General features: G+C 41.4%; 1 long non-coding RNA gene across 1 annotated transcript; it reads left to right on the top strand.

The window, feature by feature from the left end:
* The first annotated feature begins 17,701 nt into the window (after window positions 1-17,701).
* On the top strand, window positions 17,702-46,726 carry LOC137299259 (uncharacterized). The gene is made up of 3 exons (XR_010957857.1): window positions 17,702-17,775; window positions 25,979-26,156; window positions 45,937-46,726. It is a non-coding gene; the product is annotated as an uncharacterized lncRNA (long non-coding RNA).
* The last annotated feature ends 25,363 nt before the right edge of the window (window positions 46,727-72,089 follow it).

The following is a 72,089-nucleotide window of genomic DNA, read 5'->3' as shown; positions in this document are numbered from 1 at the left end:
ATGGCTTAAATCGTAAATCAAAGAATGATATTCCATGCCGAACAGTCAATGGAAGTCTATAGTATGATGATTGGTTTGGTTGTCAAATCATCTACAATTCTCTTAGACTTCATGCATGTGATGTGTCATCACTGAGAGTAATATCTCAATAATAGAAACACTATTGCCAAAGTACTGCTTTCTTATCAAAGCTGATGAATAAGTCATTGCAGCATAGAAATATATTAAATAACATTTGACTGAATTATTAACACCGCCATTGTCATCCATCTTATCTGTTTGCACATAAATTAAGAGAATATATTGTGAAGCTGTTACACATTTGAACTGTACAATGTTGCTGATGCCAAGAGCTACACATGCACGCACAATTCACTCCCTGCTCACTGTTACATGCTCATTCACTCCCTGTTCACTGTTACATGCTCATTCACTCCCTGTTCACTGTCACACACTCATTCACTCCCTGTTCACAATACATGGTCATTCACTCTCTGTTCACTGTTTTATGCTCACAATTACATGATCATTCACTCCCTGTTCACCATTACATGGTCATTCACTCCCTGTTCACAATTACATGGTCATTCACTCCCTGTTCACAATTACATGGTCATTCACTCCCTGTTCACAATTACATGGTCATTCACTCCCTATTTGCCATTTCATGGTCATTCACACCCTGTTCGCCATTACATGGTCATTCACTCCCTGTTCACAGTTACATTGTCATTCACTCACTGTTCACCATTACATTGTCATTCACTCCCTGTTCACTGTTACATGATGATTTCACTCCCTGTTCACAATTTATATGATCATTCACTCCCTGTTCACAATTACATGATCATTCACTCCCTGTTCACAATTACATGGTCATTCACTCCCTGTTCACAATTACATGGTCATTCACTCCCTGTTCACAATTACATGGTCATTCACACCCTATTCGCCATTACATGATCATTCACTCCCTGTTCACAATTACATGGTCATTCACTCCCTGTTCACCATTACATGGTCATTCACACCCTACTCGCCATTTCATGGTCATTCACGCCCTGTTCGCCATTACATGATCATTCACTCCCTATTCACTGTTACATGGTCATTCACTCCCTGTTCAATGTTACATGCTCATTCACTCCCTGTTCACTGTTACATGGTGATTTCATTCCCTGTTCACAATTACATGATCATTCACTCCCTGTTCACTGTTACATGGTGATTTCACTCCCTGTTCACAATTTAATGGTAATTCACTCCCTATTCACTGTTACATGGTCATTCACTCCCTGTTCAATGTTACATGCTCATTCATTCCCTGTCCACAATTACATGGTCATTTACTCCCTGTTCACAATTACATGGTCATTCACTCCCTGTTCACAATTACATGGTCATTCACTCCCTGTTCACAATTACATGGTCATTCACTCCCTGTTCACAGTTACATGGTCATTCACTCTCTGTTCACTGTTACATGGTCACAATTACATGATCATTCACTCCCTGTTCACCAATACATGGTCATTCACTCCCTGTTCACCATTACAATGTCATTCACTCCCTATTCACTGTTACATGGTCATTTCACTCCCTGTTCACAATCACATGATCATTCTCTCCCTGTTCACAATTAAATGGTCATTCACTCCCTGTTCACTGTTACATGGTCATGGTTGAGGAAAAATATGGTTATGCTCCAGTCTTTTCAATTTCAGAAAACCATATATAGTCTACTATATAATTTTTAAAATAAAACAGTTTCCTTTCATCTCTGACTATATTGTATGTTAAACAAACCTCTGCCTATTTCAATAGAATAAAAAATGCAATATTTTTCTTCAAGTTTTCTTCAAGAAATTCAACTTACAACATAACAATTTTTCATCATGTGGAAAATAATATTTCTTCTACTTGCATTATTTGTTTGTTCAGTAATAGAGAAGATTTATATTAAAAAAGAGCCAGGTTGCAGAAATTATTGAGACCACTTGCTGACTATTGTCATATGATGGGTTACTTAGAGCAGCATTATGTTTTTGCTGTGGATACTCCTCTGGTAATCTTGTTTCCAGTGTTACACAGCTCTGGTACTCCATTCTTGAATATTTGGTGAGTTAGTTGTCATTGCTTTGAACATTTCCAAAGCCTTTGACAGAGTCTGATGCTATATGCTTCTCATCATTACTGTTATCTTTCACCAAAGCTGACTGCAGTTCCGGACTCATCCTCCAACTCTTTCCTCATTATCTCAACGTATCCCCAGTGCTCTGTTCTTGCCCTCACCATAGCACTGTAATTTTTTTCCCTTCATATATTTATCCAATTCCCTTTTGAAAGTTTCTATTAATCTGTTTCCACTGTCCTTTCAGGCAGTGCATTCCAGAGCTTAACAACTTGCTGCGTGTTTCCTCATGCCACCTCTGGTTCTTTTGCCAATCACCTTAAATCTGTGTCCTCCCCTTCTGCCACTGGAAACGGTTTCTCCTTATTTACTCTATCATGGTTTTGAACACCTCGATCAAATCTCCCCTTAATCTTCTCTGCTCTAAGGAGAACAATCCCAGCTTCCCAGTCTCTCCATATATCTGAAGTCCCTCCTCCCTAGTATAATTCTAGTAAATCTCCTCTGCACTCTCTCTAAGGCCTTGACATCCTTCCTAAAGTGGAGTGCCCAGAATTGAACACAATATTCCAGCTAGGGCCTAACCAGTGTTTTATAAAGGTTTAGCATAACTTCCGTGCTTTTGTACTCTATGCCTTCAAAGATTTGTGTATATACACCTGCAGGTCTCTCTGTTCCTGCACTCCCTTTAAAATTGTACCATTTAGTTTATATTGCCTCTCCTCATTCTTCCTACCAAAATGTACTAAACTAAATGGTACAATTTCATCTGCCATGTGTATGCCCATTTCACCAGTCTGTCTATGTCCTCCTGAAGTTTGTTACTATCCTTCACATAGTTCTGAGTTTCATGTCATCTGCAAATTTTGAAATTATACCCTATATACCCAAGTCCAGGTCATTACTATATATCAATTGTGTAGAACCTTTCACATTGAAACATATCAAAGTGCTTCAGACAATTGAAAACTTTTTTTGAAATGGAAAGACGGTTGTTGTGTAACTCTGTAAAGCCAGAGTCCATGAAAGACTTGAATATTGCTTCCATTTATGGAAAAATTCTTTCCTATCCCTTTCTTGCATTCTTAAACACAATCAGTTATCATCTAATAGGTGATTCTTCTCTCACTCCCAGCCTTCAATTTTCTCTCTATCGCAGCCCTCCTCATTGCTCTATTAATCAAATAATAATATGGTTCTATGAACTTTACCTGCTTGTTCTTCCAAAGCTGCAAATATACCATCCGACATATCCCACCTTCTTCCGACGTCCTCACTATGTTGAAATTGAGACTCATCATAAAATCTCCTTCCCTCCTACAATCTTCAGACTTTTAAAGCCCAAGCATAGTGTCACCTAATCCAATGTTGACTAATAGAAATCGCTGACTAGCCACAGGCGTGATTACAGCGACACCATTTTAGCCACTTGCACTAATTTTAGTAGAAAACACCTTACACACAATACAGGTAAATGTACATCATGCATATATTTACTTAACAAACATCCACCAACATTCAGTGTGAAAATTTGTAGTCTTTCTCTTTCACCAAAGTTTGGAATTCTGACATGAATTTATCAGATATGGCACATCTTAGTGCAGTTTCTAGGTTTTTGCCCAGCAGTTGCGAGCAGTACTTTGACTTCATCAGAGTGATTGCTGAGAATGTTGACTTGCACAACGAGATGGGCCAGACCCACCCTGCTTTCCATCCACAATTGATGCTGCTTGCCCCTTTACCATGACAAAGCCCTGTTGGAGCTGCTCATTATTGGTTGGGCTTGCTTCCTTTTACTGGCCTGGAACGGTTGATTGAGTCGACCATGGTGACAGCTCCCTTCTTCATACATTCATACATTGTTGGTGGTCTTTGCTTGGTGCTGAAGTCTAGAATTTTCACCTGTATTACACATCATTTTAGCAGATAACCAATAAGCAGTAATCCATGAGGTAAAGCACACACAACAATAAAAAAATACTTGCATGCTATGATTTTTGTTTTACCAATTACCAACAAATGCACAAAAGGATTAAAGTACACATGTACATGCCTTGCGAATATGAGTGTTGAGATCACATGCTCAACGACAGTGTATATTACTCATTATTCATTTACTGATCAAAAATGCAATTAGTCACATCTGGATTCCTAAATAGCTGACATACTAGACAAACTGACCTAATTCCTATTTTTTAATTTACCTAATCTCTTTAATGATGCTCAACCTTGGCGGTGTCCTGCTCTATGGCCTTTGTTCCTTTACCTTAATTTCTCAACTTATTAAAAAGCCTGGTACTTTGAATAATATTTCTCACCTAGGGCTTTTTTCTCAGTGTGAAACAACATTGAATAATCAAACACTGCAGGATGTAAGAAAGAAACTGCATTTATATAGTGCCTTTGATGACCTCAGGACGTCCCAATGTACTTCAAGTACAGTTAATCAAGTACAGTCCCCACCACTTAAACCGCCCATGTTTATATTGGACACTCATTTGAATTGACCAAAAAATTGCTAACCATTTTCCATTTCCATTATTGTCAATTCTAAAGTTGTTGCTTACAATGTGTTAAGCACTCCATGTGTTTAGGCCAGAAACAGGTGTTTACTCAGCAGTTCGCACCTTTTTAATGTGCAGTTCCCTTGTATATTTAATCACCTCTAACCGGTGTTTGGTTACAGCTTGCACGACTCAACGCTGACTGCAATAACAAACATGTTCAATAAGTAAATAGCACCTCATTAAGGCCCAATTACCTTGTGTACTTCATGTGGAATTAATTATTTTAATAACTTTTTCAACATTTGACATTTTTAATATAAGTATTTGACTTTTTCCACAGGTGCGGTTTAGATGAAGCTAGTTACACTGCAGACAGTCTTGTTAAGTTTATTCAAAGGTGATTTGTTACAGTGTTTTTCAATAGTAATAACGTTACCCCTTTAAACTGCCCAATGTGTACAGCGGGCAAATCCCGTTAATACCGCACTGTCCGCCGTAAGAGGTGGGGACTACTATTAAAGTGTAGTCACTGTTGTAATGTAAGGAAACACAGCAGCCAATGTGTTCACAGCAAGATCCCACAAACAGCAATGAGATAAATAACCAGATAATCTTTTTTTTTGGTGATGTTGGTTGAGGGATAAATATTGACCAGGACACCAAGGAGAATTCCCCAGCTCTTCTTTGAAAACTGCCTTGGGATCTTTTACGTTCACCTGAGATGGCAGATGGGGCCCTTGGTTTAACATCTTATCCAAAAGGTGGGAAAAAATATTGGGCCGGATTTTGCTCTGAGCGTCGAATGAATGGCGCCCACTGTTCATTAGATTTGCACTTGCCCAGAGACTTTCTATGGGGTTTTGCATGGCAACTTTCTGTAAATTAGAGATCCAAAAAGCAGGTGCCCTTTCCCGGGCATCTGGGACCCGTGTGAACAGGGCAGGCAACGGTGTATCCCCTTAACCAATCAGATTGAAGCATGTTAATAAGCCACGCAGGGACTGAACCAGGAAGTGTAAGTTGGAATAGTGAATTCAATGTCAAATCAGTTAGAGAAAACAAAATAAAGACAGAGTAAGAAACATTGAAGACAGAGATAAAAGAGACAGAAATAAAAAGTAAAAAATTATATACTTACTTTTTTTTTGAAATGCCCAACAATAATTAAAAGCTGAAGGAATGGGACTAGAAACTTGTAAAAGTTAATTTTCAGAGGTTGTTTGACAGTCATTAAGACAGACCGTTAAAAGGGTATTTACATCAGAATGGACAGGCCCTAACTTCTTCTGGCGAGATTGGTCCGTATCTACGACATCAGTGCAGGAACTTTACGCTGTTCCATTCATTAGCCCCGTTAGCCTCACCGTTAGTTTTATAGCAAAATCCAGTCCATTAGCTTCACTTGAGATGAAAATTGACATTGTAGGCCGAATTCTCCCGAGCGCTATGAATGATGCAGGAGAAACATAAGAAATAAGAAACATAAGAAATAGAAGCAGGAGTAGGCCATATGGCCCCTCGAAACAATTGGGTTGGAGACTAGCTTATTGAACATAACCAGTTTTTTTAATAAGTGAAATAAAATTGCCCTTGAGCAAATGCAAAATAAAGCAAATTCTATTGCAATAGTCAATATTTTGATATGACAAATTCCAAAATAAATCCTGTCTGTATTTAATATGATTTGATGCCACCTACAGATCTCTGCAAATAATATTTCTAATTCCTGAGGCTGTACTGACAGAATAAATTTGCCAGTGGAAGTGTCCGTGGGTATGTTTGTCAGTCATGGGTAATGTGTACTTTCCTCCTGGCATGAAGTATAAACCTTTTTATTCAATATCACAATTTCTTCAGGGTAGTACAAGTCTTTATTACTTTTGAACCATTCTAATTTCAATGTTGAACAAAAGCAAGCAAAATAAAATGGCAAATCCCAGTAAGGCAGCTATTACCTAGTTAAATGCCTTATTATTGGCACATTTTTCAAAGTCTCCTGACATACATATATTCTATTGTGCACTCATCTGAAACAAGATATAATAGTTTAGTAGCGTAACCTTTCATTGATGTCAGATACTGAAGAGCTGACAGGAGGATTTACTAATCTGACAAGAAATCTCTTCAAAGAGGTTCTGACAAATGACTACTGTGTATGACATTACCAGTCCTGCTATCTCTGCATCATGTCCCCTGTACTGTAATAGATTTTATATTGTGACCAGCCATACTTCTTACACAAGTGGAAATGACAACTTGCAGAACAAAAATGTTCACACCCCAATTGATGCACAAACCTCTATTATGCCTGTTATACTCCAATGTACCTACTGGTGTACTGTATTATTTAGTAATCTGCTTCATGCTTTACAACATGAAAAGAAAATGGGAGGTTTCTCTTTTAAGATCATTCAAGTGTAAAAAGTACGAAACAATCTGATCCAGTGTCAACAAGGCCTCGTTAGCTGCTAAGCATATATTACTATTAGTGAGGTTATGCCTGCTTCTTTGACTATGTTACATCTGATGCTGTCTTTGGGCATGAGATGCCTTACATCCAGGATTACACATGAAAGATCTATTTTGTCCATTCACTAGTTTCATTGAAATGCGGAGGATGATTTTAACTTGGCCAAAATGGGGTCGGTAGTTTTAACGCCAATGCTGCCACCATTTTTAAAGGGGCCTACCACTGGATGGTCGAAGCGCCTGCCTGTTTCAGGTGGTAGGCCCTTTCAATATGCAAATTGGGATCCCATGACGTACAGAAGACCCCAACTGCCATTGTAGGGCACGCTTTGACCTGTTTTACCCTCAATAGGGAACATAGGGAAAATACAAAACAAACTTAAGTCAAAGAATGCATGTATGAATCCTGGCACTAGTGCAAGAATGATTTATTCTGTTCCTCTACTTGGGGAAAATTTGCAAGTGTAAAAAGAGTACAATTGACACAGCTGTGCTTTTTGTGCACTTGAACCTTTTTTTAAATTTAAGACAGAATGATTTTTTTAAAGAGCCGAGCTAATCTAAAGGGGCTCGATCACCTACAATGCACTGTCCTATTACCTCATTTTGGGAGAAGGGAAGTCAGGAAAAAAAGACAACTGGCTGCACGAGTCTAGAGAAACATATCTTCCATCATCTCTTCAAAGAACACGAATGGTAGTGCTCATGTAGAAAACTGTGGTTCAGAACTAACAACTGTAAAACAATGTTGTCTCAGTAGCGAGTGGAAGCTTTCATGCAGATCAAGGTCAGAGCATTCCCAATATTGCTTTAAAATGTACCTCTCCAAGGAACTGAATGTCAGCATTGGCTAATGCACGATGGACTCTGCTTTCACCTCTGTCACCAGTGTTCAAATCTAGCTCATACTGAAATTGCATAAATATCTCTGTTGGCTTTAAGCATCTTAAGCGAAATGAATTTGAGTAGTCTTAATCAAATTCCTGGTGAGTGCAAACTAAATGCACAAAAGTACGCATTATAAGACACTAATTGGTACTAACGAGGCTATTCCACTCAGAGTCAGAGAGACCACAAGCAAAACTGATGTAAAATATGGTTAAATTCACACTTATGTGGTAGGAATGGTAGAACAGGACACAGAGCTATCTAGAGTAAAAATACTGAAAAGGACACAGAGCAATCTAGAGTAAAAATACTTAATTGGAGGAGAACTAATTTCAGTGGGTTGAGAATGGATCTGGCCCGAGTAAATTGGATTCAAAGATTGGAAGGCAAAACTGTAATCGAACAATGGGTGGCCTTTAAAGAAGAGGTGGTCTGGGTACAGTTTAGATACATTCCCAGGAGGGGGAAAGGTAGGACAACCAAAGCCAGGTGACAAAAGAGACAGAGAGTAAGATGAAGCAGAAAAAGGGGGTGTATGACAGATGTCAGGTTGTTAATATAAGTGAGAACCAGGCTGAGTATAGAAAGTTCAGAGGGGAAGTAAAAAATGAAATAAGAGGGGCAAAAAGAAAGAGTATGAGAATAGACTGGCGGCTAACATAAAAGGGAATCCAAAAGTCTTCCAGAGGCATATAATAGTAAACGGGTAGTAAGAGGAGGGGTGGGGCTGATTAGGGACCAAAAAGAGGATATACGCATGGAGGCCGAGGGCATGGCTGAGGTACTAAATGAATACTTTGCAGCTGTCTTTACCAAGGAAGAAGATACAGCCAAAGCCACAGTAAAAGAGGAGGTAGTTGAGAAACCGTATGGGATAAAAATTGATAAAGAGGAGGTACTAGAAAGGCTGACTGTATTTAAAATAGATAAGTCACTAGGTCCGATGGGATGCTTCCTAGGTTGCTGAGGGAAGTAAGGGTGGCGATTGCGGATGTACTGGCCAAGATCTTCCAAACATCCTTAGACACAGGGGTGGTGCCAGAGGACTGGAGAATTGCAAATGTTACACCCTTGTTCAAAAAAGGATGTAAAGATAAACCCAGCAACTACAGGCCAGTCAGTTTAACCTCGGTGGTGGGGAAGTTTTTAGAAACAATAATCCAGGACAAAATTAATAATCACTTGGACAAATGTGGATTAATAAAAGAAAGCCAGCACGGATTTGTTAAAGGCAAATCCTGTTTGACTAATTTGATTGAGTTTCTTGATGAGGTCACAGAGAGGTTTGATGAGGGCAATGCGGTTGATGTTGTATACTGGACTTCCAGAAGGTGTTTGATAAAGTGCCACATAATAGGCTTGTCAATAAAATTGAAACCCACGGAATAAAGGGACAGTGGTGACAGGGATACGAAATTGGCTAAGTAATAGGAAACAGAGGGTAGTGGTGAATGATTGTTTTTCAGACTGGCGGAAGGTATGCAGTGGAGTTCTCCAGGGGTCGGTACTTGGACCAGTGCTTTTCTTGATGTATATTAATGACTTTGACTTGGGTGTACAGGGCACAATTTCCAAATTTGCAGATGACACAAAACTTGGAAGTAGTAATTAGTGAGGAGGATAGTGATAGACTTCAAGAGAACATAGACAGGCTGGTGGAATGGGCAGACACATGGTAGATGAAATTTAAAACTCAGAAGTGTGAGGTGATATATTTTGGTAGGAGAGGCAGTAAAAACTAAATGGTACAAGTCTAAAGGGGGTGCAGGAACAGAGAGACCTGGGGGTATATGTACACAGGTCCTTGAAGATGACAGGAAAAGTGGCGTTTAAGAAAGCACACGGAATCCTGGGCTTTATAAATAGAGGCATAGAGTACAAAAGCGAGGATGTTATGTTGAACCTTTATAAAACACTGGTTCGGCCACAATTGGAGTATTGTGTCATCTGCCAATTCTGGGCACCGCACTTTAGGAAGGATGTGAAGACCTCAGAGAGGGTGCAGAAAAGATTTACTCGAATGTTTCCAGGGATGAGGGACCTCAGTTACGTGGATAGACTGAAAAAGCTGGGATTGTTCTCCTTAGAGCAGAGAAGGTTAAGAGGAGATTTGATAGAGGTATTCAAAATCTTGAAGGGTCTAGACAAAGTAAATAAAGAAAAACTGTTCACAAAGGTGGAAGGGTCATAAACCAGAGGACACAGGTTTAAGGTGATTGGCAAAAGAACCAAAGGAGACGTGAGGAAAATCTTTTTTACGCAGCGAGTGGTTATGATCTGGAATGCACAGCCTGAAAGGTGGTGGAAACAGGGTCAACTGTGGCTTTCAAAAAGGAATTAGATAGGTACCTGAAGGAGAAAAATTTGCAGGGGTACGGGGAAAGAGTGGGGGAGTGGGACTAGCTGGATTGCTCTTGCAGAGAGCCGGCATAGGCTCAATGGACCAAATGGCCTCCTTCTGTGGTGTAACCATTCTATGATTCTATGCTGAGATTTGGATTAAGAGATAATATTATTGAAATAGAATAGAGTAAATTTCATACCTTGCGTGCAAGTCCTTGATAACCTAATAACAAAGGGGTTCCGTTCCCCAACACTGATAGCCCTTATTTTAGAATATCACACAAAAAATATACTTCATGGTTGTCATTTGAACAACAACTTGCATTTACATAGCGCCTTTAACGTAGTAAAACGTTCCAAGGCACTTCACTGGAGCATTATCCAACAAAATTTGACACCCAGTCACATAAGGAGATATTAGTATAGGTGAGCATATGCTTAGTCAAACAGGTAGGTTATAAGGAGCGTCTTAAAGGAGGAAAGAGAGGCGGAGAGGTTTAAGTAGGGAATCCCAGAACTTAAGGCGTAGGCAACTGAAGGCAATCCAATGGTGGAGTGATTAAAATCGGGGGTGCGCAAGAGGCCAGAATTGGAAGATCGCAGAGGTTTGTAGGGCTGGAGGAAGTTACAGAGATAGGGAGTGGTTTGAAAACAAGGTTGAGAATTTTAAAATCGAGGCATTGCTGGACTGAGAGCCAATGTAGGTTGGCGAGCACAGGGGTGATGGATGAACGGGACTTGGTGCGAGTTAGGATACGGGCAGCATAATTTTGGATGAGCTGAAGTTTATGGAGGGTGGAAGGTGGGAGGCTGGTCAGGAGAACATTGGAATAGTCAAATCTACAGGTAACAAAGAAATGAATAAGGGTTTCAGCAGCAGATAAGCTGAGGCAGGAGCAGACTGACGATGTTAGGGAGGTGGGTGGCAACCAGAAAGTCAGATGGCCTTATGAATGAATGGAGTATAAATTTAAGGTCTACTTGAGATTGTTTCAACAATAAAGACAATCACATTAATTTGTTTGCATGCCAATCCCTCTGGCAAAACTCCGTTTTTAAAATGATGCAACATTGATTTGTGACTAGGCTCATCAGGCACATGAACAACACACGGGTAAATTGAAATGAACTTACACTCTGCCCTTGGTGTTTGTTCTTTGCCCTAAAAGAGGTCAAGACCCAAGTTCAAGCCATATTCATAACTCAACCAGAGAGTGGGTTTCTTAGTCTCAGCTGGGTTGACTCGAATAGGAAGGAAAATTGCCAAAAGGAAACAATCCCTTTCCAGATTGATTGTGTGCCTCTTCATAGCTGGCTAATGAGAAAAGTATTATTAGGATTTGTAAACATGTTGGCGCTCTGGATAGACACTGGTTTCACATGCAAACTTGCAATGCTGAATTGACATAGCCACTGCTTGTTTCTTACTGCCCTATTTCTGTTCTACACAATTGCTGAAGAAAGAAGCCATAGGAAAGTGTGTGTGGGGAAGATCGTTTGTATGTGCCAGTATAAAACATGCTTAGCAAATTTCTGCATGTGCAGTTCCCCCAAATACACAGTGCTTTTGGGCAGCAAGATCAAGGTCAATCCCAACGAAATTGCTTAAAGACAAACCAGGATAGAAACAGAAATGTTGGAGGGAAAAATGTTTTTCTCCCATCTATTAGTAGATCAGCGCAGCAAAGTAGGCGAAATGGTTTCACCAACAAAATAGAAGCTCTGAATGCTCAGGGCCACATTCTGAATGCAGCCAAGTAGAGATGGGATATGAAGATCTGAGGCAAATCAGCCAAAAGTCCCACATGTAGAAGCAAACATGATGGTCTTTTTTAAGATTATGCTTATAATGAGGAGCATATTACATTAAACATAAACGTTAAGCCCTCTCAGGTGAACGTATATGATCCCATGGCACTATTTCGAAGAAGAGCAGGGGAGTTCTCCACAGTCAACATTTATCCCTCAACCAACATCACTAAAAAAACAGATCATCTGGTCATTATCTCATTGCAGTTTGTGGGACCTTGCTCTGAGCAAATTGGCTGCTGTGTTTCCTACATTACAACAGCGACTACATTTCAAAAGTAATTCATTGGCTGTAATGTGCTTTGGGACATCCTGAGGTTGTGAAAGGCACCATATAAATGCAAGTTCTTTCTTTTCTTCTTTACATCAAGGGAATGCAAACAGACCTTCAAAAACTAAAAGAGCTCTCTATATTTAAACAAACGATGGATAAAGTATGGTAGATAAGCAATGGCGAACATTTGAAGAATTACTTCAAAATTCTCAATGAATATACATTCCATTGAGGGATAAAAACTCAATGGCTGACTAAAGAAGTTAAGGATAGTATTAGATTAAAAGAAGAGGCTTATAATGTTGCCAAGAAGAGGAGTAGGCCTGAGGATTGGGAGAGTTTTAGAAACCAGCAAAGGATGACCAAAAAATTGATAAAGAGGGAGAAAATAGAATATGAGAGTAAACTAGCAATATAAAAACAGATTGTAAGAGCTTCTACAAGTGTGCAAAAAGGAAGAGAATAGCAAAAATAAACATGGGTCCCTTAGAGGCTGACACAGGAGAAATGATAATGGGGAATAGGAAATGGCAGAGACGTTAAACAAATATTTTGTATCTGTCTTCATAGTAGAAGACACAAAAAACATACCAGAAATAGTGGGGAACCAAGGGGCTAATGAGAGTGAGGAACTTAAAGTAGGTAATATTAGTAAAGAAAAAGTACTGGAGGAATTAATGGGACTAAAAGCCGATAAATCCCCTGGATCTGATGGCCTACATCCCAGGGTTCTAAAAGAGGTGGCTGCAGAGATAGTGGATGCATTGGTTTTGATCTTCCAAAATTCCCTAGATTCTAGAACGGTCCCAGTGGATTGGAAGGTAGCAAATGTAACCCCGCTATTCAAGAAAGGAGGGAGAGAGAAAACAGGGAACTACAGGCCAGTTAGCCTGACATCAGTCGTCGGGAAAATGCTGGAATCCATTATTAAGGACGTGGTAACAGGGCACTTAGGAAATCATAATATGATTAGGCAGAGTCAACATGGTTTTATGAAAGGAAAATTGTGTTTGACAAATCTACTGAAGTTTTTTGAGAATGTAACTAGCAAGGTAAATAAAAGGGAATCAGCGGGTATAGTACATTTGGATTTTCAAAAGGCATTTGTTAAGGTGCCACACAAAAGATTGTTACACAAGATAAGGGCTCATGGGGTTGGAGGTAATATATTAGCACGGATAGAGGACTGGTTAAAGGACAGAAAATAGAGAGTAGGAATAAATGGGTCATTCTCAGGTTGGCAGGCTGTAACTAGTGGGGTGCCGCAAGGATCGGTGCTTGGGCCTCAGCTATTTACAATCTATACTAATGACTTAGATGAAGGGATTGAGTGTAATGTATCCAACTTTGCTGACTTTACAAAGCTGGGTGGGAAAGTAAGCTGTGAGGAGGACACAAAGAGCCTGCAAAGGGATATAGACAGGTTAAGTGAGTGGGCAAGAAGGTGGCAGATGGAGTATAATGTGGGGAAATGTGAGGTTATTCACATTGGATGGAAGTATAGAAAAACAGAATATTTTTTAAATGGTGAGAAACTATTAAATGTTGGTGTTCAGAGGTATCCTTGTACACAAAACACAGAAAGTTAACACGCAGGTACAGCAAGCAATTCTGAAGGCAAATGGTATGTTGTCCTTTATTGCAAGGGGGTTGGAGTACAAGAGTAAGGATGTCCTGCTGCAATTGTACAGGACTTTGGTGAGACCTCGCCTGAAATACTGTGTACAGTTTTCACCTGGCCCAAATCTGAAGCGATGGGAAACCCGAAAAGGTAAGGTTAAAATCATTTTAATTGTCCAATACACAAAATATAAAGTACCTTAAGTATCTCAATGAGGTACATTGTCCCTTTAAGTATTGGCCCATCGGATTAAAGTGGGGGCGGGACTTCCTGGTCACTGCTGTGCACACGCACACAGATCTGCCTGGGTCTAATGCAAAAATGGGCGGGTTGGAGCCAGGATGTCTGCCTGCTCCTAAAAATATCGATTTTGTCTGCACCCCCGCGCCCCCCCCCCCCCAACACACCCGATCTTGGGGCTAAAATTGTGCCCAAAGAGTCTGCAAAGGAATATAGACAGGTTAAGTGAGTGGGCAAGAAGGTGCCAGATGGAGTATAATGTAGGGAAATATGAGGTTATTCACTTTGGTGAGAAACTATTAAATGGTGGTGTCCAGAGAGATTTGGGTGTCCTTGTCCACGAAACACAGAAAGTTAACATGCAGGTACAGCAAGCAATTAGGAGTGCAAATGATATATTGGCCTTTATTTCCAGGGGGTTGGAGTACAAGAGTAAGGAAGTCTTGCTACAATTTAACAGGGCTTTGGTAAGACCACACCTGGATTGTTGTGCACAGTTTTGGTCTTCTTACCTAAGGAAGGATATACTTGCCTTAGAGAAGGTGCAATGAAGATTAATTCTTGGGATGAGAGGGTTTTCCTATGAGGAGAGATTGAGTAGAATGGGCCTATAGTCTCTCTGGAGTTTAGAAGAATGAGACATGATCTCATTGAAACATATAAGATTCTTAGAGGGCTTGACAGGGTAGATGCTGAGAGGATGTTTACCCTGGCTGGAGAGTCTAGAACTAGAGTGGATAGTGTCAAGATAGCGGGTCGGACATTTAGAACTGAGCTGAGGTGGAATTTCTTCACTCAGAGGGTTGTGAATCTTTGGAATTCTCTTCCCCAGAGGGCTGTGGATGCTCAGTCGTTGAATATATTCAAGAATGAGATTGATAGATTTTTGGACTCTAAGGGAATCAAGGGATATGGGGATTGGGTGGGAAAGTGGAGTTGAGGTCAGCCACAATCTTATTGAATGGTGGAGCAGGCTCAAGGGGCCATATGGCCTACTCCTGCTCCTATTTCTAATGCTCTTATGAGTGGCGTAACATGCATGATGATATTGCATCTGGTTCGTGTCTGGAAGTTTGACACTGAGTTATGAACCAGCATTTTCAATCAGACCCTCTGCCACCTAAAGAAATGCGTTAATATCTTTTCTTGTAAACTGAGAGAGATGACAGCTCCAAGGTAAAGCAACACTTTTGAATATAACAAAGATTGAGAGAGGACGGCACAGTCATAGAAAGAATAGGGGGCATGCACAAAAGGTCACTTTGGCATCACATACCAAGTAGATATTGATAGACTGAAACCATTTCCTATTTTAAGAACAGCTTCATACAAGGAAAGTACAAGGGCATTGTTGATGGTGCTCAGGTTGTTGAGTAATGCAGAAAGCTAAATAACTCCCATTGCATCTGCAGTAACTGCATTAGGATCAAATGAAAGTGGATAAAGTCATGTTTTCACTTTACCAATACAGCAGTTATCTGAGAACACATGCTAGCTAAATGATTTCTATAGTATCTCCATCAGGGTCCTGGAATATATCAGTGCCTGAGAAGCAAACCTTGTGAGGTTTATGTCTACCTCACCACCACCTCTCTCGACCCCTCAACTGTCTTTGATTTGTCACACTGCATGTTTGACATCCAATACTAGATGAGCAAAAATTTTCTCCAACTAAATATTGGGAAGACTGAAGCCATTGTCTTCGGTCCCCGCCACAAACTCCGTTCCCTACCCAGCGACTCCATCCCTCTCCATGGCCACTGTCTGAGATTGAACCAGATCGTTTGCAACCTTGGTGTTAGCTGTGGCTCAGTGGGTAGCACTCTCACCTCTGAGTCAGCAGTGTGTGGGTTCAAAGTCCCACTCTAAGGATTTGAGCACAAAATCCAGGCTGATACTCCAGTGCAGTAGTGAGGGAGTGCTACGCTGTTGGAGGTGCTGTTTTTTGGATGAGATGTTAAAACGAAGGCCCCGGCTGCCCTCTCAGCTGGACATAAAAGATCCCATGGCATTATTTCAAAGAAGAGCAGGTGAATTCTCCCTGATGTCCTGGCTAACATTTACCCTCAATCAATACCACTAGAACAGATTATCTGGTCATTATCACATTGTTGTTTGTGGGAGCTTGCTGTGTGCAAATTGGCTGCTACGTTTCCTACATTACAACAGTAACTACACTGCAAGAAAGTACTGTAAAGGATAACCCTCTGAGATCTCTACGTTCCTCCAATTCTTGCCCCTTACGCATCCCTGATTTTCATCACTCCACCATTGGCAGCGATGCCTTTAGCTGCCTAGGCCCTAAGCTCTAGAATTCCCTCCCTAAATCTCTCTGCCTCTCTCCTCCTTTAAGACCTCCTTAAAACCTACCTCTTTGACCTGTTGTAATATCTCCTTATGTGGCTCAGTGTCAAATTTTGATTGATAACGCTCCTGTGAAGTGCCTTGGGATATTTAATAATGTTAAAGGCGCTATATAAATGTAAGTTGTAACTAGGCTCTGTTCACCTGAAGCTTGAGTCTCATGGCTGCAAATTTGGAATAATTAAAAATATAACATGCACTTTGGCCTTTTTTACTTTATAATATTCAGCATAATACTTGGATGAACTACTCTTTTGGTATAAGTAAAAAGAGCAGAGCTTCTAGGAATAAAAGGAAAACTAAAAGTTTTAAAATTGGACTGTACCAAATATTCTTCTACATAGACTCTTGTTCAGTTCCACTTAGATTCCTAGAGTTTAGATGATAGATGAATGATTAGGATGGGTATCTTAATTTATGGAGTCTTTAATGCCTCAAAGGTCCCCTCCTAAATAAATAAATTGAGACTGTCCTCAGCAGTAGGTGTTCCTATCCTGATATTAACAGACACCACTTCACTACTAAGCCTTCGAGCAATATCTTTACTTAGCTAGAGCTAAGCTTTGTTCGTGCCTCTTCTTAAAATGCTTATCTCTTGGTCTGCACCAAGAATAATGGCCACTGAAGCTTAAGTAAGCAAATCTCGATGATAACCCACTACCACTGTAAATTTTAACCTCAACTGTCCATAAGATTTGGACCAGCTGGTCTAATGGCATTTTAATTGCTAATTAAAACAGTCTGCTTTTGATAACAAAGGATTAACTGGCCATTGACCAAAGCATTACGATCAACACTATCTTCCTTGAATTGTCTGTAACCCTTTGTATTTCAGCATTAAAATGTTTTATTTTTAAAGGGCTGAAATCTCCACCATTGCTAATTTAGCTCATGACCATAGTTATTATTACATAATGGCTTAATTGAATGCTGGCCTTCTGTGCTGAAAGGCAACCCACTGGTAATCTTTCCTCGATTAAAACTTAATTGAGCCACATTAAGTATCAAGTGATGACTGGATAAGTATGATGGAGAAGAAACTATCTCCAAGGCAATAAAAGCCCCACGTGCACAGATCTAGTTCATTTGCCAAAAAGTGCTTCAGGCTTTGAAAATTCATGGGAATTCAGTGAGTTTAAATTTTAATACTTAAACTTTCATTCACAATTTTTTTAAATGCAGAGTTTGCATATTTGACCTGTATCATACATTATAAATTAATGGGAACAGTTGTCTGTGAAATAAGATTTGTGCAGAAGAAATACTAATAATGGCAAAATACCATCATTTAGTTATTGCCCAAGAAAATTTCTAGTTACTGACTAAAAATTATTTTCAGTAATTCCTGGTAACCTGGAGTATTTTCTAGCTTTACTTATGTGCTTAAATCAGGATTTTTGGTGGGTTCATTGACCTCTGGAGTCAGCCTCTGCTCAGTTGGTAGCACTCACCTCTTGGTTAGACAGTTGTGGGTTCAAGCCCCTTTTCAGGACTTGAACACATAATCTAGGCTGACATTTCAGTGCAGTACTAAGGGTTTTGGATGAGGTGTTAAACTGAGGTCCTGTCTGCTCTCCCAGGTGAATGTAAAAGATCCTATGATGCTATTTGAAGTAGAGCAAGGGTGTTCTCCCAGTATCCTGGCCAATATGCATCCCACAACCACCTCCCAAATTAAAAAAACAGATTAACTGATCATTTGTTTCATTGCTGTATGTGGGACCTTGCTATGTGCAAATTGGCTGTCATGTTTGCCTACAAAACAATGACTACAGGTCAAAAGTTATTAATTGGCTGTAAAGTGGCTTGGAACACGCTGACGAAGGAGAAAGCCTCTGAAAGCTTGTGATTTTCAAATAAAACTGTTGGACTATAACCTGGTGTTGTAAGATTCCTTACATTTGAGGATGTGAAAGGCACTGGAGAAGTGCAAGAACTTTCTCTCAATTGAATCCAGCTCAGGAATGAGAAAGTAGTGGACTGTAAGGTGTTCACAGATAGAAGAAATTGCTAAACTAGTATGAGGCTAGACCAAGCTAGGACCTGGAAATGAGTGCCGCACCACTTCAATGGTGGTTGGGGTGAGAAAGATATGGAACGCATAGCAGGATAGGATGGATTCAGTGAGGTGAAAAGGTTTCTCCATTGAGGAGCATGTTTCGGTCAGACCAGGATATCCACTAACTCATCCAAGTTGAGGTCATGGAGGTCACCCACCTGTTTTGTGGGAGGGTGGCCATTTTGCAGACTGAGGGTGTGCCCCAGAAACATACTAGCTGGGTCAGAGGTGGTGGGGAAGGACAGAGTGAAAATAGGTGGAGATTGGAGTAATTAACCATGTGGTGGATAGTGGGTGGCAGGGCTGGGCCTTAGTCTTTGTTCTTGAGCCACCTAGATCTGTTCATGGACTGTAGGTAATTGCAAACTACACAAACTTCTATATCAAACAGCAAATAGTTCAAAATAACATCCTGCAATTGAACTAACTTTTTGATCTACTGTGAACAGCTGTAATCTTGCTGGTTTGTCAAATCTTTGGCTGTTGGAAGCAGACTGGAGCTCTGGAAGCTTGTGTTTAGCCAGCCAGTGAGTGACAGCTTTGGGTGCAGTTCCATCTTAGTCCATACTTATAAATGACACTGCTGGACTTGGTTGAAGTTGCTTTGTTATCCCCATTCAGCACATGAAACATTAAGGGTGGAACAATTTTTTAAAAAATAGCTGGAAATGCACAGCAGATCTGAAGAGAAAAGATACTTTATTGTTTCAGGTTTAGACCCTTCGTCAGAACTAGAAGATAAGCTTTGATCTGAATTCAAAGTGCTTAATGCTGAAGAAATGAGCACAAATGCTCTCTACTCTGCTTCCAAGGAAACATAGAAAATAGGAGCAAGAGTAGGCCATTCGGCCCTTCGGGACTGCTCTGCTATTCAAAATGAACATGGCTGATTGTCTAACTTAGTACCCTGTTCCTGCTTTTTCCCCATATTCCTTGATCATTAAGAAATATATCTATCTCCTCCTTGAATACATCTAATGACTTGGCCTCCACTGCCTTCTGTGGTAGAGAATTCCACAGGTTCACCACCCTCTGAGTGAAGAAATTTCTCATCTGTTCTAAATGGCATACCCCATATCCTGAGTCAGTGACCCCTGGTTCTGGACTCCCCAGCCATAGGGAATATCCTCCCTGCATCTAGTCTGTCTAGTCCTGTTAGAATTTTATGTTTTGATGAGATCTCCTCTCATTCTTCTAAACTCTACAATTCTGTGCATTAACAGGATATAGCTGAGAGAAACACATGAACTTCAAATCAGTAAAGCATGTAACATGTACACTCCTTGTGCACGGTCCTGGTCGTTGTGCAAGATCTGTAAAATTCCTGAACAGACTTAAACAGATATTGGATTACTGCTTGGTAAGATTTTGGCCCACTGTACAGATTTCTGTAATTGTGTAGGTGCTGCATCATAGTCACCTCCTCAGATTGATGTAATTTACACAGGAGCTGGTCTGACTGTTGATATTACGGACCTAGGTGCTGGAGTAGAATCTGCACTGCATCTTTGTTTTGGTGACTTGGGCTAAAATACTTTCAACTCTTGACTTCTGGCTTGACTTAGATTAAGGATGGTGTGACCAAGTTGGAAATCTGTCCTGTTTAATGTCATAGAACTTTACATTTTGTTGTATAAAGGTCTTGGAGACATACACTGTTTAGGCAGTTTTAATTTGTTTACTACCAACATAATAATTTATCCCTGGCTGGAATGCAGCCAGTGAACAAACAAAGCATTTTGATATGCTCATGTGTTGAACTAGTAAGTGTTATAGGGAAAGTGCTCCATAGGGAACTCACTTCTCTCGAAACATAGGGGTCAATTTTTAACTCTGAGCAGGATTGATGCATGGGGAGTTTGAAGGGGCTGACTCACCCGGAAGAAGGGAACGGAGGGAAGCCCAGTCAATTTTAACAGCTAGGCCTCATTTTAATATTTGACATCTGCCTCCCACCCAAAGCCAGCGGGAATAATGTCACGGCGGGCTGACAGGAGTGGGAATTGGGGCAGAAGCCGGAAGCCACCAGGGTCCCAAGAAAATGGTGCCCAGCTGGGGGGAAGTGGGCTTCCAAAACTGTTGCCCCAATGGGGAGGGAGAGGAAGGACAAGAGTGGGGGAGGCCCAAGAATTCCACTTGGCCCCTCCTGAAGATTAAAAAAAAAACTTATCTTGTCCTTTTCTGCTTCTTGCCAGGTTTCTCTGGCTGGTTTGCCACTGGGTGGGGTATCCCCCCCCAAGTTGTATTTAAAATAGCATTGTCGTGCCAATGGCATCACCTGGCCACTACTTCCACATTTTAATTAGGCTCTGTAGCAGGAGCCGAGGCCAACTTGAAAATGAGGCGAAGAGAAAATGGTGCTAGTCGTGAACGAGGCGAGATTGAGTCTGTAAGTCATCTTGCCCAATATTAACCTGCCCCCCCATAACTGTACACTGTTCCTGCCCAGTGGGGGGAGGGGGAGTTAAAATTCTCCCATGCATTTTAAAACGGATATTTATTTGCTGTTGCTTTAATCTGGCTTAGTTTGCCTACTAGTCCAAAATCTGAATCTGTCTCTCCCTAATAAGATGTTTTATCAAATACAATTCCAACCCTGTTGATGTTATGCAAAAACAAAAAGCAATAGATGACTGCATTTCTCATAACTAAATTAGATCATCAGCCATCCACAGAAGACTGTATTTCTTATCAATGTTGAATGGATAGCCAATCTTTGGCAATAATTAGTCTGTAATTGAATGATGGCTCCAGCTATTTAACCATTTAACACGCAGAAACCTCATTGTGCTTTCCTTAGTAGCTTGTATCTCATGAAGCTCACTGCAGCCAACCTGTCTGGTCTCCAAGCTGATGGCTTTTCTTTGAGAATTACCCTATTATGACTTAGGATATTAATCCCATGAAAGATGCTTCTAGCAATACAAAACATAAGTTTAAAAATTCACCACAATCAAGTTTCTTTTTCAAAGCTATGTTGCCAGATATTGTGCTTTTAAGGTCACACTCAGTTTCTAAGGAGTGAGGACTCACATGGGAATAAACTTTGGCACTAAATTGTAACAAACAAGTCACAATCTGCTCTGAAAGATTAGCAGATCTTCAAAGACTTTGCTTTGTATCTTTGTTTGAGACAATCTTCATACTCAGGGCATAGCGTCCCTTGTAATTGATATTTGCCACTGAGTTGTATCTTGAGTCCTGGTTTTGTACCTGGTTCATGAATCCAAGGGGCAAAGGGAATTGAGCAATGGTACAAAACGTTGCTGAGTAGCAAGTGGTAGCTGTGGTGGTCTTGGGAAGTGAAAGTATTTTTTTCAATAGATATACCTGTCACCAATTCAGCATTGTGACTTTTCAATGCCACAAAAACTCCCATTTTCTAGAAGTATGTACTGCAGCAGTCATCTTGACTGATGCTGGTAAGTCTAAGTATCAAGGATAGAGTTTTAATGGCTTCACATGGCAGGATATCAGTGGTATCTCCGGTTAGATAAAACTACTGCATACACTTCTGCCCAAGTAAATGTTTTAGATCCCCTCAAATGGATTCACTCTCTTCCACTAACATGTCTATGATGAATAGCATTAGGAACCAAAACGAACTCTCCACTCACGTGAAACAATTCTGAATACACAAACATAAGAGGATTGAGTATCTGGGGACCAGCAATTAACTCCACTTCAATTATAACTGCATGCTGCACATCAAGGTCAAGGTTATTTCTTTGGGACAATAGCTTGCTTTCTTATTTTAGTCTGGTCTACTCCCTAATGACCATCTTAATTGGCATTTAAAACAACATGTGGTATTGGAAAACAGTTTGTGGAAACCTTGCACGGAAAATCCAGAAGAGTGGTAGTTTTAAAAGCTGGAGGATTAGTGCCAGTAGTAGCAGATCACATTTGGCAGTGAATACAGTAACTTTACTCCACATCAAACAATCTTAAGTACTAAACCCATCTCTTACAGCAGGCTTATAAAAAGTCATGAGTATGTAAATCTGTTCCATTCAGCTCTTTAGAATTAGGTATTTGCAAGACCAGGGCAGGTCATGCAATCTTTACTCAATTGATCAGGACAACTATACTCCATACATTCATAAGAAGGCAAATTAGCACTTATCCTAAAGGGTAACAATATTGGGTTAAATACATGCAGCTTTGCCGACTGTTTGTTTCAAGTGCTTGAATTTTTAGTTGTTGATTGAATCAATAAAGATCAGTGGTTATCTACTGACCAGTAATGAATCAGTGTATTGCTATCTAAGAATGTCTGAAACAATACATTGACTATAACCTATTGCTAAATTGTCAGTTTCTGGAGTGGAGCTTGAACCCACAACCTTCTGACTCAGAGGTAAAATTGCTACTGCTGAGCCAAAGCTGACACAACATAATGGAATAAAAAAGAATACAGGGAAAGGTCAGGTGAATGGGATTAGAATAGATAACTCCAGTTAGTAATGGCAGGATGGGCCAAATGGCTTCCTTCTGTGTTGTAAATTGTATGATATTCTTTGAGTGTCTGATTCGGAATTGAATTGACTGATACCAATTTAGAGTTCCATCCCATTAACACTTGCTAAAACTCAGGACTTGGCATTTACCTGTAACACTTTATGGCACTTACAAATTAAACTGGTTTCGCAAAAAACAAACATCAGCAACCTCCTTTGAAATTCAGAAAACAGTTCCCTGCTCTTTATCCTCACCTGGAAGAATATTACTGTTTTATTTTAAAAACACCAAAAATACAAACAGGACAAGTTTCATGATTTATGACACTTCCCTACAAAGCACCAAGACTGCATGTTGTTGAATCACAAGTGACCATTTTTATTCTTCATAATGGGATTGCACAAGTGAAGCTGCTCCAAAGTGGTACTCAAAACATGGAGTAGAAATGAGTCCGGGCCAGCTAACCAGAAGCTGCGAGATGAGGCCCGAAATTGGGCCTGGGGCCTCATCTACTCTTCGGGATGAACTACCGATGCCTGTCGTGCCTCCACAGGCAGCTTGCCTCACCAGAAAAATGAGCGGCCCTCAAGTACATTCCAGGAAGGGGGTTGGACGGAGCAATGCGTGGGTCAGTTGTCAGGACTGTGGAGTCAAGGGTAGCACGCCTGCTCCTCCTGGCTCTACAGAAAGGAGCCGCTGAAAAATCTGGAGTGGTGCCCTGCTCATAGAGAACAAATTTTGTGGAGGGGTCCTTCAATGCGCATTAGGCCCCTCATTCACACATTTAAGGGGCCTAATGCCTGTTTTAGGCATCTGCCTGGGACACCTAAAAATGGCTCCTACAAATTTAGCAGTGCAACCAACGTCTGCAGATTGGGTACAGACCAGCCCACTGCTAAATTGGTATGCTTTGTGCCTGTTTTATGCCCAAAAAATGGGCACAACGTGTACCAATTTCTATGCTGAAAAAGCAAGTTGAACTATAGGTTCAAGTTACTCTAGTCACTGTAATATCTCTTACAGTTTCTGTTTCTTTAATTTGACCACTTCCACTCCCTCTGCTGGATATGATTGAGTTGCAGCCCATCAAACAGTTCATGAAGCAATATTTTGTAATACTTTTGTTTAAACATTAATGCATTTCACACCTAATAAACTTTACACTTCAAAGAAGCCATATGGCTTTAAAAAGAAACGATCTTGATTCAGACCTACCCCAGATCTCTTGGCACTGTTTCATTAGGACCCAAACCTAGGAAAACTTATGAACTACTTGTTCCCTAAGCACATTACTGTATTGCTGAGCTCCACGAGAACCAGCTGGTGTTGTCTTAATGAGGTTCTGTGGCAGTTTGCACCATTATGCAATGGAATTATCTAACATGCAGTATGCCTCATACAAATATCTAGTACCTTTGCACACTACACTTGATATCATCTAGTTCAAAGGTCACTCCTATGGTCGTCTTCTCCTCCTCAAACAGCAAAATTCCATTCAGTCTCCCTCCCTACCATATACCATTCCTTGGGTGAGAGGGTGAGCAACTCACTTACAATCTTGCTCTTGTCACCAACTGGTAGAAGGTGTGTGAGAACAGCGTTGGGTGATGCACCCTCTGTTTTTACCCCTCCCTTTCTGCTTATACTTCACTGTAATAACTTGACTGAGATCAAGAAGCCATTGTTACAATTCATAACTCTGTTTCTTCATGTTCACAGTGAATTACAGTTTCTATAAATGACCTGCCTCCCCAGTGATCTGAAACTTACAATCCTAGGCATGTTATTATTGAGCGTAGTGTGGCTTAGAATTTACATTGGCGAAACAGCGCTCATCGTTGTTTAAGCGCAAATGGAAGAGCAATTTCCGGCGAGCGCACATGTGTAGTCGAACGTGGAAATCTGGAAGTTGCTCTACCAGGTAATCTGCTTGTTTGAAAGTTGTGCTGGAAGGGAGATCTCGCCAGCTGGAATGAATGGACCATGAAGTTGCTCTCCTGCCCAGCTGGAAACGAGCTAATCTACACAGAAAAAGCTACGCTCGGTTCTTTAGGTCCAAGCAAGCTTTTAATAGTGTGGTAAGTACGATTGTTTGCCAAAAGACTTCTCTGGCACTGAGAATTAACTTTTTGAAAAATTTGAAGGCTCATTCCTTCCGATGTTAATTGGACATTTTTTTAAATATTAATTTTTCTTTTTCTTTGTCTCTTTTATCTATATTTCTTACCCTCTTTATTTTGCTTTCTCTAACTGTTTTTACATTGAATTTACTGTTGTAACTTGCAATTCCTGGTTCTCATCCTGTGTGGCTTGTCAAGGATGCTTCAATCTTGTTGGTTGAGGGGAGGGAGAGATCCTTTCCCTGCTCAGAGTTCACAGGTACCTGGGAGAGAACGCTGAACAGCAAGTTAGCGCCCAGAAGCCCATGGATAATTTGTGGGTAAGTTTAAATCTAATGAGTGGTGGGTGCCATTCGTTCACCGCTCAGTGCAAATTCCTCGCCAATACCTTTTTACTGAGGTACTTCATGCCAGATTGCCTACCGTGCACTCCTCTTCTCTCTAATTGGTAGGAAAACACCATGCTTTCAACTCTTATTTAGGCTAAAACTACAGTGACATTTATTACATGAATTAAGTATACACAGAAGTAAAAAGAAAAATGATGGTGTTACTTTTAAAAGCAGCAAATATTTAGATCAAACCACAAAAAATAAATGTATTCTCCAGAGTGTTTCTTACACAGTCCAATAAACTATAAGACTTTGATAATATTGTACATGGGAACAGTGGCATTTCTGTCTTTCCCACAGAACCCAGCATTACCTTCAACACAACACAAAGCTGAAGTAATGAATGGGCAACAGCCTGCAACTTATCCCACCCTGAGAGGCATCTGAGCACAGAGCTGTCAATCAAGACCGATCAAAGAAGATCTTTCACACTTGACCTGTTCCTTTAAAGAACCCTGGGTTCTTTTTCAATGAGCTGGTAATTATAATATTAATTATTTATATCACTGAATTTGTGGTGAGCAGTCCAATTGCTAAATAGAGAGCTGGTTACTGAGTCAGGTCTAAAACAAAGCCTTTTGAAATTTCCATCTGGCTGGACACTTTTAATCAAACAATGAGAGCTCCATTTTGCCTCATTGGTAAGCTAGCATATATTATCTTGTGATAAACATGAGGTAGTAGCAAACAACTTTGGCCTAATTAAGTTTTGTTATAGGTTATAAAACAAATGCCCTTTCAGAGTGAAGCAGCAAAGATCCATTTTAAATTCACAATACTTGGCCTACCTAAAAATTCATCTGAAAAGATATAACAAATTTTGTAGTTTGAAATGAAGCATAATGTTGCTTCTATAAATCAAACCCATTATCTGAATAAGATGTGGACATACTGGTAGATTGGTGTATCACAATATCCTTTAAAGTAAACCATCTGCCAGAGTTAGTGAAGCAGCTGGATTGCTTTAATTATATAACATTGTTTTTCATTATTGCATTTTTATTATACTGAGAAAGGGCTACTCATTTATTTAAGAAAATGGTTAATATTCAAACTTCTCACAGAAAAAGAAGTTTGTTTTGCCATTTAGTAGTTCTTGTAATTTGAATTGCTGAGGCACATTTGCCTTGTGAAAAACTGGCCTGTTTGTTTAGATTCTTGGCAGCAAGATTTTTGTCCTTGACATTTAGTCACAATAACCATCACAATCCAGGTTCTACAGAAGCAATGTCACAGTTGATAATGAGATGCTGTCAAGCACAAGTGATTGATTATTAAGGTGCCACTTATGTAACTGAATAACTTTAATGTAACTGATTTATCTTTAATGTAACTACTTCTCATATCTTACGGTCAATATCAAGATTCAGCTTCCTTTCAGTAAACATGATAGGTATCTTGCTAATACCCAAAGTACAGTAATTGTTCACATTTGTCAATATTTCCTTTTTGTTTTTTTGAATCTTGGTCATAATCCAAAATCCCAACTATATTGTCAGGGATGGCGACTTCAGCTTATAGAAGGAAGTGCACAAAGACAGACAACACGTGTGGAGTTTTTGAACTTATCAGAGGATTTAAGTTTAGCAAATGTATAGCATGCCAGCTATGAGAATATTCACCCTTGTATGATTCTCAGACAGAGTTGAAGGACAGGTGGGCTATAGTCAAATCTGTTTGTTCCAACAGAATCAACAATCAAAATCAGGCACAAAAATGCTAAATTGCTCCTTCAAAAACCTAATCCTGTAAAGCTGGCCAGTGGCGCAGAATCGTGCAAAATACTCCCCCCCGGTTCATCCCACAAGGGAATGTTATAATGATGAGTGACCCTACGGCCACTTGTATAAAACCTGATTGAAATTGTCAATAGGAAGCTACTGGAACTTCCAGCTGCAAAAATCAGCTATCTTCATTTGACATCATCCCAAACTATTCAAATGATCTTGGGATGGAATGCTTCCCTTGATGTCCAGCATGAAGTTAGAGCTGTAGCCCTCAATGTTTCTAGCTTCAATAAGGTAGGATACACCAGTCTCCTGGGAAACTATTCTCTTGTAATGTGTTGAGCTGCGTACTCCATACTCATCTACCTCTGAGGTCAAATCAGCAACCAAATCCTGCCTGGCGGATATAGAAGAGATTTGACAAAGTGGAGAATTGTAGTATAACCATCACCGAGAAGGCCAAGTCAATATCTCTGCTGAAATAAATTGAATGTGATGTTGCCAGTTCAGCTCTACCCTATAAAGTTGCAAAACTCTCTTCAGGTACAGTGGTACAGTCCAGTATCATGCAGACAATTGGATTTGATAATGACAGCCAGCTCCATGTCAAAGTCCATGCTCTACCACTTTGAAATGTGAGTGGCTTGTCAACCCTCTTCGAGATTATAACTGCCTCTCTTCTAGATAGTATAATTATCGGGAACTCTGTTCCTTTTATAGAGAAGTTCAAATTGAATTTGGCAAAACTGAACCAGTGTAGTTGGTCTGCACGCCTGGAGTCTATCTGCCTTTGTTCCACCACATTCCCTGGCTACGGGAGCCTTCTCTTTGCCAGATTTACCATGCTTCCCTCCCCCTCTGCTATTCTGCTGTAACATATACTCCTCTGGACCCATCTTTTGTTTCTATACTTGTCTCATTATCACCTCCTTTTGCCTTGCACCATGACTCTCTGCCATTTAATCACTCCTGCCCTCCATCCTATCTCAGACCTCTCCCTTTTGTTGCCCCCATTTTCCCTAGCTCTGTATTTGCTTAAAAGCTGTTCATTTCTAACATCTTCCAGTTCTGATGAAAGGTCATCGACCTAAAATGTCAACTCTGTTTCTCTCTCCACAGATGCTGCCTGATCTACTGAATGTTTCCAGCATTTTCTGTTTTTTCTTGCTGGAACATGTGTTGAGTTATGTTCCCTTTTGGTACCCCAGTACACTATCATTTCTCCAAGTTTTTCTGTGCACCCAGTAATCAGTTCATATGCCATCATCATTGCTACAATTGCCTCAACCTGCACAGTATTATGACACCCAATGTTTAGAAAACATTAACCATGCAGTACCTAATCAATGTGGAACATGGGTTCTGGATATTATAGACTTCCAGTTAACTAGACTGGAGTGTACTTAAAGCCTGTGAAGTAGAAAGATGTTCAGTTCTTTAGCATTGACATACATCACTTTTTTTTAGAAAAGCATCAGTCCCAGCACAGAAGCAGAAAATTATGGCTTAATCCTACCGTTCCTTAACTAGACGCAAAAGAAATTCCAGATTCTAAGCAACAATTTGTATTTAAAAGAATGTTCCTTCAGTATCTAGCTTCCTGCATTGGTTATTTTTTAAAAATAATTTTACTAAGGCAATAAAAATAATCTGTAAAGTGAAAGTTTTCTCCTTTATTGTGTTGGGGGGGGGGGGTGGGGAAATCCTTTTGTTGGCAGCCTCTCATCACAAGATGTGCTGCTTGTTCTCCCACTTAAACTCTGAAAATGTAGAGCTTCACCGTTTTTCAAATTTATGATTTTTGTTCCAGTACTATGCTGAATGGCCACAAAAAACCAACAAAAAAATTAAGCATTTTGATCATGACATGAAAAGTCTATTTTGGTGAAATCCTGTGTTACCATTTCTAGTTTGTGATGTTTCATTCAGTGGTAGCAACAGGTGATATCACTACCAGGTTTATAACAGTTAGCATTTCACTTGAATCAGGCAATGGCTGCTGTCAGGTAATTAGAAAATGCCCATTTCCACATCTCAGAAGAGCCTGGTTGTTGAATTCAACTTTGATTAGTCAGGTTTTAAACAGCTGACTCTTAAGGGCAAACAGGATGGCCTAGAAATTCAATGGCGCCACGCCTGTTTGCCCAGTGCTAAGTGGGCATTTGTCATCTGATGGTCAGGAAGCTCAGATTCATTACATGCTGGAAGTACATTGTCTATCATATTGGCATTGGCAAAAAATAAGCATTAAGGGTCCACACCTGAAACAGGCTTTGGGCTCTTTGCATGTGCAAATAAACAGACTAGCTCCTGTTTGAGGCTCCCTCTGCAATATTGGTTTGCCCTGATGCAGCCAGCACCGGCTGACATCAGGAAAACCAGGTCAACATGCAGCCTATAGGCACTCCTTAAAGGGACTGCCGCAGGCCACCACCAAGAAGGTAAATTTGTTAAAATATTTAATGAATGTGGAGCCGGGAGGATCAGGAGTGATCCTCACAAACTCATTAAAGCAGTGAGTGGCTGCCGGCCACCCCTCACATCCCCACCACCACTGATCGCAACCATGACTTCTCCTGATCGTCAACGCCAGCCTGCCCGATCCCAGCCCCCTGCTACCCTCCTTCCCAGACACACGCCCCCCCACACCCCCCAACCCCGAGGGCCAGCGACGCAGCGGCCTGATCTTTGAATCCTCTTTTCCGGCGAGCTGCCTGGGATGCCTACTAGGTGCCTGCAGCTTGCTGGTTTGATGATAAGGAGGCCTATTATTAGGTGCACCTCGGGCCTATCCATTGAGATGCAGGGATCGTTCTCTGCAAGCTCATTTTTGGGGGGGAATGAACTTTTACCCCATTATCTCTTCACAATACTGCGTGCATGCTGCCATTGATGTTTTCATGAAGAACAACATTGCCATGCAGGCCTATATGAAGGACATAGCAGTTGTCTTCATGGCTACTTAGCCCAAACTTTGAATACAAAAAAGAACATGTAAATAAAATGGAATATAACAGACTGTTCTTTACATGAAATACAAATTGGTTTGAGTTTACCCTCTAAATATACATTGCAAAAAAAGCATGGTAATATGGCAGTTCAGACATTTATTTTACAAGCCTGTAGCCACGCTCCAGAACCACCCCACTGCCTTTGCCTGACAACTGAACTGATGAGCCATATCTCTTGCAGTTGTGTTGGACCAGCAGTTGAAGCTGCCAAGCTCATACTCCAGCCCAAATTCACACAGCTCTACTAATCTCAGTGGTCACATTTTGGCAGTACTTCTCTGGATAGCTAGCTGGGGTGTTTCACAGTAGCAAATTTCAAGGAGTGAGCAAGGCAGAAGCACCCACCTCCTCCTTTCTTGTTAATACATGCGACAGCAGTCCCCAGCCAGTCGTAAAGTTTTCTGCCTCGGATGCTGAAGGTCAGTTGGTAAAAGTGAAGCACTAATTGCTTTATAAGTGACTGCTGAAACATATAGGTCAAAGCAGAAGCCCACAGAGATTGGTTTACTTTGGAAGGGAAATACTTGATTAAATTAACATTCCTTAACAGATAAGAGATGTCCCATCTTCAATTTTTAATTTAAATTCGACTTTTTACAATCTGTAGGCTTTTGAAACCTAAGCTTGATGTCACCTACTCACACTCCCACTGTTCAATCTTAATGCCGCCTACACCTAGGTTTCTCAGTTTTAAATAAATTGGGGAATATTCCTAAGAGTCATTTTCTTCGCCTTTAATCTCCTAACAGAGCTGAATTACCACATCAGATCATTTGTGTCCTTATCTATCTGGATAAAATTCAACGAAGCTGCTTAACCAGATTTTCAGCCCTTTTTACTAAGGGAGATAATTGGCATACCATTCATTGCTTTTGATTAGAATCTAGTTCACATATCTACAATTATATAGAATGAGGGAATTAACTATTCACAACATTGGACTAACCTTGGGTCAGTAGTGGCACACAGCAGCGCTCCTCCAGCCTCTACAGTAAAACTGTGGGCCACTGCTGGGCCATACTTGCTGCCTCCCCCTCCCCCTGACAAACCTGCCTGTCCAAATCGACTGAATTTTGAAGGGCCTGGACCAGTGAGCTGTGTCGGGGTGCCCGATTGGCGCCCGCAGCCCACTGGATTTATTCTAATGACTAAAGTGCAAGTTCTTAGTTTCTATTTTGTACAATTTTAGGAGATTCATTAAAGGAAGGATATAAAAACAACAAAGGCTTGGCTTAATTTCACTAGGATGTTTCTAGAGTTGAACGATTACAGCTGTGACGAGACACTTCAGAAGTTAAGACTTTTTTCACTAGCTCTGAGGGGTTTACAGGATGACCTGATGGAGAGCTTCAAGATTATGAAGGGTTATGATGGTAATTCATGACATTGTTTCCAGTAGTCAATAAGATCATAACAGGGCAGAAATTTAACAAATAATCAAAGAATAAAAGGAATAAACTTTAATCCGAGGGTGGTTAGAACTTGAAATTCTCTGCCACAAACCATTCTGGAAAATGCACCCATACCTTTTTTTAAAAAAAAAGGTAATTAGTTAGTTTTTTGAAAAAAAAGGTATGGAGCAGTAGACTAGGTGGTATATGTGGCAAAAAAACACAGATGCAGACTTGATGGCCCAAATGTCACATTTTATGAGAAAGTAGAGAGGGCCCTGGAGCACAAGGCCTCGGAGGACTGCAATAGAATCAGTACCTGTTTCAGTTGTGCCATGTGCCAGTTTTGCCTTTTTTAAAAACAAGACCAGTGGGGAATTGAGATGCAATAATTTTTGCCGAGGATTTTTTGTCCCCTGCAATATAATCTCTCTTGCGTCATGGCACAAATAATGAAAATTGCATAACCCTATTGATTTCACATCTAAAACCTTAATTGGTAAATCCTTGCTTTGTGGTCATGTTTTTTCCCATACACCTCCTGTTTCTCTATACCCATAGATGTTCTGTGCTCCAAACTTTAACATTCAAGCTTTTCTGGAGTTGTGCACCTTGCTCTAGATCTCCTGCCGCGCCCTTTGAGTTATGGAAACATTACCGTACTTCTGACCTTCTTTGTAAGTCGGGGGGCTGTCACCTACATGAATGTGCTTGTACAGCTCCATCAATGTACCTGCCGGCACTTGCAGCGCCTTGTTAAATCATTTTTTTCTCCGCTAACACTCCACAACTGGATTAATGAACTTTTGACATTTATATTGGTTTAAGTGGCTCATTAGCTGCTTGTGAATCGTTAAAGGAGTATTATTGCAGGTGTATTGTGATTCACTGCTACATTTTCATTGAATTAAATTACATTCTCTCAAGTGGCATGTTTGAAAGGGACACTTCCCTACCATTTCCTTAGTGGTTCATTAATTTTAGAGAATATGATTTTCTCCCATATTATAAATGAAATGAGGAATGCCAGAACCTGGGTTGTTGATGAGATATGTAGTCACAGTTAGATCTGTTATCCAGTTTTCTTGTCATAATATTTATTGCTGCTTTTCCAGACAGGATTTGGGAATATATTTAAGTGTAAACAGTGTTACAAGCCACAGTGTACGGCTGGAATATCAGGCTGAGTTTTTTTTCCTGATGCATTTTGAATTATTAAGGAAAATATTTACTTGGATATGGTTGAGATGTTATGCTTGGATGAGGATTTCTATATACTGCTTATGTTTTTTTAAAAAACAGTTTGTGAAACTGTTACCTCAGTCCATTTAATCACTCGTACCACGTTTAATCTAAATTGAAACGTTTACAAAATATGGTCTTGCAAGATGTTTAGTTTTCAAAGGTTGACAGCTTTGCTGGACTGACCATATTTGGTGTAATAAGCAATATAAACACAAGTTATTGAGAAATATTTTATGGTCTGAGAAGGATCATGAATTTAAGTGTTGTCATCACCATCATAGCTTGTTGCTCCAACACCACAGGCAGGATCTAGTAGTGCCATTTATTTCAAATAGTTCCACGGGAGTACAGGATGCTGGTGGGCCACTGCATCAGGCAGCGTTCAAGTGTTTGCCTAGGCGCTCGACATTCACATCTGGGATCGTTTCTCAGCTTCCACTTGGTCATATTGTCACCATTCTTTGCCACCGCAGCTCTCGTTCAATTTAGGGTACACCAGTCTTTGAGGTCAAGGTCAGTCTGGAAGGAGTTGGCCTGAAGGAACCAGATTCTCCAAGATCCCATCATTTGTTCTGTAGCCCTCCAGTGATATTTTGGGGTAAAGGATTTTCAGAGGCAAAGCTCTTTCTGGACTTCAGCCTCTTGGGTAGTGTAATATATCGACCTATATTTTTGTGTCTTTTTTTTTATTGAAGGCCTTCTGCTTCACTGGTGCAATCCCAGCGAGGCAGTACAGTAACAGTGTGGGAGTCGGTTTCAAAGTCCTTGTGGTGATCCTATAGAATTGATTGAGTTCAGGATCAATTTTGTGTGCGTGGCTTGAGTGTGATCACTGTGGGGCACAGTACTCTGCAATTGGGCAACACAGGGCAAGACTAGTGGCTCGGAGTGTTTGAAGTCAGCTCCCCATTTTGTGTTAGCTAGTTTCTGTAGTACACAGTTCCAGGAGATCACTTTCTTTCCAGCTGCTTGATGTACCCTCTGAATGTCAGTGTTTGAGTTAAGGTGACCTCAAGATACACTGGATATTCATTGTGCCCAAAGGTTGTATTATCCAATGTTATCTGGAATTTTTGCTTGGCCTGACGGTGTTTCAGGTGGAAGCTGCACAATTTAGTCTTGCGATTGTTGGAATTCAGGGAATGTGTGATATTATTCTCCAAGTACACTCACTGAGTCAGTTAGGATGTGCTGAATGTTCTCCGATCTTTCCGATTAGGTGGCAGTGCAGAGATCATCTACATTAAATCTTCGCACGTCAAGGAACTCTGGTTATTTGTGTGGACATTAAACAGCAGGGGCAATAGCACTGAGCCTTGGGGCATTCCATTCTGTTGGGTTCACCATTGACATGTCTGACCATCTGTTTCAACAAAAACGGTGATTCTGGAGCGAGGAGGAGGGGACCAGGACTATCTTGATATTTCTCAAAACTCTGTGGTTTCAACAGATGGATCAGTGTTGTAAGCAGCCAACAGATCAAGAAACACAGTCCCTGTAACTTAGCAGCTTTCTAAGCTATCTTCGATGTATTGAGTTAGGTTTGCAACTTGTCCACAAAATGAGCACTCTGGGCAGAAATTGCCTTGGTCATCAGCTGGCTGCTCATCTGCTATTGGCACTATACTACCCATTATTAGTTAAGTGTTGTGACTGGATTTGGTATCCTATTCAGTTGGAGTGAATGGGAAGGAGTTAGTGTGCTCGGCTTAGATCAGGTTTGCATTTATTTGTACATCACAGCAAGTCTTGAAAATACAAAGAGAGGTGAACAACTATATGATTCAAGTGGTGGTACTTCACTTCAGTACATTGCATTGGTCGACCAACACGGAGTGCGAAGTTGATGGAATTCAAGTTCACACTTGTACTTCATCACATGGTGAGCTCCTTATCTTGATTATGACATTGCGGAATGCACCATGTGGAGACTAGATGCTTCCCAGGATGGAGGGAGAGCAAATTAGATGTTATCAACTTAGTTTGTTCTCACTCAGCCTCTTGAGGTCAGTGAGAAGAGGATTGAAAAAGGCGTTGGAGCAAATCATTTGTCTATATCCTTTCATCTATAAATATTGCATGGCTAAGGAAGCAGGAGAGTCAAATTAATAACAGAATATGGGTGATTACATAAATCAGTAGCGAATGGAAACTGTTACTATCTAACAAATAATTACAACTTTTTTTCCAGCTGAAGCAACAATAAAATACACTGGTAAAATATATTCTGTTAAGTAATTGTTCCAGAAATGCTACTAGGTGACACTGAGATTAACCCCAGATCTCTGAACATCTGTAATAACACATTATATAACTAAAGTCATAAAGTGGTAGGGAAGACAAAATTATGTTTGACATTCTTTGTCCTGACCTTTCAATATCCTCCAACTTCTGGGGATTTGGTGTTTCAAGAGCAATTAAAGTAGAATTTGCTGATCCATGAAGGATTTAGCTGTAGGAGGCCCTATCAGTCTCTTCACACTTCTGTCATTCTCATGGAAATTGTAAAAATGGATTTGCATGTCTGTTGTTTCCTAATGTCAAAAGGTATTTGAAATTCAATCTTTTATTTAAAAAAAATGAAACAACCAGCATGTCAGGCTTCACACTGCAATTGCTTCAATTGGGAGTTGTAATATTTCATTCTTATAGTTAACAATCTGGAAACAAACACTGATTTTTAAAAGTTGCAGTGGCCTTGACTCTGGAATAATATTAATTCTGGCCTTTTGTGTATCACCGATTTCCTTCACGCCACCATTGGCAGCCGTGCCTTCAGCTGCCTAGGCTCTGGAATTCCCTCCCTAAATCTCCTTGCCCCTCTCCTCCTTTAAGACACTCCTTAAAACCTACCTCTTTGACCAAGCTTTTGGTCACCTGTCCCAATATCTCCATATGGGTCAAATTCTGTCTGACGCTCTTGTGAAGCGCCTTGGGATGTTTTACTACCTTAAAGGTGCTATATAAATGCAGGTGGTTGTTGGTCTGTTTTTATTGTACTTCTTTAGGTTCCCCATGCAATGTTCAATGCCCTTACTGATGAGATGAGCAAGCAACCTGGTCTCCAGGCTCTGCCAAAACTGCTCAATAAAGCAATAAAAGTGGGACGTATTGACTCAGCCTTTAATTTCTAGAAAAGAGCATGGGTTTCACCTTCAATGGAGTGAGCCTTTGGCTAAGTGGTAACATACCTGCCTCTGAGTCAGAAGGTGGAGGGTTCGAACCCTGCTCTGGACATTCCTGGCGAGTGGACTCTGGAGCTCCCAGAATCCCTGCTGTGGGTAGGGCCTCCTGTGCAGTGCCCTCTGCCTCCCTCTTCCTGCAGCTGCTCCTCTTGGCTGGTCTTCCAGCCCAAAAGGCAGACCTACCAGACCACTCGTGATTGTAGTAAAATTGTTTTGAAGGCAGACAAAAGTAGAGCAGTACCAGCAAAAGTTCTTAGCAGTCAAATCAGTTTTAGAAGGCAGGAAATACTTTCTTCCCCTTCACTTTCCTCTGACCCCATTGCTCCCTCCAATCTCACCTTTTGTCATGTTTTCACTATCCTCTCTGACACTGCACGATAAGTCCTCAGCTTCATCCCCTTTTGCCCCCACCTCAATGAATTTTGAGCTCGACATGATGCTGAGCTCTTCTTCCGTTGCCTCCACGCCCACTTTTTTTGGCCAAGAGTTTTCCCCTCCCGCACAACTGAGCCTTTCTCCTGCCTTGAGAATTCTCATTCCACCTGGACCCCCACCCCCACCCCGGCCTCTTACCCCCTCTTTTCATTGGGAACTGCCAGCATGACATCGGCTGTCTAAATTTCTCTACTCCCCTCACTCACTCTAACCTACCTCCCTCTGAACTGTCCCTCTGTTCAGGTCCAACCCTGACATTGTCATTAAACCTGGTGACAAGCGTGGTGCTGTTGATGTATGGCTGAATGCTAACTCTCTGACACCTCCCCCTACATCCCTGGACCATGATCCCACCGCCGAACATCGTGCCATAGTTTCCCAGACTGTCACTGACCTCATCTTCTCCTGAAGATCTCCCCCCACGCCCTCCAACCTCATAGTCCCCCAACCCCACACAACCCATTTCTACCTCCTTCCCAAGATTCACAAACAGGATTGCCCCGGTAGACCATCCGTTTCAGTCTGTTCTTGTCCCATGGCACTTATTTCTTCCTAACTCGACTTCTTTTCTTCCCTTGACCAGTCTCTTCCAATGCCCTCCGTTGCTTTAGCAGTTTCCAGTTCCCCAGCCCTAACCATCTCCTTTCACTATGGACGTCCAGTCCCTCTGCACCTCCATCCCCCACCAGGACGGCCTGCAGGCCCTCTGCTTCTTTCTTGAAAGGAGGCCCAACCAGTCCCTGTCCACCACCACCACCCTCCACCTGGCTGAACTTATTTTTACGTTGAACAACTTCTCCTTTAACTCCTCACTTACTCTAAATAAAAGGTGTTGCTATGGGAACTCATATCTGTCCTTGATATACCTGCCTTTTTGTGGGATATGTGGAATATTCTTTGTTCCAGTCCTAATCAGGTCCCCTCCCTCCTTTTTCCAGTTCATTGATAACTCTATCGGTGCTGTTTCTTGCTCTCGCCCCAATCTCGATTTTCCCCAATCTCGATTTTCATCACGTATGCTTCCAATTTCTACCCTTCCCTCACCTTCACATGGTCCATCTCCAACTCTTCCCTTCTCTTCCTCAACTTCTCTATCTCCATTTCCAGGAATGGGCTGTCAACCAATATCTATTATAAGCCCACAGCTAACTTGATTACACTTCCTCCCACCCTGCTTCTTGTAAGGACTCTATTCCCTTCTCCAAATTTCTCAGTCTCCATCGCATCTGTTCATCCTTCTTCCTCAACTGAGGATTTCCCTCCATTGTAGTTGACAGGACCCTCGACAGTGTCTGTCCCATTACTTGCACTTCTGTCCCTCAGCCCTTCCCCTTCCCTACCCGCCCCCCCCACCCCAAGAACCACGATAGGATCTCCCTTGTCCTCACCTTCCACCCACCAGCCTCCACATTCAATGTATCATCCTCCGCCATTTCCGTCACCTCCAGCATGATCCCACCACCAAAGACATCTTTCCTCTTCCCTTTCAGCATTCCGAAGGGACCGCTCCCTCCGCGACACCCTGGTCCACTCTTCCAACACCCGCTTTCCTCCCCACGGCACCTTCCTGTGCAAGCTCAGGAGGTGCAACACCTGCCCTTTCACCTCCCTTCCCACCATTCAGTGCCCCAAACACTCCTTCCAGGTGAAACAGCAATTTACTTCCTTCAATTTAGTAGACTGTATTCGCTGCGCACAATGCGGTCTCCTCTACATTGGAGGCACCAAATGCAGATTGGGTGATCGCTTTGCTGAACACACCTGCTCAGTCCACAAGCATGACCCTGATCTGCTGGTCGCTTGCCATTTTAATTCCCCGTCCCACCCCCACTCTGACCTCTTACGCTGTTCCAATGAAGCTCAACGGAAGCTCAAGGAACAGCACCTCATCTTTTGATTGGGCACTTTACAACCCTCTGGACTCAAAATTGATTTCAATAACTTCAGATCATAACCACTGCTCCCATTTTTTCCCAGAGAGCAGGTGCTGCTAATGGTTCTGATGTTGCCATTTACAGCTCCTCTAGACCCATCTTTTGTTTCTTGTCCCATTACCACTCTCCTTACCTTGCACCATCATCCCTTTTGTCATTTAATCACTCCTGCCCACCACCCTATGAGACCTTCCCTTTTATTGTTTCCTCCTCTCCCCTTCCTCTTCCCCCCCCCCCCCCACCCCTCCCTGCCTTTCCCAGGCTCTATATTTGCTTAAAAACTGTTTTTAATTTTCAACTTCCAGTTATGACAAAGGGTCATCGACCAGAAATGTGAACTGTTTCAATCTCCACAGATGCAGCCTGACTTACTGAGTATTTCCAGCATTTTCTGTTCTTATTTCAGATTTCCAGCATCCGCAGCATTTTGATTTTGAAGGCAGAAAATTCTGTCTTGTTAAAAAAAAACAGAAGTTAACCAGCAGCTTAAAAGGACAAACCAGCAACTAACCTGGTATGTAGTGGATGAGCCCTTTAAATAGCACTGCTGACGGGTCCTTGCTGTCCGTTCTCACCATGAGTTGCTGAGTGAGCTTATCATGTGGTGAGTCAGGCTCTAGGGCAGCCCAATTTCATATAAGGGTCCTGTAACAAGTGTAGGACCCTTATTCCTCACACCACCGCTTATGAAGATAGTGGCCTAGAAATTCGATTGTGCTGTCAAATTGCTGATGTGCAAGTTTGCTCTCTCCTTGACAGTCAGGATAGAGTAAATAGCTCTTGATGATAAGGAAAGCAGTAAGCCAACTACATTAATACCTTGTTTGTATGACTGAGATTCACATACACCATTTGGGATTCCAATATGACTGGCATTGTGTGTGTGTTCACCCCGTGGAATGAACACATGCACAATGCCAGTCATATTGGTTCTTTAGGCCCTCATTTCACACCTGAAATCAGGCATGGCATGATAGAATTTCTAGGCCAATATCTTCATAGGAGGAATACATTTGTCATAGGTAGGTTTCTTGATCCCTTGCCAAATTATGGAAGAAATTTTAATTTTTCAACAACTGTGGGGGGGCCTGCCACTTTAAAAAGGATCTAACGTACTAAACCATGGCACATAAAGAGCACAGAAACTGAGCACCAAAACCAACAGGTTATCAGAAAAGCTTCACAACATCGTTTTAAAAACATAAAACCAAAGAAAATTACTTGATTAGCAGGAATATTTTCCTGGCCCGGACACCAGGGAGACCTTCCCTGCTCTTCTTCGCAATAGTCCATGGGATCTTTACGTCCACCTGAGGAGGCAGATGGGGCACCAGTTCAACTTCTCATCTGAAAGATGGCTCCTCCGACAGTGCAGCATTCCTTCAGTACTGCACTGAAGTGTCAGCCTAGATTATGTGTCCAAGTCTCTGGAGTTTGCTGGAATATTTTCTGAATTGATGGGATTCCAAATGGTGTATGTGAACCTCAGTCATACTAACAAGGTATTAAATGTAGTTGGCTTACTGCTTTCCTTATCAAAAGCTATTTACCATATCTTGACTGAAGGAGGGAGAAGACTTCAACATCAGCAAGTTGATGTGTAATGACACTGGGTACTGTTCCTTCATGATTGCTTTATTTAAGTCCTGGGATTGATGCATATGAGTTTTTTATTGAATGATTGCTGTTACTGGGAAGCCTTGCCCACCAGCCGCACATATTGGAGAAATTGCAGGGGCACTGCCCTTGATTTTCTATCCATTAAAATTCATGGATGGAAAATTGTTGGCAAGGGGCCATGATTTCCTGAAGTGTGGCCAGATGCTGAGGCTCTCCAGTTGTAGCAAGCATTGGTAAACTTGGCCCTGTGGTGTTGGCTCCATTATCATCTTAGATTATATCCACTTTCTCTATGTTGCAGTTCTTTCACTTTACCAATTTCACACTAGGGGGTTCTCTCCTACTGTATGGGCTTCTGAATTTAGCTTCATGTTGTAGTCACTATAGCATTAAACCAAAATGGTGTCCTTATACACCGGTCACTGAAAGCAAACATGCAGGTGCAGCAAGCAGTTAAGAAGGCAAATGGTATGTTAGCCTTCATTGCAAAAGGATTTGAGTATAAGAGCAAGGATGTTTTACTGCAGTTATACAGGGTCTTGGTGAGACCACACCTGGAGTATTGTGTGCAGTTTTGGTCTCCTGACCTAATAGAGGATATACTTGCCATAGAGGGAGTGCAGTGAAGGTTCACCAGACTGATTCCCGGGATGGCAAGACTGTCGTATAAGGAGAGATTAGGTCGAATTGGCCTGTATTCACTCGAGTTTCGAAGAATGAGAGGGGATCTCATTGAAACATATAAAATTCTGACAGGGCTAGACAGACTGGATGCAGGGAGGATGTTTCCCCTGGCTGGGGGTCCAGAATGAGGGGTCACAGTCTCAGGATACGGGGTAGGACATTTAGGTCTGAGATGAGGAGAAATTTCTTCACTCAGGGTGGTGAACCTGTGGAATTCTCTACCACAGCAGGCTGTGGAGGCCAAGTCACTGAATATATTTAAGAAGGAGCTAGATAGATTTCTAGACACAAGGTATCAAGGGGTATAGGGAGAGAGTGGGAATATCATATTGAGCTAGAGGATCAGCCATGATCATATTGAATGGTGGAGCAGGCTTGAAGGGCCGAATGGCCTACTTCTCCTATTTTCTGTTTCTAAATCCATCAGTCACATCACTGTACTCTGAATAGGTTTGTCGGTGAAGTACTGATTATTTGGTCTGTCGTTACATTACCTGTTAACAATTCCCCACAGACTTTCTTACTAAGAATCACAATGTTGAATTTCAAAACACGTGCCTTTCCTTGTGGGCAGCAGCCAGTTTCATTTTCTCATCTGGTTTTAATTTGTGCCGGGTGAAAGACACCAGCTTAATAGGCAATGCACTAATGACTTGTCCTTGGTCTGCATTTTGTTGTACAGCTGCCATGTTGTGACATTGATTTGTGCACCAGTATCGAGCGTAAAATTTATTTTAGTGTTGTTAACCATGATGCCTTCAACCCAATCATTATTATCCTTGCTCCTATTTCCAACTTAAAGCCAATATATAATTAATTTGGAGAAGACTTGTTCACAATTGTTTTCTTGACCATGCATCATTTTTTAAATTGTGTATTCATCCTTTGCTTGAAAAACATATGCTTGTGATAGGTCTGTTTTTCCCACACTCGGCATTTAGCATTTGCAGCTGGGCCATTCTCCCTGCTGTGTGGCAGGCTTCATCTACACCTATCTCACTTTCCAGACTTTCATAACTTTTTTCTTGTCCTTGAAATTGTATTCATTCTTGTCTGTTTGCTTGATTACATCTACAGTTCCTACAGTTTGTGGTACTTGCATTGGATCAGTTGCTCTCAGCAATGCTAATTTCTTGATGGAGCCATGGGATAGTTTGATGGACATTTCACCATCACACTTGTTACTTTCATTATCTGTCACATTGAGTGATGCAAGAATGTTCCCTGCTTTATCACCCATGCAATAAATCACTTTGCTTACTTATCTAATTTCAACTCTATCTGCTAAACTCTATCTGCTGATGCAATACAATGGCAATCCTATTGCTCTTTCCAGCTCAGTCAGTCTTCAGGCTTTAAATTCTGCTGGAGGAGTTATAGGAATATCTGTTTGTCATATTTAGTTTTGCTCGACACTTAACTCGTATCACAGAACATCCTGACAATGCTTCACCCATAGTGCATGTGGCCTTGCACTGGCTTTTGTTTCCTTTAGCTTGCTGAGAACACTTCAGCTTATAGTAACACTTACCCTATGTTTTTAAGTGGCTATCATCTGACTTCTGACACCATATATGGCCTTTAAGGATCTACACATAGTTTCACATGGCAAGCAACATGACATCAACTTTATTTACAAGGGAACTAATTAATCAAGAGACTGGTTAAAAATAATGGATCACGAAGAATATGGATTCATTCATTGCAGAGGCCAGACAAGGTGAATCTGTTGTTTAGCCAAATGACCAGTTATGGAAGGACTGAAATGGCTCAGCTAGGTTATGTTGTTGTGGTCACAATTTGCATATATTTTATAAATTCAGATACTGGGAGCTTTTTATACACTCTGTAGCATGGTCATCCATGATTGATGAGACAACTAAAGCATTCAGATCTACTTTTGATCCAGTTGGATATTTAGTCAGTAGAATTCCAAAGTTCCCTTTGTGATGCTGGTCCAGTGTCTTAGGCTTAAGGTGGGACTTTCCAGTCTGTTACTAAGACTGACAACATTAGTCTTTTCCAGTTTATACATCGATTACTGTTGTGAAATAAGTTCTATACAATCATCACCATCATTACTTTTTCTATATATTTATAGTGATAATTTTACACTTTATTAAACACCAGACTGCCTTTTCCTATTAAAATCAATATGAACATGAGTGGGCTGCTCTGTCCATTCATTTGTCTAGCATTCAGCTTCGCACTTGTACTGGTTTCTAAGATACATGGCAAGTGACTAATACTTTTCAATAAAGAGGTTATGGACTAAAAATAAGTGAAGTGAACCTCTACTGCATCTGAGTAACCTCTTTTCATACAGTCATTACATGTTGCATCCTCACTCTGCACAAACCAATATTCAATCAATAGTTTAAAATGTGTCCCAGATGATAGCTGCTGTGACTGTTATGATTTATAGTCAAAATGTGAAAGGACATTCCACCTTACTGTACTTAAGTACACATTCCTTCCAAAGCAATAGGAATTAATAGCATGAACATGGTATAAAGAGGAAGCTTTATGTAACTCTGTACTAAGGAGGGAAAACACAGGTATTATATCAGATGTTGTAGTATGCTGGATAGACTTCAGGGAAGAAATTCTGTGTGCGTTCCGACAGTTTCCCATCTTAACTCGTGGAAGATTGACTGCCCCTCATGAAAATGGTGGAGACTCTGTTGTATCGGGTCTCTTCTGTTTGTGATAGTTTCCTCTTTGCCTCACAAGTGGCAGAACCTCTGTTCACCACTCACGTGTCAAAAAACCAGCCAGGGTTGGGGAACTCCCTAAGCAAGGGGTTCCCACTGCTGAATGTGGTAGAGGAACTAGCATAAGAATAGCAGTCAGTATGCTGAGTGACTGGAGGGGTAATAGTCTCCACAAAGGTATATGTGGGCCCCACCAGTGGGGTCCAGGTTAGGCAAGTGGCCTAAAACCCCAAAGACTTTAGAAGAAAAATGTTGCCAGATTGGCCCTTTTGCTCAGGAACCCAGTAGGACAAGGTCAGGGTCCACAGGAGGCCTGGGCAAACACCCTGGATTGGTAGGCACCAGAGTTTCTGGCAGTAATGGGCAGACAGGCACTGGCAATTCACCTGAAGTAGTGCTTGAAACTAAACTGATTTAGAATTAATAAGCAAAATCAGATTTGATTTAATACAGACTTTAGTTTGGGTTTAATTTAGAAGAATATGCAGATAGTTAGATGAGGTAGGGTGGGAGGAGGCTCACGTGGAGCATAAACACAGGCATAGACTTGTCAGGCCAAATGGCCTGTTTCTGTGCTGGAAATTATATGCAAGACCAATCTGAGTTTTTAAAAAAATGATCTGGGCCATTGATTTATAGTTGAGAAATAAGTTTAATTTTGTTATAATATCAGATTCTGAGGTTTTTAACCAAAGTTTCAGCTATCTATTTCCTATCCATTTTGCCACGAAGACCATAAATCAGTGGACTTAGAAATGTTATAATTTTAGTTTGTTCTGGCCACAGTTAACCTCTTCACTGGCTGAAAGTGATGGTAAAGGATGGTGTAGATTTTTAATTAATTTGAGTGGGACCATGCAAATATAAGGGTCTGAAATTGTCAACTCGTGTGTTTTGCCCAGCACATCTCACAGTGGCACAGAACGGACCTCCCTGGGTTTTCTGCCATCGTCATATTTAAATGCAGTGCGACTTGTTTCGGAGCTTGTGATTTCATGGGCTGGAGCAGAAATGTGCTGCTGTGACTTCTTAATTGTAAACAATTTTACAACACCAAGTTATAGTCCAGCAATTTTATTTTAAATTCACAAGCTTTCGGAGACTTCCTCCTTCCTCAGGTAAATGTTTACCTGAGGAAGGAGGAAGTCTCCGAAAGCTTGTGAATTTAAAATAAAATTGCTGGACTATAACTTGGTGTTGTAAAATTGTTTACAATTGTCAACCCCAGTCCATCACCGGCATCTCCACATCGTGACTTCTTAAAGCAGCACCTGCACTTCCTGTTGGCAGCAAGGTTCAAAATTGGGCATTTTCTGTTGTGCTTTGTGCTGATTAGATTTCAGGTTTCATCATGCTGACCAATTTTCCTGCTACAACTTTGAGGGATGATTTTTGCTGTCCACCATATAATTGTGAAATCATAAATGTGTTCTTATTAACACATTCTTAAAAACACATCTTGTGAATGAATATTTGATTTTCCTATGAATGTTTTCCAGAGGAAATTGTCCCTGGTTCTTTTATACCATAATAGCCATGTTAAGAAACCATCAATTAGAACAGGCAGGTGGTGTCCAAAATGTTGATCCAAACTAGACCAATTTAAACTGATTTCAACTTGAAACTTTGCAATTCCTAACTAAGTCCCTGCTCGATTCTACATTGTGACATGTATTAATGCTTTCCCCCATTACCTGGAATTGGCCATGAGGAATATCTCATGAACTATCTTGCTGCATATGCTGCAAATAAGAGAATCATAACATGGTTCTGGCATGTTCAAATGTCTGATTTGTGATTAATGAATTCAGGTTCAGCACTAGAGTTCAAAAGTTATTACTTAACTATCAGTCAAACAATTTGTGAAAAATTAGCAACTGGGTTGTATTCAGGCACTTTAAGATATTTACAGATAAATGGACATTGAATTTTACCACAAGTATGCAAGTTCATATGAATATCTGATGTGATATAAACAGCCATGAGTGTGCAAATCATCCAATATTCAAATAACCAAGTGTGAAAATAACAAGGCACTGGTGAGATAACCAGCACTGATGCCATCACCATTGAGAAGCTGCCTTCCAGGCAGCAAAATTATGTGCTTGGAACAGATTTTCCTCAAATACCAATATCCATTTACATTGGTCAGTTCAATGCACTAACACTGTGACTTAATGAGTTTACTAGTTTCAATGGACCCATGATTTTCTGGGCACCCATCAATCAATTCTTATGCATCAACTCTTTCTTTCTCCACAGGTGCTGCCTGACTTGCTGAGCTTCTCTAGCATTTTCTGTTTTTATTTCAGATTTCCAGCATCTGCAGTATTTTGCTTTTGAATTCTTATGCATGTTGGATATTAATGATGCGGATGGTGCTGGAGTGTTATACACGAACGATGAAGAATTTCCTGCAATGCCATTGGATAACAGTTTCTGGGGTAACAGCTAAGGTACCCAGATGAGGTTACAACTAGATGTAAGAGCAAATAATCAACAGGTTTAAGTGCTCTTGGAAATTTACTGCAAGACTACCAGGTTATAAAGGAGACTGGGCAGTGGGTGGAGTTTTATCGCTATGTTCCTGTTCACAATAACATTGTAACAGTGTTATTTGCTAACTATTGCCCATTAACGAGTGAGTTTTAAATGCTTCCTAATGCTGTAAGGCCATTTGTTACTTACAAATGTATACCCTGCCAAGCTTGTCTTAGGGCCATTTTTAAGAGGAAGATCTGCCCACAGAGTTTTTTTTAAAGAGTAGTTACGTTCAGGAGTTGTTGGATGGAGGAAATTTAACAATTGCCCCAAGAAGACAATACCTGACAAGGTTGGCAGGGGATATATTTGCAAGTCACAAATCCCCTTACAACACTGAAACATTTGAAAATCACTTGCTTATGGGTAGCAGTTAGCAAATATCAATCTTAGAATGTTATTAATAAAAAGAACATTTTAACTCCGTATTTGAAGAAAATCACTTGTCATTGTAACTGAGGAACTAAAGAGCTGTATGAAAGAACATTGTCCTCTGCACTCATTAGAAAGGGAAAGCACTGTACTTGTCTCTTTGTCAGCAATAAAGATTGTCTGTTCAAATACATTTGAATTGATTTGTGAACTGTTTTACGCCTTTATGTATGTAAATTAGTATATCAATTGATGTGGGTTCACATGCTGAGCCTTATAATGAACTCCGAAGCAGGGATTATCATGAAATTTATCACTTCAGAATTGATTTCAGCATTCAGGTTTATTTTGTGTCAAAGCAAATCCTGTCATGGTAAAATTCATGAAAATTCACAGCATCAAAACCATTAGTGATGGAGTGGGACATCTTAGGCGTGTCACTGATTAGATAAGGGCCTTGAAATTGGATTGTGCAGCGCCTTGGATGTGCCGCCTGCCATATTGGTTAGGGTGCCCTCCTGAAACAGCTTTAAGCCCATTGCCTATACAAATTGGGGGTTTAAACCCTATTTCAGCCCCCCTTCTAAAATTAGTTAGTGCCTGAGTACAGCATGCTCCATGCATGCAGCAGTCAATTTTCTTTTCAGGCACGGAGCAGTCAAACCAGCAGTAATTAAATATTTTACTTTACACTCTTCTGGCTTTGCACTAAAACTGCAGGTTGCTGCCAGCCACAGTTTGTCTCCTGCCCCGCAGTGCCTCAGGACCCAGTTGTGCCCTTGACGTTGGAGAACCAATTCCATGTGGTTCTCTTGCTTGGTTTTGGTGTGGCAGCGAGTGTTTTCTAGGCCAGGATTTTCACTGTGTGTAAATTTGTCATTTGAGTAAATAGGTGCAGTGCATGAGGAAGATGTACAAATACTGGTTTATGTGGTGGCACTGCCTTCAATAACCTCCTTAAGACCCTCCTCTGTGCTTTTGCCTGGTCCTGACTCTTCCTTCTCTCCATTTACCACTTACTGCCCTGTAATGCACTCAAACATCTTAGTATGTAATGAACACTATATAAATTTAAGTTGTAAAAAGATTGGGGCTAATTTTGACTTTGGTTGATAGGCGGCTAAATTCTTATCAGTTTTCTGCTGTTATACATCTCTCCCAATTTTAATTTTCATTGTGTTCAGTGCATGCCTTGCCTTGCAGGTAAACTGGAATTTTTCTTTACCAGCCACTGTGCAGGCCATAGTGACACTAACAAACGTTCCACCCTCAACATTGTGTTGTGCTAGAGGACCATGTTTACAGACCATTAAAGAAAACTTGTTATAAGGAGTTGCACATTCAAACCTGTAAATTCATTAGTAGTTCATTTATTTCAACAGACAAGCATTTTGCCATAAAGACCCAGCTTATAGTGAAAACATAAGAAACCAATATAAAAGCAACTATAGATCCTGCTTTTTGTTGGCTGATAATTCTGCAGCTGGGATAAGGCACCTGCATTTAACTTTGCAAACACTGAGGACAGACTCACTGATTCCAGAGACTGACTTGAACAAGAGCCAGTATAAAAAGAACTTTAGTCATTGGGCTGCAGTCATTCACATGCACATCAACATGACTCAAAATCTGCTTTGTAAGCACTTCAGAGTACGTCAGCCCTGGTTGCATAATTCCACATGACAAGGCCTATTGACATCAAAAGACATATGATAGAGCACAACTACCTGATTGCAAATACAAGTCTGCAAGTAAATGGAACAAAATGAGTGGTAAATCAATTAGTGACTAATTTATTGTTCTGTGACTTTAGGCTCAAAGACTTCTGCAAGTCTCTTGGCTTCTATGTACAAAGTCATGCAGGAGGATTTTTAAAAAATCATATATTAACATCACTGGGTGGTTCCCCAAATTCCATTTCAAAATGCATCGGAAACTCTATTGATTACCTGGGTAGAATTTCTGTGGGGGGGCCTCTCCTCACCTCCCACTGTAACTTCGGCAGAAGATCAGCGGATACCCCGGAGAAATGGCATAAACAGGTTATGGTTGTTCCTGCAGAGTTCCTACTGATCTGGGAGATCAGGAGAACCAAAAATTCCAGGAGCCAATCTCTATGGGAAAATCCATCATAAAAGTATCTGTGTACCTGCAATACTTGTACTGCCTGTAGGTGGTGCTGTGATTGGAATGAAATGTTTTGCTTGTGACCTAATGTTACATGACTGGCTCTCTATGTAGATCTAATACAAATGCCACCTTTGTTTCAGCAGAACAGGACTAGTAAGTGCCAATAAAAATCAGGAATGACCAAACCTATTGCAAGTATAATCTTTTGGCATTGGCGAGGGGACTTAATTAAAAGGCCCAATTTATTTTTTTTAATTTAAATTATCGGCTGTTTAGTCATCTCTCGGTGCTTCCATTGTTGACCCACTCGGTGGCCTCCCGTTGATAATTACCCATGATCACTCCCTCCTGCAAGGCCATAACTTCGCCCTCCCATCCTTTCCCCTATTGCCCTCCATAATTCTGACCAACCACTGCTGCCTGTCTTCAGCGGTCTGTGCAGCCTCACTACTCGTAGTTCAGGCTGACCGTTCTGAGATGCTACCTCCTCTCTTTGCTCTACTGTTTGGCCTCTCGGCATCTCACTCAAAGACTATCCCATTGAGCAACAATATGCCGACTCACCGTCCACCATTTTCCCACAACAAGTGGGGTTAGGTTCCCCTCTACCCTGCTGAGAGCCATTGCTGGGCAGCTGACAGAATGTTGGTGCCACCACCAGTCTACCCCCTCCCCGGCTCACAGCTGACCAGCGGGAAGTAAATGAGGCCCGGGAGTTAAAATAGGCCAGGCCTCAAACTGATGGCATCGGGTGGGTTTGACGCTAACCCAGCCATCTGGAACCCGCACCCTGTTAAAGTCTGGCATATGCTTGTCTTATCTAGGCTTCCGGTGGGCATATCTAGGGTGCCAGGCATGCATCATCTGAACCCAAGAAGGCAGGCAACTAGATCCTAGGCTTCACTAACGACATTCTGAGTTCACTGGGAATAACTTCCTTTTGATTTTCCTAACCCCATGCTCAAGTTGTCCAGTTTGATGACTTCCCACAGGGGGAATTCTGAGACCCAGAAAAGGCTAAAGAAAAAAGCCAGGTGCATTTTCTACTGCTCATAAGGGAGTAAACCAGCATCTTTTTAAAAGGTAATCGAGCTGTCCTCTACGATCAGTTATCTTTCTCCGGAGTAATCTTAGGGCCTTCCTGAGGCCCAGTATAGGACCTATCTCAGGTGATGTAGGGCCTTCCTGAGGCCCAGTATAGGACCTATCTCAGGTGGTGTAAGGCCTTCCTGAGGCCCAGTACAGGATCTATCTCAGGTGGTGTAGGGCCTTCCTGAGGCCCAGTACAGGACCTATCTCAGGTGGTGTAGGGCCTTCCTGAGGCCCAGTATAGGACCTATCTCAGGTGGTGTAGGGCCTTCCTGAGGCCCAGTATAGGACCTATCTCAGGTGGTGTAGGGCCTTCCTGAGGCCCAGTATAGGACCTATCTCAGGTGGTGTAAGGCCTTCCTGAGGCCCAGTACAGGATCTATCTCAGGTGGTGTAGGGCCTTCCTGAGGCCCAGTACAGGACCTATCTCAGGTGGTGTAGGGCCTTCCTGAGGCCCAGTATAGGACCTATCTCAGGTGGTGTAGGGCCTTCCTGAGGCCCAGTATAGGACCTATCTCAGGTGGTGTAGGGCCTTCCTGAGGCCCAGTATAGGACCTATCTCAGGTGGTGTAGGGCCTTCCTGAGGCCCAGTACAGGACCTATCTCAGGTGGTGTAGGGCCTTCCTGAGGCCCAGTATAGGACCTATCTCAGGTGGTGTAGGTCCTGCTGGGCCTGTCAGGTGGCATAGTGGGTGAAATTCTACAGGTTGATTAGAATTGCCACAAGCATGTCCCCAATGGCTCAACAGGGCATGGTTTAGGGGGCGAGGGGGTGGCGGTGAGACTTGCCTGCGCTTCTGAACAGAATTTAGGATGAAGCAGAATTGCAGCAGAATGTGGATCGAGGTTCAGCCCCAAATTTCTGTCCCTCCCCCACCACAGGCAATCTGCCCACTTTGCACCTTCTCCCACACCAAGCATTTTGGTCCTTAATATGTTTTTGAATTGTAACTATAAACAAAGCACTAATCATTCTGTCTCTCCATCTGAAGTGAAAAAAACACTGCATTGTCAAGTGATAAACTTTCATTGATTCCCCTCCAGACAGTTTTTAAAAAAAAGCAAAGGTCTTCTCCAGCCCTGAGCCCGGGGGAAGTGGCTGTTATTTAAAACTCAGACATCACTTGTACCGAGCCACAGTTATCTAAAGCTCCAACAATGCTTGTACTGGAGTACGTTGTAAGCGAGTTTGCTGTTTAAATAATAGAGACCTGTCCAGCTCAGTCATAGGAATTCCTTTATGGAATCCCACTCCGCAATTCATAAACCACATTGCTGGTTCTAACCGGGAATGGGCTCCAAGATGTTTAAGTGCTTTTAGTGTGATAGTAAAACTGATTTGTTGTGAGTTTTCTGCTGTTGAAAAACTCATGTCATTTCAGCTCTAAACCTTGCTTCTCCCTAGGCAGCTTTTCTCATCCAATTATGTGTTCACACATGAGCTATTTTTTTTTGCTGAATATTCACACCAAAATGACTAAGATGATCTATGTGGGCTAAGTGTGCAATACTTCAATATACTAATATTATACTGAAGATTAGCAAGATACATGTTCACACCAGTGACTCCCAAGGTAGCAAATTCCTAATCTTGACTGCGCTCACAGAAAAGTATAAAGGTAAAAGGAAAAATTAGGAGTGCTGGAAATCTGAAATACAAACCAAACCCACTGGTCCACCAGCATATAGGAACAGGAGAAGACCATTTAGCCCCTTGATCCTGTTCCACCATCCAATTAGATCATGGCTGATCTGTATCTTAACTCCATCTACCCGCTTTGGTTCCGTAACCCTTAATACCCTTAACTAGTAAAAATCTATCAATCTCAGTTTTGAAATTTTCAATTGTCCTATCCTCAACAGCTTTTTGGGGGAAGAGAGATCCAAATCTCCACTACTCTTTGTGTGAAGAAGTGCTTCCTGATATCACCCCTGAACAGCCAAGCTCTAATTTTAAGGTTATGCCCCTTGTTCTGGATTCCCCCACCAGAGGAAATAGTTTCCCTCTATCTACCCTATCAACTCCTTTAATCATTGTTAACACTTGAATTAGGTCTCCCCTTAATCTTCAATACCCGAGGGAATACAAGCCTAGTCTATGCAACCTGTCCTCATAATTTAACACTTTAGAAAGTGAGGCTAGACTTTCTTCTTTGGGTCCCCTTGGGCGCCTGACAGGTACTCTGTACCTCAGGTAAACTGCACCTCTGAAGGGAGGGGAGCACTCAAGTTTCCTGCCCAGGGCTATTTGCGCGTCTCAAGTGTACTCCATGCACATGCCTTCCTCCTGGGAGGGCTATGTGCCACATTAGGGGGATAGAGAAAGGAGCATAACTGCAGGCTGGCTGGAGATCAGCAGCTAGACGACCCTGAGCTCTGAAGTTCATTGTTGTGGAGAGGTTGGGATGGGGAATGCGAGGAAAGGGGAATCCTGCAGAAAGTGGAAGTTAACTTCTTTTTCCCAGAACCATTTTGGGGCCGCCCCCAGAGCCTCTGCAGACCCTCTGGTCGATGGAGTTCCTGATGCAAGCCCCGACTCCAGGTTTCTTCAAGCACCCGTCCACTCTAGCATCTAATTAGCCGAGGAGGAAAGTGAGATAGAAGCTGGGATTAACTCATCCAACATCACTACTATTCTTACACTGGGCTTCCAGATGATAGGCCCTGTTACGTCAGACTTGGGAACCCCAGGAAATCTCAAGGCACCGCAGTGGGAGCGAAGGCCTAACATAACATGGTCTCCGTCTCCATTTCCTCTTTGCTGTGCATTGGGAACTGAACATTCTCTGGGTGCAACGTAGAGGAAAAGCTCAACTTTCCTCTTTCAGTTGCTCAATAACGACCGTACATCTCCAGTTATTTCACAGAAAAGTGCCTAGCAAAAGCTAGGTGTTTTCCCACAAAGAAGGAGAAAAGAAATTCCAAGAGCAAATTGCCCAGGATCACTCGCACTCCTTTAAGTGGCCACTTACAAACCAATCCTGGCAGAGAACCTGAGATCAGGGGACTCGTTCACCTCTCACCTGGCAAAAGGGGAGAACTCCTGAAGTTATTCTCTACTTATGCTTATGAAAAATAAACAATTTTTGCGTTCCTACTGAGAATAGCAGTTGCAGGCTTCATTGTCCAAGACCCTGAAATGTACAGCTGCAACTTTTGTCACTCCAGATATTTCTGGTTGTAGTGAATCACCCTCGTTACACACGCAAGACAAGAAATCGGAGAAAGCTGCAGACATTTTAATGCAATTAAACTTCCGAGCTGAAGGGCGTGCAGTAAATCTGAAAAAGCAGCTTGCTGCTTCAGGTCAGAGTGAATGCAGAGAAGGCTTGTACCTTGTGTAAATTAAAATAGTGAAACAGATGCTTGTTGATTAATGGCTTGCAGGTGATGACAGGATTATGCTGAAACAGCCCATATGCTGCTATTCAGGAAGCAGCTGTTTTCCTGATTCAAGTGTCTAAATTATGTGTAAGTGGCACTGGAATATTAAAAAAATCTGAACATATGAAGAGAGCATTTTCAGGGTTTTTTTGTTGATTATGTATACAATATATGAGATGGATATAATAATCATATTTAACAATTGAAAGTAGGGCTTACTCTAAAGCCAATTATCAACACCAAGTGACGATCATGTTTATCATAAAATTACATGAATTATCAGGAATTCACAGGGAAATACAGCCAACGATTTAGTGGCACAATTTCTTGCATAGTTTAATTAGAAATGGAAGATTGTTCTGTACTTTCCTGTGGATCAGTACACTGTAGGAGTAACACACTGAATTAGCCTGGATTATGTTCATATTAAAATCCAAACGCATAACTGGCCTTAATGATATGCACGGGACATGGAATCAGAGAAAGCTGCACGTTCCACAGTTATCACTGACCTGGCATTTACAGCTTTCACATTTCACTACCTGGCAATTCCTAACAGTAAATGTGGATTATGGTAAAAGCTGGTGTAAAGGGTCATTTAATATTGTCATGTACTGACTACAATTCTTAGCCTCTCTGCACACATCCGCTTAATAGTCTTCAACACTTCCCTGACACTTCTTTACACGTTAAGCCTATCTCCTGATATATGGATTATTCCTTCATAACATAAGAAATAGAAGCAGGAGTAGGCCATACGGCCTCTCGAGCCTGTTCCGTCATTCAATCAGATCATGGCTGATCTTCGACCTCAACTCCACTTTCCCACCCTATCCCCATATCCCTTGATTCCCTTAGAGTCTAAAAATCTATCGATCTCAGTCTTGAATACACTCAATGAATGAGCAACCACTGCCCTCTTGGTTAGAGCATTCCAAAGATTCACCACTCTCTGAGTGAAGAAATTCCTCCTCATCTCAGTCCTAAATGTCCGACCCCTTATCCTGATACCATGTTCCCTAGTTCTAGGTTCTCCAGCCAGGGGAAACATCCTCTCAGCATCTACCCTGTCAAGCCCTCTTAGAATCTTATATGTTTCAATGAGATCACCTCTCATTTTTCTAAACTCCAGAAAGTGTAAGCCCATTCTGCTCAATCTTTCCTCATAGGACAACCCTCTCATCCCAGGAATCAATCTAGTGAACCTTCGTTGCCCCGCCTCGAAGGCAAGCATATCCTTCCTTGGATAAGGAGACCAAAACTGTACACAGTACTCTAGGTGTTGTCTTACCAAAGCCCTGTACAATCGCAGCAAGGCTTCCTTACTCTTGTACTCCAACTCCCTTGCAATAAAGGTCAACATACCATTTGCCTTCCTAATTGCTTGCTATACCTGCAATGTTAACTTTCTGTGTTTTGTGTACAAGGACACCAAATCCCTCTGAACACCAACATTTAATAGTTTCTCACCATTTAAAAAATATTCTGTTTTTCTATTTTTCCTACCAATGTGAATAACCTCATATTTCCCCACATTATACTCCATCTGCCACCTTCTTGCCCACTCACCTAATCTGCTTACATCCCTTTGCAGGCTCTTTGCGTCCTCCTCACAGCTTACTTTCCCACCTAGCATTGTATCGTCAGCAAACTTGGATACTCAGTCCCTTCGTCTAAATCATTAATATAGATTGTAAATAGCTGAGGCCTAAGCACCGATCCCTGCGGCAACCCACTAGTTACAACCTGCCATCCCGAAAATGACCCATTTAGTCCTACTCTCTATTTTCTGTTCGTTAACCAATCCTCAATCCATGCTAATATATTACCCCAATCCCATGAGTAACAACCTTTAATGTGGCACCTTATCGAATACCTTTTGAAAATCCAAATATACTCCATCCACTGGTTCCCCTTCATCTACCCTACTAGTTATGTCCTCAAAAAACTCTAATAGATTTACCAAACACAATTTCCCTTTCATAAAACCTTGTTGACTCTGCCAGTCATATTATGATTTTCTAAGTGCCCTGTTACTACGTCCTTAACATTAGATCCTCGCATTTTCCCTACTACTGATGTCAGGCTAACTGGCCGATAGTTCCCTGTTTTTTCTCTCCCTCCTGTCTTGAATAGCAGGGTTACATTTGCCACCTTCCAATCCTCCTAGAATCTAGGGAATTCTGGAAGATCAAAACCAATGCATCCACCAACTCTGCAGCCACATCTTTTAATCCTTTCATTCCTTCTCAATCTCTCTGTCTCTTGATTGGTGCTGTTTCTTTCTTTCCTCCTTTGAGTTTCTTTGCATTTTCACACTTACTCCTGGACTTCCTGCACTCAGATGTTGAACGGGTCTGGATTCTTTTCCTCTTTCTTTGATTTTCTTATGCCCAACATCACTCATGTCAGTTTCTTCAACCCCTCTCCTTTCCCAGCTGCCACTGTGCTACGGAGTGCTACTCCACACATCCCTATTAACCCAGTATCCCTCAACCAATATCACTAAGACAGATTATCTGGCCGTTATCACCTTACTATTTGTGGGACCTTGCTGTGCACAAATTGGCTGCCGCGTTTCCTACATTACAACAGTGACTGCTCTTCAAAAGTACTTCATTAGCTGTAAAGCGCTTTGGGATGTCCTGAGGTTGTGAAAGGCGTTATATAATTGCAAGTCTTTCTTTCTTGTTCTTTATTAATTTAGCTCTGTAAACTGAATAATCCAAATGGCTCCTGCCAAGATGTACAAAAAAGTAAAACTGCATAAAATACACTAATGTGAGCCAATTAAAAATGCTAGACTAAAAAATGTACCAAGAGAACAAGAGTGTAAAGAAAGAGAAAGGAAGGGCGAAGATACGAAAGCAAAACGATATGAAGGGAAAAACAAAGTAAAGATTATGATAGGCACAAAGGTAAACCAGAACCTAATGGCTCGGGAGGAAATGCACCACTTGTGTGGTACTCATGAAGACCAGGAGAGCTGTAGGTTCTGTGCTGAATTATCTGATCTCAACCAGAGAAACGGTCCTGCAATTTGCTTCAGCACTCCTGAGCTATAGACAGTTAAGTCAGTTCGGGTTTCCATATCAGATCACAATTTAATAACTCTCGTTTAAGGACTGCTTATGTGTAGATGTCGGGTGAGGACAGGTTGGGACTTGGTTATGGTGCCTCTTCTCCATCCTCCCCCTTTCTCCCCCCACCCCACCTCACTTCCCTGGTTCACATCAGTTCTTCAGAGGATGCAAACACTGTGTCATGATAAATGCATCTTACTACTACACCAATAAATGGGCCTCAAGGAAACATGCCCTCCATTTTGCTCCTCATCTTATCTCCATTAATGACCCAGTTGAGGTCACCAAAAGCAATGTTCTCTTAACCCTTAAAATGCCAGCAGGCCCACATTGGTACTGAGACAAATGCTGTTAGTGATATTTAAATGTCAAGAATGACTTTATTTCTTCATTATCCCTAAAAAAAAAATTAATATTTTAAATAAAACCATTTATACACTTCACTTCTGCTCACTCATTCTCCTATTTTTAACTTTCATTTTACTCTTTACATCAACCTTTAGCTGCAAAAAAAAGAAAACTAACTTTAAAACTCTTTTTAACTTCTTCTGGCTCCCAACACCCAATTCAGAGGTGGGAACAATTTCCAAAAAAATGTAATGGCTGCAAAGGTTGGTTTTCAGCCAATTGAATGATGCAAGTGTGAAGATTGTACAAGAAGGGCTGAGAGAGGGATAAACTCTTCGGCAACCACCAATACCCAATCATGTCCGGAGTAAACTCATCCACGTTACAGTGAGACACCATCCTCAATCGACTGCTCATCTCCCCATTTGAAAAACAGCCAGTGACTGAATCACTGCAGGCAGATATAGACAGCGTTGAACAGTGGGTGACAAATGGCATGTTATCTGCAGCACTAAGAAAACCAGTAAATAACTCTGAAAAGGCTTGGCTGTGATGTTATCCATCCATCTCTCCTCTCTGAGGGTGCCAAGCTCTCTTCAGTCAAAAAAAAATCCAGCTTCTCAGCTCGTTTAGAACATCTAAACTGTACTGGGGCAAAAAGAGCACTCAAGATATAACCATAGAGGTTTACAACACAGATGGGGGATATGATTGTGCCAGCTCTTTGCTGGGGCAATCCCAAACTAATCCAACTGCACTGCTCTCTCCCCATAGCCCCATATCTTCCTCCGCTTCAAATATTTATCCAATTTTCCATTATAAGATGCAATGGTCTGTGCCTCAACTATTTCTTGTGGCAAAGAATTCGAAGCTTCATCAACCAGCTGTGCAAAGAAATTTCCCCTAACCTCTCTCCGAGAAGTTTAAATTGATGACCCTGCATCACTGACACCCCAACCAGAGGAAATAGTCTTTCTCTATTCATCTTATCAAAATCCTTCATAATTAAAAAAAAATCTCTTCTTACCCCTTCTCTGCTCCAGTGGAAATAATCCCAGTATCTCATTCTGTCCTCAAAATCTGATAACGGTGAACATTTTCACCAAAGCTTGGCCTTGGATCTCATGGTCAGTGGTAACAGTGTTCTGGAAAGCCTACATCTGCCCAGTAAAATAATGGGACTCAAAGCGGATAAATCCCCTGGACCTGATGGCTTCCATCCTAGGGTCTTGAGGGAAGTGGCATTAGGGATTGTGGATGCTTTGGTGATAGTTTTCCAAAATTCCCTGGACTCAGGAGAGGTCCCGGCAGATTGGAAAACTGCTAATGTAACACCGTTATTTAAAAAGGGTAGTAGGCAGAAGGCTGGAAATTATAGGCCAGTTAGCTTAACATCTGTGGTGGGTAAAATTTTGGAGTCTATTATTAAGGAGACAGTAACGGAACATTTAGATAAGCATAATTTAATAGGACAAAGTCAGCATGGCTTTATGAAGGGGAAGTCATGTCTGACAAATTTGCTTGAGTTCTTTGAGGATATAACGTACAGGGTGGATAAAGGGGAACCAGTGGACATAGTGTATTTAGACTTCCAGAAGGCATTCGACAAGGTGCCACATAAAAGATTATTACTTAAGATAAAAAATCACGGGATTGGGGGTAATATTCTGGCATGGGTGGAGGATTGGTTATCGAACAGGAAGCAGAGAGTTGGGATAAATGGTTCATTTTCGGACTGGCAACCAGTAACCAGTGGTGTTCCACAGGGGTCGGTGCTGGGTCCCCAACTCTTTACAATCTATATTAACGATTTGGAGGAGGGGACCGAGTGCAACATATCAAAATTTGCAGATGATACAAAGATGGGAGGGAAAGTAGAGAGTGAGGAGGACATAAAAAACCTGCAGGGGGATATAGACAGGCTGGGTGAGTGGGCGGAGATTTGGCAGATGCAATATAATATTGGAAAATGTGAGGTTATGCACTTTGGCAGGAAAAATCAGAGAGCAAGTTATTTTCTTAATGGCGAGAGACTGGAAAGTACTGCAGTACAAAGGGATCTGGGGGTCCTAGTGCAAGAAAATCAAAAAGTTGGTATGCAGGTGCAGCAGGTGATCAAGAAAGCCAACAGAATGTTGGCTTTTATTGCAAGGGGGATAGAATATAAAAACAGGGAGGTATTGCTGCAGTTATATAGGGTATTGGTGAGACCGCACCTGGAATACTGCATACAGTTTTGGTCTCCATACTTAAGAAAAGACATACTTGCTCTCGAGGCAGTACAAAGAAGGTTCACTCAGTTAATCCCGGGGATGAGGGGGCGGACATATGAGGAGAGGTTGAGTAGATTGGGACTCTACTCATTGGAGTTCAGAAGAATGAGAGGCGATCTTATTGAAACATATAAGATTGTGAAGGGGCTTGATCGGGTGGATGCAGTAAGGATGTTCCCAAAGATGGGTGAAACTAGAACTAGGGGGCATAATCTTAGAATAAGGGGCTGCTCTTTCAAAACTGAGATGAGGAGAAACTTCTTCACTCAGAGGGTGGTAGGTCTGTGGAATTTGCTGCCCCAGGAAGCTGTGGAAGCTACATCATTAGATAAATTTAAAACAGAAATAGACAGTTTTCGAGAAGTAAAGGGAATTAGGGGTTATGGGGAGCGGGCAGGAAATTGGACATGAAGCTGAGTTCGGATCGGTCAATGCCCTGTGGGTGGCGGAGAGGGCCCAGGGGCTGTGTGGCCGGGTCCTGCTCCTACTTCTTGTGTTCTTTAGATTTGTGGTTGGGATCAGATCAGCCATGATCTTATTGAATGGCGGAGCAGGCTCGAGGGGCCGATTGGCCTACTCCTGCTCCAATTTCTTATGTTCTTATGTTCTTAGTGATGGGACTTGCAGCCTTTGATCATTGGGCTTGATAAGATTATCCTACATCATGCAGGTCCCTCCTCTACATCACTGCAAAAATGTGTCAGTCAACCCTGGCCGGAACTGCCCCAAAAGAATCACTAGCACTTGAGCCAGGACTTCTCTCCCCTGATTTTCTGTCTGTTTATAGCAGAAATGAGAAAAGCTATTCCAGCTGGATTTTAGCATTCTGCATCAATGCGAGAGGCCTAAATACCAGTGGTGTAAATTTACACACTGCTTCTCCTGCCTGTAGAACTCTCCCTGAGGGAGTATCACCATCTGGAATTCTGTTCCGTAAGTGCAGAAACAAACACACCATTAACAATGCCTGCTGAATCAGGTTTGCTGGAACATACATTAGGCAGTAGGAAGGGTCTGGGCTTGCAGCAACTTAACACGGATCCTCTGGCATGTTGTCCGTTAGAAACTTTAGACACATCAGTTTTTGTCAGTTGCCTCTGGCTGGATCCTGCTATCACTTTCACAAAAAAATACCGTGCCTTTCTTACAGTTCACTGTTGTAGATGTTCTACTAATGTTTTTATTGTCAATGTTGCTTTAAGAATATACTGTCATCATAACATTCTCTCTGTCTATGCAAATTGGTTACTATGTTTGCCTACAATCTGCCTGAAAGGGTGATGGAAGCAGATCCAATAATAACTTTCAAAAAGGAATTGGATAATTACTTGAAGAGGAAAAATTTGCAGAGCTATGGGGATAGAGCAGTGGGGTGGGACTAATTGGCTAGCTCTTTCAAAGAGCCGGCACGGACATGATGGGCCGAATGGCCTCCTTTTGTGCTTCTATGATTCTAAAACAGCGACACTGACTACTCTTCAAAAGTAATTCATTGGCTGTGAAGTGCTTTGGGAAGCCCTGAGGATGTAAAAGGCACTATGTAAATGCAAGTCTTTAAAGTAGTTAATCTGCATGATTTGCTTAAATTGAGAGCATAGGTTTAACCAGTTGTACAGGAAGTACAAAAAACAGTAAGTAAAAGAGCCAATCACTCAGCTTGCAATCTCTATAAATATGTCTACATAAAACCTGCACACATTATACTACGTAATTTACTCAACACTTTTACAGCTCAGAATCCTCCAACCAGTAAAATGTAGATTAGTGTTACCCCACTTCAAATAAATGTATAACTGATATGGAATGTATACACTAGCTGTGAATCAAATGTTGACACTTGATATACCTTAGAATTTGCATATTGATTATTAAAAGTTGTCCCAAATCGGTTTGCTTTCTCAGAGAAAAACTCTTTTTTTGTAATTTTACCTTGAGACATACAAATTCTTCTTGAAGTTTTATTATCCGGTGTTATAAGCCCTTAGGTGAGCATGTGGGTAAAGTTGAACTAGATTTTCCACCGTTGAGTATAAAGGGCAGACATGTAGCCAATATATCAATGATGAATATGTATTCTATGCTGTGAATGTTATTAATACTAGATGTATCAATTCAAACAATTTGAAACTTTGTGATGATGCAACGCTTAATGATGCTTTGTGATGGCATCATGTAGCTATGTTTTTGGCTTAAATAGAAAAAAAATGTAGTTTTTCCCAAATACATACAATAGAATATGACAACTTATGTAGTAAAATATCAATTTAATTTCACTCTTAAGAAAGATTCAAGTAACTTATTTTTATGCAGTCCATCAATGGACAGTGACACAGGACTTAATACACAAGTCACTGACAGTCAAGGTGCCTGTTAGCATTTATATACATGTTGTTTATTAGCATTCGTCTTTGGATGGGAGCACAGCACTGAGACTGGGTTGCGAACTATTGCCTGTGAAAGAGAGTTCAGCTGTAATACAATTTGTTGCAGGAGCTGGTGGGTAAGCTAATGATTCACTTACATCTGCTATGGTTTAATTCAGTTATGGCTCCTGTACATGTGTTTTGTGAGCAATGTATTTTGTATGGCCATCATAACAAGAGGAATCAATTCCTGTGAATAGTTTAAGGTGTGTTGGCGATGGAGGAGCTGACATTCATTTTTTTTAAACCTTATGTGGGAACCATATAAATAATGTATTATCACTCGTACAAACGATGTGAGGCTTTGTTAGGAAATACATCCATAGCAGTCTCAGCTTTCACATGGTAATTGTATATTTATGTTTATCTTTATTCCATATCGTCACTATATCAATAATCACCAGATTATTAACTTAATAATAGTAACTACAAAAAAAGCAGTGCTTCTTATAATCTGTTAAAGTGGCAACATCACAAAAGACATGAAACTGACAACAGAAAGGCGGAAACCAGTGCAATAAAAAGTTAATGAAACATCTTGCATTCATTGTACTAACTGATTAAAATTTGAAAATCATGGAAATTATTTGTCAAGGCTGTGCAGTTGATGGAGTTTCCAAACCATCATCTTATTTTAATAAGCTTTTCAGCGCGTGCTTTTACGCATTTAGTCAATTTCAATTTGAAAGAGTTGCTTTGATGTACTTGTTTACTGCTGTTTATTTTATTTCTATCTTTTTATCTCATTCTGCTAACAGGATCTCATGGATCCTTTATTCACTGCTGCTGAAGTGGTCTTTTACTGCTGCTCAGTAGCTGAAGATGTACAATGCGCAAGACGTCCATTTAACAGATGTTTAACTGAAGAACAGAGATTCATGGAAAATCTGATGTTGCAATTCAAGCACTCTTCAGATATCTTTTCATGCCTGACACAAAATTCTGCTTCCGCAGACAAACCTTGCTCGTTATGGACCAAAACATTTCCTTATGTGCAAAGTAATCCAGGAAGGTAGCATGTCCAGGGTGAATGATAAACCCCTCGTGTATCTGGTAAACTCACTGTTGCATCTCTGCAACTGTTGAATTGACAGACTATATATTTTGGGCTATAAACTATGAACCAGGTTTATTAAGAAATATAAAAATTAGCAAACGGCAATCGTCAACTAACAGCAGGAAGATGAATCACGGCTGTTTAATTCATTTACAAAAATGGTTTCGAAATAAAAAGATGCTGCTAAACTTTGATAACTTCTTGTAACTTGGAACACGCGTCTGTGAGGAAAACTTTATCTGTGAACTTTGTGGAAGCTTCATCCCACTCCTCATCACCGTCGCCAGGCAAGAACTGAAATGAACTAGTGAACTGGGAGAAGGCTCTCATTTACATTTCGGTTAGACAGGCTCTGAGCTGCAAGGAGCTGTCAGTCAACACTAGCTCCAGACACCCTTGCTAAAATGCCAGCTGAACCAGACTCAAATCCCCTGTTGCGTCAACAATCTCAAACCAAGAACCTCTGTCTCCTTTTTTCAGACCAATAATAAAGTTTTTAAGCAATTTCATTTTTTTTGCATCAGAGACATTATTCATCTTTTGTCCCTTAACTGATTAATTGACTAAACAAGGCAGTCGCAGCTAACCCAAGTGTGGTAACAGCTTATGAACAATAAGGTGAGGAAGCTTCCCCTCCCATACCCTGTATGAGGCTACGCATAATTTCTTCAAATATAAGTCAAGACATTAGAAAAGAAACAAACTCAAAGACACCCTATTTACATACTTATGAGTGAGAGTTGTATATATTCCAACTGACCAGCCTGTGCTCTCAGTCATAGCAATAACCAAATTACAGTGGCACCATCCATAAGCTCCCATAAAGGAATAGTGAAAATATACAAGTCTTTTATGAAATAAGACAAGAGCAATCTCTCATTGGTCACAGCTGGTTTTTGGTTTTAACAGTGCATCATAGGAAAAACTTAATGAGCTGTGTGAACAGAGCTGGGAGATTTCCATGTCAAGAAGCCTTTAGCTTGCACGTGTTACATAATGGTGATATTACATATACGGGTTACAGAAATGCCCTACATTAGTGCAAACTATTTTCTATCCTCTTGCGCCAATGTCTTATATTCATTGTAGTTTTTCATTGTGCCTCTAATATTCTGCATCAATTACTCTTTCTTTCAAACAGTTTGTTTGCCTGTGAAGTTAACTCACCTGCATCCAACATTGGTGCCAACCAGTCTGGCATCTGTAACTGAGTAACATTGAGGACCTATTTAGTAATTAAGTGCCAGGAAAGTCATGACATTGTTATTGTGTGCGAGGTGATTTTAGCAGGTGACCTCTCAGATAAGGAGGTCGGCATTCTTATCCATGACGTATGGAACCTAGTGTGTCCCTTAACGCCAACATTTAAGAAAAAGGCTTTTTTTGTATATGCAAAGCATTACAGTCACAGATCAGTTTTGCAAAAATTAAAACTACAATATTCTCCTCTGGTAGTGTATCTTTATATAATTTTTGGTTCAAGCCTCTGCCAATACTGCTTTTGAGGATCACTGTAGTGGAAAGTAACCCTCTCGTCAATTTTACCTTCTGTCCCTCCAGGTGGGGAGGTTTGTGCCATTCAGTCAGTAACCTAACCACAACTCTGTGGCCGAGAATGGGATTTCGGTGGTATGGAGGATTGAATCTGTGGTTCCCACTTGTTAGAGCTCCAATAAGTTTTGCCTTTACACCATCAAAAACATGTTATTTTGTGATTTCTCAGCATCTCAGATCAGAGACAAAGTACTAAAGTGACTATTGGAGATGATTGAGCAGCGGTTATGGTGCAGGTCTAGCAACACTGTTGTCCTGAATTCAATAAATCTGGTCATTTGTGAGCTAGCACCAGACAAATAAAGCCATGAAAGCTGCCAGATTGTCTTAAAAATCCAACTGATTCACTAATATCCTTCAGGGAAGAAAACCTGCCATCCCTTCCCAGTCTGCCTACATATGACTCCAATCCCACATTATGTGGTTGATTCTTAATGCCCTCTGAAGCAGTTGCAAATTCACTCAGGGCAACTAGGAGATGGGCAATAAATGTCATCTTACTAGCACCACTCATCCTGAGAACAACTGAAAGTAAGTGCTACCATGTCTGATCCACAATTATACCTTGATTTATAATTTGCTAATAAACCACCTATTATCAAATTGAAATGTGTAGCGCATTTATAGTATTAATAGTCTATTTATAAACCTTCTTGAAGCAGTTATTTTCTTTGTAACATTCCAGGAAACCATGATAATCAAATAGCACTTTGATCTATTGTTGCCCAACCTGATTCATGTGTTAAATGCCATCATGTAAATCGAATAAATCATGAAATAGGACCTGTAAGTAATTGTTAGTTGGTTCATATCATTGACTTTCTAACCTAACCTTTGTAAAAGATGCCAAAATATATGCACAGCTCCAATTTGGGAAGAGGTATGAATTTTTCAACTCCATTAACAGTGGGGAGAGAGAGAATCAGTGCTAGAACATAATTTTTTCTCCTCAGCAACCCAAGCTGAAAACCAACCTAACGACAGAAGGTGACGTTTGCACTCTTTGACAATTAGTAAAGGCCCTACATGAAATTAGTTTGGGTAGCTCCTTCATTCAGTTCCCAGTAGACAAGACAAAATGACCTCTGGTTTGGCACACCAGCCACTAATTAAGCAGTCCCACTCAGAGGACTGAAACATAGATAGATTGTGTATAAAGTGGAAATGTGACACTGGTGCTTTAAGGGAGTGCTCTCCTGTAACTGTGGTTGAGGGAAAAACTGTCCATTGGATCTAAGCTAGGGAGAAATTTCAAAATCAGACCATTGGCAGCAAGCAGGAGTTCAGTGGATTAAGTGATTAATTATTTTTAATTTTCCATGGCTTTCAGGTTAGTGAACGGCTGTTGCCTATGGATCATATCAAGACATGTTATTGTATCTTAAAACCACCTCTAATTTTCCAGCTAGAGCTATACAATGCTAAAACTGCCCCTACCTTGTTTTAAAATAGAGCAAGAAAGAAATTTTCCATTTTTTTTTACAATTCATAATCGGAATTTAAGACAATAACTTGCATTTATATAGCACCCTGAACATAGCAAAACGTCCCAAGGTGCTTCACAGAAGTGTTATCAAACAAAATTTGACACCAAGCCACAAAAGGGGATATTAGGACAGGTGACCAAAAGCTTGGTTAAAGGTATAGATTTTAAGGAGCATCTTAAAGGAGGAAGGGTGGTAGCGGGGCAGAGAGATTTAGGGAGGGATTTCCACTGTGTAGGGCCTAGGCAGCTAGTGAATAAAATCAGGAATGCGCAAGAGGCCATAATTGGAGGAGCACAGAAATCTCAGAAGGCTGTAGGGGGTTCCAGAGATAGGGAGGTGCAAGGCCATAGAGGGATTTGAAAACAAGGATGAGAATTTTAAAACTGAGGCATTGCTGGACCAGGAGCCAATGTAGGTCAGCGAGCACAGGGGTGACATGTGAACGGGACTTGGTGCGAGTTAGGATACAGGTAGCACAGTTTTGGATGAGCTCAAGTTTATGGAGGGTGGAAGATGGGAGTCCGACCAGGAGAGCATTGGAATAGTCAAGTCTAGAGTAACAAAGGCATAGATGAGAGTTTCAGCAGCAGATGATCTGAGGCAGGGGCGGAGACAGGCAATGTTACAGAATTGGAAGTAGGCGATCTTGGGGATGGAGCAGATATATCGTCGGAAGCTCATCTAATGAGAGTGAGGAATGTAAAGTAAGTAATATTAGTCGAGAAAAAGTACTTGAGAAACTAATGGGACTAAAAGCTGATAAATCCCCTGGACCTGATGGCCTACATCAGAGTGTTCTAAAAGAGGTGGCTGCAAAGATAGTGGATGTATTGGTTATGATCTTCCAAAATTCCCTAGATTCTAGAACGGTTCCAGCAGATTGGAAGGTAGCAAATGTGACCCCACTATTCAAGAAAGGAGGGAGAGAGAAAACAGGGAACTACAGGCCGGTTAGCCTGACATCAGTCGTCGGGAAAACAGCTTCTTGAAGGTAAATCAATGTCAGAGCAGTGGGAGGCATTCAAGGGGAAGATTCAAGGGGTGCAAAGTAAACATGTTCCCACAAAGAAAAAGGGTGAGGCTGCCAAATCTAGAGCCCCCTGGATGTTTAGGAGCATACAGGGTAAGATCAGGCAGAAAAGGAAAGCTTGTGTCAGGCACTGAGAACTCAATACTACAGAAAGCCTAGAGGAGTATAAAAAGTGCAGGGGTGAAATTAAAAAGGAAATTAGGAAAGCAAAGAGAGGGCTTGAAAAAATATTGGCAAGTAAAATCAAGGAAAACCCAAAGATGTTTTATAATACACTAAGATAAAGAGGATAACTCTAAGGAAAGAGTAGGGTCTATTAGAGATCAAAAAGGTAATCTATGTGTGGAGGCGGGAGATGTTGGTATGGTTCTTAATGAATACTTTGCGTCTGTCTTCACAAAAGAGAGGAACGATGCAGAGATTGTAGTTAAGGAGGAGGAGTGTGAAACATTGGTTGGGATGAACTTAGTGAGAGAGGAAGTGTTAAGGGGATTAGCATCTTTGAAAGTAGATAAATCACCAGGGCCTGATGAAATGTATCCCAGGCTGTTAAAAGAAGCAAGGGAGGAAATAGCGGAGGCTATGACCATCAACTTCCAATCCTCACTGGATACAGGCGTGGTGCCAGAGGATCGGCAGACTGCTAACATTATACTATTGTTTAAAAAGGGACCGAGGGATAGACCGAGTAATTACAGGCCAGTGAGTCTAACCTCGGTGGTGGGCAAATTATTGGAATCAATTCCGAGGGACAGGATAAACCATCACTTAGAAAGACAAGGAGTAATGAAGGACAGTCAACAAGGACAGTTAAGGGAAGGTCGTCTCTGACTAACTTGATTGAGGTTTTTGAGGCGGTAACAAGGAGGGTCAATTAGGGTAGTGCATTTGATGTAGTCTACATGGATTTTAGAAAGGCTTTTGACAAGGTCCCACATGGCAGACTGGTTAAAAAAAGTACAAGTCCATGGGATCCAAGGGAGAGTGGCTGGTTGGATCCAAAATTGGCTCAGTGGCAAGAAGCAAAGGTCGACGGGTGTTTTTGTAACTGGAAGGCTGCTTCCAGTGGGGTTCCGCAGGGCTCAGTATTAGGTCCCTTGCTTTTTGTGATATATATTAATGATTTGGACATAAATGAAGGGGGCATGATTAAGAAGTTTGCAGATGATACAAAAATTGGCCGTGTGGTTGATAGTGAGGTGGAAAGCTGTTGACTGCAGGAAGATATCAATGGACTGGTCAGGTGGGCAGAAAAGTGGCAAATGGAATTCAATCCAGAGAAGTGTAAGGTAATGCATTTCGGGAGGGCAAACAAGGCAAGGGGGTACAAAATAAATGGGAGGATACTGAAAGGTGTAGAGGAAGTGAGGAAACTTGGAGTACATGTCCAAGGTCCCTGAAGGTAGCAGGACAGGTAGATAAGGTGGTTAAGAAGGCATAAGGAATACTTTCTTTTATTAGACGAGGCATAGAATATAAGAGCAGGGAGGTTATGCTGGAACTGTATAAAACATTGGTTAGGCCATAGCTTGAGTACTGTGTACAGTTCTGGTCACCGCATTACAGGAAGGATGTAATTGCACTAGAGAGGGTACAGAGGAGATTTACGAGGATGTTGCCAGGACTGGAGAATTTTCGCTATGAGGAAAGATTGGATAGGCTGGGGTTGTTCTCTTTGGAACAGTGGAGGCTGAGGGGTGATTTAATTGAGGTATACAAAATTATGAGGGGCCTAGATAGGTCAATAACCAGGGGGCATAGATTTAAAGTGATTGGTAGAAGGATTAGAGGTGAGCCAAGGAAACTTTTTTTTAAACCAGAGGGTGGTAGGGGTTTGGAACTCATTGCCTGAAAGGGTGGTGGAGGCAGAAACCCTCAACTCATTTAAAAAGTTCTTGGATGTGCACCTGAAGTGCCAGGACCTACAGGGCTATAGACCAAATGCTGGAATGTGGGATTAGGCTGGGTGGCTCATTTTCGGCCAGCGCGGACACGATGGGCCGAATGACCTCCTTCTGTGCCGTAAATTTTCTATATTTCTATGATACTAAATGCTGGAATCCGTTATTAAGGAAGTGATAACAGGGCACTTAGAAAATCATAATATGATTAGGCAAAATCAACATGGTTTTATGAAAGGGAAATCGTATTTGACAAATTTATTAGAGATTTTTGAGGATGTAACTAGCAGGGTAGGTAAAGGGGAACCAGTGGATGTCGTATATTTGGATTTTCAAAAGGCATTCGATAAGGTGCCACATAAAAGGTTGTTGCACAAGATAAGGGCTCATGGGGTTGGGGGTAACATATTAGCATGGATAGAGGATTGGTTAATGGACATAAAACAGAGAGTAGGGATAAACGGGTCATTTTCAGGCTGGCAGCCGCAAGGATCAGTGCTTGGACCTCAGCTATTTACAATCTTTATTAATGACTTAGATGAAGGGGTCGAGTGTAATTTATCCAAGTTTGCTGACGATACAAAACTAAGTGGGAAAGTAAGAACATAAGAACATAAGAAATAGGAGCAGGAGTAGGCCAATCGGCCATTCGAGCCTGCTCCGCCATTCAATAAGATCATGGCTGATCTGATCCTAACCTCAAATCTAAATTCATGTCCAATTTCCTGCCCACTCCCCGTAACCCCTAATTCCCTTTACTTCTAGGAAACTGTCTATTTCTGTTTTAAATTTATTTAATGATGTAGCTTCCACAGCTTCCTGGGGCAGCAAATTCCACAGACCTACTACCCTCTGAGTGAAGAAGTTTCTCCTCATCTCAGTTTTGAAAGAGCAGCCCCTTATTCTAAGATTATGCCCCCTAGTTCTAGTTTCACCCATCCTTGGGAACATCCTTACCGCATCCACCCGATCAAGCCCCTTCACAATCTTATATGTTTCAATAAGATCGCCTCTCTTCTGAACTGCAATGAGTAGAGTCCCAATCTACTCAACCTCTCCTCATATGTCCGCCCCTTCATCCCCGGGATTAACCGAGTGAACCTTCTTTGTACTGCCTCGAGAGCAAGTATGTCTTTTCTTAAGTATGGACACCAAAACTGTATGCAGTATTCCAGGTGCTGTGAGGATGACACAAAGAGTTTGCAAAGGGATATAGACAGGTTAAGTGAGTGGGCAAGAAGGTGGCAGTTGGAGTATAATGTGGGGAAATGTGAGTTTATTCACTTTGGTAGGAAGAACAGAAAAACAGAATATTTTTTAAATGGTGAGAAACTATTAAATGTTGATGTTCAGAGAGATTTGGGTGTCCTCGTACAAGAAACAAAAAAAGTTAGCATGCAGGTACAGCAAGCAATTAGGAAAGCAAATGGAATGTTGGTCTTTATTGCAAGGGGGTTGGAGTACAAGAGTAAGGAAGTCTTACTACAATTGTATAGAGCTTTGGTGAGACCTTACCTGAAATGCTGTGTACAGTTTTGATCTCCTTATCTAAGGAAGGATATATTTGCCTTAGAGGCGGTGCAGCAAAGGTTGACTAGATTAATTCCTGGGATGAGAGGGTGGTGCTATGAAGGAAGGTTGAGTAGAATGGGCCTATACTCTCTGGAGTTTAGAAGAATGAAAGATGATTTAATTGAAACATATAAGATTATGAGGGGGCTTGACAGGGCTTCCCATGGCTGGAGAGTCTAGAACTAGGGGGCATAATCGCAGTATAAGGGGTCAGCCATTTAGGACTGAGATGAGGAGGAAATTCTTCATTCAGAGGGCTGTGAATCTTTGGAATTCTCTACCCTAGTGGACTGTGAATGCTGAGTCTTTGAATATATTTAAGGCTGAGATAGACAGATTTCTGGACTCTAGGGGAATCAAGGGATATGGGGATCGGGCAGGAAAGTGGAGTTGAGGTCGAAGATCATCCATGATCCGATTGAATGGCGGAGCAGGCTCGAGGGGCCATATGGCCTACTCCTGCTCCTATTTCTTATGTTCTTCTGTTCAGGGGCAAATAGGACGCCAAGGTTGCGAACTGGTCTGGCTCAGCCTCAGTGGCCAAGAAGAGGGATGGAGTCGATGGCTCGGGAACGGAGTTTGTTGCAGGGACCAAAGACAAGGGCTTCGTCTTCCCAACATTTAGTTGGATGAAATTTCTGCTCATCCAGTACTGGATGTCAGACCTCCTGTAATCAAAGAATAGTATCAAGCCTTCCTTTATTTAAAAGAAAAGTCCATTCTGCAGGCATCTCAAAGGGAAGCATACTTTTTCAAATTAATAGACGTTGAACTGCTTTTAATTTTTAAAAAACATTTCTTGTATTTGAAATTTAGAAGTGTTCTATGTATCCGTTCACAGCTGTAATCTAGTCATCTCTGGCAAAATTGGACTCATCACTCCACTGCATAAATTAGGAGACAGTAACCTGCCTAAATATTTGAATGAGTAAGACGAGACTGATATATATATATATATTTATATAGGTTTTCCCCGATCCCACATGCACACTTTAACTCAGATACATTTGCTGTAAATATGCAGCATTTAACCTTTTGAGGGCTACAGCAGCATTTCAAAAGGGTGATTTTCCATCAACCGGGCAGTAAAGCTCTTTGCACACCATTTGGGGTAAATGCAGTCAATTATCAACCATGCAGGAACATGGCATTTTCTGATCGGGAGCAGCTTAATTTACAGCAGGTGGTAAGCAATCTCCCAATCAGTGCTCAGCCATTGTAAGCACAGTTTAGCACATTAACGAGCAGGAAACGCGTCTGTTGACCCCTATAAAACATCAAGCAGGTGGCACTCCTGATGTGCCAATTGGATAACCTAACGGAACAACAAACTAACAAGGTGGATTTTTGCAAAGAGAGCGTTGGTTTTTAGTGTGATGGAGGAACTGTTTAGGAGGTAGGGGAAATCTTCAGCACAGGAGTGCTCCTTTCTGGCAGCCCTAACCATGCTGCAGAAGGCACGCGTAAAATGAAACAAATGAATGCTATCAAGATCCACGGGAGGACTTAATGGAAGGTTTGGAATAGATTTAGTAACATCATGGATGATAACAAAAGAGATCTGTAATTTAATCTATCACTGACTTGGAACAACCTGTGGCCCAATTACGTAGTTGCTGTTCGACTGTTAGGTCTACGAATACTTCCTTGTGTAACTAATTTACTCGTACTCGGTGTTTGGTATGTGGACTTTCAAAAGGCATTTGATAAAGTGTCGCACGGTAGGCTTATCATCAAGAATGTGGCCCATGGAATAAAGGGGGCAGTAGCAACATGGATACAGAATTGACTAAGGGACAGGAAACAGAGAGTAGTGGTGAATAGTTGTTTTTTGGACTGGAGGGTGATGTACAGTGGTGTTCTCCAGGGATCGGTGCTGGGACCATTGCTTTTCTTGATATATATTAATGACTTGGACTTGGGTGTACAGGCCACAATTTCAAAATTTGCAGATGACACAAAATTTGGAAAGGTAGTAAATAGTGAGGAGGACAGTGATAGACTTCAAGAGGATGTAGGCAGGCTGGGCGAACATGTGGCAAATGAAATTTAACGCAGAAAAATGCGATTTCGGTAGGAAGAACGAGGAGGGGCAATATAATGCTGAAGGGATCAAGGGATATGGGGAAAAAGCCGGAACAGGGTACTGAGTTAGACGATCAGCCATGATCATTTTGAATGGCAGAGCAGGCCCGAAGGGCCAAATGGCCTACTCTTGCTC

This window comes from Heptranchias perlo, chromosome 28 (genome assembly GCF_035084215.1).
Source record: "Heptranchias perlo isolate sHepPer1 chromosome 28, sHepPer1.hap1, whole genome shotgun sequence".
NCBI lineage: Eukaryota > Metazoa > Chordata > Chondrichthyes > Hexanchiformes > Hexanchidae > Heptranchias > Heptranchias perlo.
The sequence above is the reverse complement of the archived record's forward strand: the minus strand, read 5'-3'. Positions and strand labels throughout refer to the sequence as shown.